Raw genomic sequence first — 72,089 nt, 5'->3', positions numbered from 1 at the left:
GATCAATAACTTTTTTGATATCCATTAAAAATCAATTCCTGGATCAATGGGATTTTAATCTAACTAATTTTCTAATTAGATTGGGGCCGAATTGGTTTCAAAATTAGACTAGGACCTAATTAGTTAGTTTGTTATAACTAATTCTTAAATTAGTTAAGATTGGATCTAAGAATTAGTTAGAGTTTGACCAAGATTCATAAATCCTATTTGGAATAGGACTAAACCAACTAAACCCCATCTATTTAAGTGATCCTCCACGCCTCCTCTCCTTTTCACCATGAGAATTCACGGCCCACATAAGGTCCCACATCCTCCCCTCTCTTCCATGAGAAAAGTGGGCGTTTCCTCCTCTTTTGGTCGCCAAAAAGAAAGGAAGGCCATCCAAGAGTTGGACACTCCATACCCCATGCATCTAGGCTTCCTTCCCAATCCCTTTTGAAGGGATTATGTGAGGTTTTTATTGCTGGTTCGTAGGTATCAAAGAGGGCTTCTCTTGCTAGTTCTATAGCAGAAAATTGGAGAAAAAAAATTCTTTCCAATGAAAGAAAAAGAAGGAAAAAGAAAGGTCATTTTTCTTGTGCACAGCCTTGGAGAAGGAGTTCTTTTTTCAGATTTTTTTCTCTATTTTTTTCTAAAATAAAAATTAGATTGGATCTGATTTTTAACATGAGAATTTTGAGAAGAAATACCAAAAAAATTTGGTTGGATGTTTTGAGCTTCCTAAAATTTTAGATCAAGGAGAAAAAGGGAGAAGAAGAGAGAAGAACAGTTCTTCTCTTGGGTCTCTCTTTTAGGTTCTTCTAGAGCCTAGGATTTCATATGATTTTCAGCATAAAAAATTAGATTAGATCTGATTTTTATCATGAAAAATCAGAGAAGAAAAATTTTTCTTAAAGGCGTGAAAGGAAGAGAGAAATGTTCTCTCTTGTGTGTGAAAAAATTAAGAAGAAAGGATTCTTCTCTTGATCTCTATTGTAGAGATCTGATGTATAGATTAAGAAAAAAAAAGAGAGGAACTTCTTATTTTTCATCTTCTTTATATTTCTCTTAAATCAGCCAAAGCATGATGTCTTCACGAGCTAGCACTCTCGGAGAGATCGATCAGCACAAAAACTTCGTGTGGATACCCGTAGAGGTCGGATACGTGTGCAGCTATCGAGCAATATGAAAAATCAACTACTATGAATTTCGGATGCGGTGATCTGCTACCCACACTCCGGTATGAAGTTTTGAACTCAATTCATATTTAGATGTGATCTAACTATAAATTTGATATGATCTAATTACATATAGATATGATCTGTACTTGCTGAATTTTAGATTTCAGATTTACATACATGCATATTAGTTCATGTCATAGATCCTGTATGGTAGTTTTAGATTTAATCTATACATGCATTATAAATTAAATTGTTTAATCTACGAATGTGCTGCAAATTTTTTAAAAATGCATGTACAAAACCACCATGCTTCCTCAAGCTTCCTCCCTAATAAAAGCAGCACGAGTTACAAAACGATGCATCATTAATCCCAAAAAATTTTTTCAAGAGCGATAATGCGAGTGCACCCAAGAGAGAACTAGGTCAGTGGTTCAACTACCAAGACGATTACTTCCTTCGCTTGAAGCCAAAAAGGCCACTTCAAATTTGAAAGTGGGGCCATATGTTGCGGAAGAGACCCGCCAACTAGGACCAATCCTCTATTGGGGCACACCTAAGATGATATAGTAAAATCACACCAACTGTGGACCCAAGCCCACCAATTCGACCATCCACACAGATAAAGCTTGCACCTGACATCTATAATTAATAATCTTGATTCAAAGGAAATGGGAGATTTTTCTTCCTCAAAAAAAGTCAGAACATAGCCTAATGACCTGCAGAGTTAGGCCTAACAAACCTATAACTTCCGACTGACGACCTACGAGCTCAACCTCCATACAAAAGAGATACGATAGGAACCCTCGGGTAAGGAAAAAAAAGCAAGTAAATACAAACACTCAAGAGAGGGGCAAGCCCGAAAGGGAAGAGAAAGAACTATCTCCACTCTCCTAGCTCTCGCTATCTTTTTTCTCTATTGTTCGCAAAACTCCGACTAACTTAAGCATCGGAGGGTCCCCTGTTGGAATACCTCCAGTGAGTGTGAACTTCCTTTGTAAGTATTCTTTGGCATTGCGGATCTCGAATGATGTCCATCTCCGTCACATCAGTACCTCTCTGAAGCCTTGTAGACATAGTAACAACCACATTTAAATCCTATTGCCAATCTCATGGGAGTCCTTTATGAAATCCAAATTAAATAAATAGAAAACAAGGCCCAATGATATGATAGCATGGGCAACATCTGAATGGGATCTAAAGGGATGAGGTCCAATTGTCTTTCACCCGACCCAACCTAGCATATTCACTTTTGTAACAATTATTCAAAAATATTCAAAAGCATTTTAGTGTACAAAAATTTTTTTGAGTTTACAAATTAAAAATAAACAAACATCTACTAGATGTATTTATTATATTCTAATTTACAATGTAATCATCAATGTGAATCATGATTGTAAATGTATTTATTCTTAAATTAATAAATGACTTTTCATATATCATTACACCAATGATATCTCACAACTAAATGGTTGATGTGGTAGTTCCACTTTATAAATAGGCAAAGACTTACATCCATTCCTTGGTTTAACTTTATTATCATCACATGATAAATTGCTCTAACATTATTCAGTGAAAAAGCAAAGTGAAATGAGCTTTATTCTAAAACTAAATGTGATCAAATATAAATTCATTACTTTAGGGAATTATAAGTAAAATCTACCAAAATAAGCAATAAAGTATGAATATTTAAACATAATTTAAGTGAAATAGATAAGAGGATTTGTAGTTGTTAAGATGCAAAAAGAATTAGTTGACATGAGAGTTCATTTAGTAAATTAGCAACGATATTAGGTGAAAGAGGAGGTTGATATGATTCAGGTTTTGGATCAGGCTAAAACAGATTTCAGTCACGTGAGGCCAATTTTTCTTTAACCCTAATTAGACCTAGATGATATACAGGCCGGATTAGGTCGAGTTAGGTTAAAAATAAAAGGCCTAGACCCAACCTAGAATTAGATTGGTTCTAACCTGACCAAAACCACAAATGTTCAAATTCGGATCAGGTCAGGTTTTATTGAGTTGGAACCAGGTTGACCCATGGGTCAACACAACCCATTTGCAGCCCTAAATTAAGAGGTTGGTGGATTCTAACTTGCGTGAATTGGCCGGAAAGTGCACACTAGATGTTTGATCTCTTGGCATGATTTTTCTCGATAAGAATATCGATGGCTTGGGGCGGCCACCTAAATATAGGGCTGTTCAATAGCTTCAAAGAAGCATTAAAGTGGATATGCTCTACATTTAGAGGATGTTTGGTTGGAGTGTTTGATTGGAGGGAGTGGGGATCTGAAATTGGAATCGGAATGAGTGACTCCCATTCCAACCATTTAATTAGAAAGAGTCCCATTCTGATTCCGATTCTGAGGTAGAATGAGAATGGCTCAATCTATATGGAACTCAATCCCTACTCTCCTCTATGGATTCAATTTTTCATTCCAATTTCGATTTCGATTCCTGTTATGAACCAAATGCTTCGGGAGATTTGACCATTCCGATTCTTATTTCTGATTCCAAACCATTCCGATTCTTATTTCCATTTTGATTTCGATTGTGAACCAAACACCCCCTCAGAAGATAAAACTAGAAGATCCTTCATCTTCTATGGGCATAAAAAACAAGCGACAAGGACCTCAGATAGCCTTCTGGTAGTATGGAGCAGCTCCAAATTTGCTAGAGTTTCACAATTACAAGGGTGCTTTATTGATTCTATGGAATTGGGAAGTCTGTGCAATGGCTTTGTTTGCACCATCTCAAATGTATATGGACCTAATAACAGGACTTCGAGTGGGGCTTTCAAGCAATAATTTTAATTATCCCACTTTCTCTTCACGCTGCATTATTGGGGTCAACTTCTATGTTTTCCGACTTTGTCGAGAGGGGAAACAGAAACATAGGGTTCACAAAGATATGGAGGCCTTTTCCAACTTGAATCAGAGGTTCTATTTTACTTGATTTACCTATCAAATGTTGTTCCTTTACTTGGTCCAAACCTTCAAGAGAAAGCAATTCTAGCAAAGCATGATCATTTCCCGGTCTCATTAGATTGGATAGGTCTCTTCCTATATGTGACTTTCAGGAGTGGTATTCGTCATCTCTCTCATCGCTCTTCCGTTTTCTTGGAGACTAGTGATGTTTGGAAACTGCCAAGTCTCCTCAAATCAGAGAAGACGCAGACTCTAGTAGATGGTTTTGATCAGTGGCTCATTACTCAACGGACAAGCTACCAACATAATGCTATAATGCTAGGCAGCTTTAAGCCTTCTGTTCGAGCTAAAACAATTAAGATATCACATCTGGAGAATAGGGGATCTTTGGCAATGATAAGATCAAGAAGAACTTGCTTGACTCTATTGGTTGGTTTGATCGGTGACAGGAGGTTAGAGACGTCACTTTAGTGGAACATCGAATCAGAATTGAAGCCTATCTGGAATTGGACTATGATGAAGGCCAGAGATGTCCAACTCAATGGTTTAGCAACCTTAGCTCCAATCACATTGGACCTTATATTTGAAACTCCCAAGGATAAAGGGTCCAATGGCACCACCAAAGCCAAATGAGCCCATCCCCTGAACCAACGGAATAGATCACCATCACTACATGTCTCAACGATTTGGTGTTCACTATCGAAACGCAATTGACCATCACAAGTTTACCATCAGAACTATGAGGGTCTGGATCCCACTGATACTAAATTGACAATGTTAGAAACACTATTAAAAGCCAACTAACAGTGTCTAAGTCACAATTAGATGGAAACTTTTCGAAGGCTTGCTATCGAACCAAATCAGAGAGGGACTCAATCATATCCAGTGGTATCCCACCAACCATGGTAGAACCCGAAGCACCATCCGAGATCACAAAGCCAAGTCCAACTCGAAGACAGAGACCATAGCATTTGTCAATAGATCTGTTATTATCAAATAGCATATAGCTTATGTCACACCCCAAATTTGGAACATAATACGACCATGCTATCAAAAGATACAGCCCATAATAACACGAAGCTAGTATTCATCTTCTTAAATATAATAATAGATGCATCAAAGTAATAATAAAGTTCAATTCAAATGCTTAATTAAATCAAAATTGATCCAGAACATTTAAGTCCAAAAGCAAATATCAATCCAAGTCTCAAGGTTCATAAATAAATAACTACAAATTCATGATCATAAAATAAACAAAATTTTTAAGCTTGCTTTGCAGATCCCTAAGCCTAGATTTTCTTTATCGGTCCTAACCTTATTCCTCTGTATAAAAAAAAAAAAAACAAAAAGAATATGAGCTACACTAGCCCAATTAGTAGAACTGACGCTTCCTTACCGGATCAAGCATAAGTTTTATTTTTTCATGATAATATAATATTTAGAAAATAACAGATATTACAAAAATAAATATTTCATATAGTATACAATAAAATAAGTTATAAACACATCATGCATGCATAAATCATATATATTTCATAATCATGAATCATAAATCATTCGTGTCATGTATTCGTATCATGTTTCAAAATATTGCTCACAGATATTTATGCTAAGATCACTATTATATCCGTGACAGAGTCATATTTCTTAATCGATAAAATTCATGTTTTATGTGCCAACTTTATACCCGTTAGTGGGGCCATATTTCATGTGGATGTTAGCTCCGGATGTCGACCTTCTCGAAGAGATTCGTTCATAGCTATCTGAGAGTCTTTAAAATCTTTATGTATTTTTCTTAAAACATATATATACATAGATGAAAGAATAATAAAATTCATGCTTCATAATTATGCTATTTTCATAAAACGCATTCATGAAATCAATGCTCATAATAAAACATACTTTTCATATCACATATGCTGATCTTTATTTTATGAAAAATATGATTTCATCAACAGCAGATTATTTGCATAGAAGACATGATAATTTTAAAAATAAATAAGAAGCATAAGATCCACTTACCTCGATCCTCCTAGAGCTTTAGTTTTCTTTAAATGAATTAGGTAACCCTATTTAAAATATTAAATCATGATCAATTTTTATTCCATATATTCAATAAAATTAAATAATAAAAAAAAATGATTGACTGGATGACCAGATCGATAGACCACCCGAATGCTAAATCGATTCGGGATCATCTCGCTAAGGTCAACATGGATCCCTAAAAGAGGAAAAGATGGCCCGATACAAGATCTATAGGTCTTTCTTAGAGAGAGAAAGAAGGAGAGAAATTTTAGAGAGAGAAAAAAAAAATTTAGAAGAGAGAGAGATAAAAGAGAGAAAAAAAAAATTTCTCTTTTTTCTCTTTTTTCTCTTTTTCTTTTCTTTTCTTTTCTTTCCTTCTTCTTTCCTTCTTCTTTTTCTTTGGCCGACCAAGGAGAATGGTGGTTTATGGCTCTTGATCGAAAGACTGATGATGAGTGACGGCGGCACAGGTGGAGGTCCGACAGTGACGGCTGACGGCGGTGGGGCGAGGAATGATCGATAGCTAGTGGTCGGCCAATAAAAGAAAATAAAAAAAACTCAAAAAAATAGAAGAACACCCCTTTTTTCTTTGATTTTTTCAATCACCGACCGATCATCGATGGCCAAACCTTTGAAAAAGAAAGCTAAGAATGTGGGGGTCATGATCCATGGATGCGGCACCATGAATGATGGCATTGATGGCCGAAAAAGGAAGGGAGAATGCTCGTTCAAAATAGAAAAAAATAGAGTTTTTGTTTTTATGGGATTTTTGATGAATCCGATGACTGGCAGGGGTGCGCGATGCCATGGGAAGGAGGGGAAGGAAGAGAAAAAGAAGGACCGAAACTTACCTCTGACTCTGATGAGATCACCGACGAGGATTTGAGGCAAACACGAAGAGGGCGTCGGCGGCTTCAACGAGAAAATTTGAGAGAAAGAAGAGGGAGAAATTGGTTCTCGTCATGGCCGACCATAAAGCAAGAAAAAGAAGTTTTATAGAGCTCTTCCTAGGATTTTTATTTGCCCTAGAAGATCTTCTTCTAATCGAGCACGGGGAAGAAGAAGACACCCATTGGGAGTCTTCATTCCAAATTTTTTTTTGCATGTGAGCTTGGTGGGCCAAATCTTGATGGGCATGTTTATTAGGATATAGCTTATTTTTGACTTATTTGCTAACTCTAAAGACACCCAGTTGAACCTATCACTTGAAAGGGCTTCTAGAGCCTAGAAATACCCCATATCTAACCTTGTTTTCATCAATTAATAAAGGTTGCTTTCTCTACAAAATTGTGTTTGGTTCCATGAATCTTAGCCATATCAAGCAAAACTTCACACAGTTACGTAAAATCTAAATTAGTGCTCCACAAGATCCTAAAGTGCAACTTTTAATGGAAAGTGCATACATAAGGGCAAAGATTCTCCTCATACTAAAAATGACAATTCAATATCTATATATAATTGACATTAGAATATGATGTATTAAACTATGTTGAGTTTATTAGTCTAGCATGATCTCTGATTACAACCTTATAGATTCTCCATTCATGGCAATAGTCGCAATTAGGCATATGGGAGTTAGCCAAAGTTAAGGTCAATAGGAATCAGAATGACCAATGCAATGCTTACCCGACACACATAATAATCCTAGACCAATCCTTCATGTCAGAATATGTGACAAATGTATCTTTGATTCTAACAAAGGTGGTAACTAAAAATGATACCATGCTTTCAACTAACTTACTAATGAAAACAATTATAAAAAACATTAATATAAACAAACCTAATGCATTATTGTAGCCCCTTCATTTGAGTGGAAACTGTAATGCAGAGTGTTGGTGCAAAATTCCACCGATGCCGGATGAAGCTGGAGTCGAGAGGATCACGGTCGCCGCCGGAACCTGCAAGAGAAGTCTAAACTGGAGTTGGGGGTGCTCCGGCAAGATCCTCCGATGCTCAAGTCAGTACTCTGCTTCAACAGAAATGGAGCACTCGAATGGGATTTTAGCAAAGTTTAGAGATAGTGCTTAGAGCTTAGAGGAGAACGTATCTGAGGGGTCTCTTTTATAGATGGGAGAGCGTAATCGATTGACAGCGACGTCCGTAACTGCCTGATAGTGGGCCGTTCGGGGCCATATGGAGTTTGTTACGGAGAGTAGTGGTGTCCGTTATCGCGACTTGCCGGAAAGTTTGGACCGGACGGCTGAAGCTCGGTTGGATCGTCTGGTGGAGCGGAATAGCTCTCTGTCTCAGCAATCTAAGAGAAGTTCGGATATTTTCGAGGTTGCTGACGGGTTAATTGTTGTTGGGTGCCTTAGACGTTGATGCTGCAGACGGAAGTCATCTGCCATAGAAGCCCAGACGAAAATTTTCTGTTGGAGAAATCCGACTGGAGTTCGATTGCTGGAGAAGTCCGTCTGAAATTTGTCTGATGCAGAAGCTTGTCTGAAGACTGTCCGCTGGAGAGGTCCAGTTGCATGAGGAATTCGACAGAAGGTCGACCAATAGTGAAATTCGAAAGGCATTGTGGAAGTTCGTCCGCTGGAGGAGTCTAGAGGACACTATGGAAGGTCGACCGCTGGAGGGGTCCAGAGAAAATTTATCCATAGGAGGGGTCTGGTTGGCACTGTTGAAGTTTGGTTGGCGCTGTTGAAGGTTGATGGCTGGAGAGGTACGGAAGACACCGAAGACAGTCGGTCACTGTAGAAATCCAGCTGCTAAAGTCCATCCGTTGTAGAAGTTCATCTGGAATCCATCCGCTGTAGAAGTTCGGACGAAGTTCAGTTCTTGTAGGAGTCTAGAAGGAGGCCGCTTACTGTAGAAGCTTGAATAAAGACCGGTTACCGTAGAAACTCGGATGAAGTCCGCTTGCAATAGAAGTTCGGACGAAATTTGCTTACTATAGAAGCTCGGATGAAATTCGAAAGACGGTCGACCACCGTAGAAACTTGGATGGAGTCTGATTACTGTAGAAGTCCTACTGCTGGAGAGGCCCGGACATTGACAAAGTCTGGAAGAGGCTCAGAGTAAAGTCGATCGTGACAGGAGGAAGTCTGGAAGAGATTCGGAGAGTAGTCGATCACTGTAGAAAATCGACTAATAGTGAAGCCCAGAAAGCATTTAGAGCAGTCCGATAGACGACTGAAGGAGCTCATTATTGGAGAAATCTGGAGGGTACGATAGGAGTTCGTCCGTTGGAGAAATCTGGAGGACACTGTGGAAGGTCGACTGCTGGAGGAGTCCGGATGGTACGGTGGAAGCTCGGACGATCGGGTGAGTTTAGAAAGACGCCGCACAAGATCAGAAGCCGGAAGAGTCCTGGGAGGGTTGGCCTCTTACGAACTTCGGCTAGGATTATTTTATACCCAACACTAGTCCCCCTACTTTCGAGTTCGGATTTCGCATAAAAGAAGTACAAAAAAAATTTCACAACCGAAGTCGCCTCCCTTTACTAATGCACTCTTTACTAATGAAATGAAAAGAAATTTTCTCATTACCTTGTCTATTCTTGCTTTGAGTTATCATTTACCAAGCTTCTCTTATCTTTTGTCTTATTCGATATCGACGTTGTTTGAAGGTTCCTGATCATCGTCACGTTGATTCGTCCTTTTTGATCATGATTGAAGATCTTTTCGAGGCCATTCGAATTTGACGCTTTCTCCCGATGTTCGAGCTTGGGGCCCAAACTTCTCGTTACTTTGAGAAAGTCTATTTTCTCCTGCTAGTGTTGGGTTCCCCCTTAGAGACTGAGGATTTTTGACAAGAGTTTTCTTCCTCGTTGAGACAAGGTCCCTTGTGTCTTAGATGTAGTTCATTTTTTTCTTATCTCTGACGTAGCTCATCGCTTTTCCTTTTTCTCTTTCTTTTTTTATATATATATTTAGACGAGGATTTTCCCTCTGCTCCTAATGGGGTTGTAAGGGTGTAGAGGAGCCGTTGAGGAGGTTTTTTTCCTCATCCGATCTTAAACGATCAGATCTTCGTTTGTGTCAGGATGAGGTTCTCCTCCTGTTCCCGACACAGTCAATTTCAGCTAATGTTAGGACGAGATTTTTCTCCTGTTTCTAACAGGACTGTGGGGGCACATAAGGACCGTTGCGAGGGCCTCTCCCCCCATCCGATCTCTTAATAATCGGGTCTTCGATTTTGCTCATGTTAGGACAAGGTTCTCTTCCTGTTCCTAACATAGCTGTGGGAGCGCATAAGGGCCGTTGCGAGGGCCTCTCCCCCCATCCGATCTCTTAATAATCGGGTCTTTGACTTTGCTTATATTAGGATGAGGTTTCCTCCTGTTCCTAATATGGTTGTGGGGGCGCATAAGGGCCGTTGCAAGGATCTCTCCCTCCATCCGGTCTCTTAATAATCGAGTCTTCGATTTTGCTCATGTTAGGACGAGGTTCTCCTCCTGTTCCTAACATGGCTGTGGGGGGCGCATAAGGGCCGTTGCGAGAGCCTCTCCCCCCATCCGGTCTCTTAATAACCGGATCTTCGACTTTGCTCATGTTAGGACGAGATTCTCCTCCTGTTCCTAACATGACCTGTTCCTAACATGTCGAGACGAAGTTCTCCTCTTGTTCCTAACACGCTTAGTTTCGATTATCTGAAGAAGCTACTCTCTGTCGTTATAAGCTTATGCCAAAAGAAAAGATATGCGAATATGAAACTTTTATTTAAGGCAAAGTTACCGGTAATACATTCGTAAATTTTTCAAATTTCATGATCGCGGAAGGTCCGCTCCTCTGAGCTCTTTTAGATAGTATGTTCCGGATCGGACTATCTCCCTGACCTCATACGGGCCTTCCCAGTTTGGGGCAAGTTTTCCTTTGTTCTGAGGTTGTGAAACAGTGGCTCGTCGAAGTACTAAGTCCCCCGCTCTGAAGGCTTTGCTCTTGACCCGAGAGTTGTAGCGGGCTACTTTCTGCTTGTAGGCCGCCATCCGAACTTGAGCTGTCTTCCGCTTTTCTTCTAACAAGTCGAGGTTGGCCTTGAGATCTTGTGAGTTGTGCTGCTCGTCGAATGCCACGACTCACGCCGACAGAAGCTTGAGTTCAATCGGGATAACGGCTTCTGTTCTGAAGGCCAAGGCAAAGGGGGTCTCCCCCGTAGGCAGTCTTTGGGTAGTTCGGTATGCCCATAACACATGATAAAGCTCGTCTGCCCAATTTTCCTTTATTTTTTCAAGTCTTGCCTTGATTCCTTGCAACAGAGTCCTGTTAGTCACCTCAACTTCACCGTGTTCCTGCGGATGGGCTCCCGACGTGAAGTTATGGGAGATGTTTAAGTCCTCACAAAATTCAGCAAATCTTGCTCCAGCAAATTATCGTCCATTATCAGTAATGAGAGTTCTGAGTAAGCCGAACCTACAAACGATTGACTTCCAGACGAAGTCCTACACTTTAGCTTCTATGATTTTCGTCATAGGTTCGGCTTTGACCCACTTGGTGAAGTAGTCAATTGCCACCAAGAGAAACTTTCGCTGCCCGGACGTCATGGGAAAAGATCCAAGGATATCCATCCCCCATTGTGCTAACGGCCATAGGGCACTCAAGGGTGTAAGTTCGGAGGCAGACTGTCTTTGGATATTCGCATATCTCCGACACTGATCACACTTTCTGACATATTCAATGGAGTCATGGTACATTGTAGGCCAGTAATAACTTTGTCAGAGCAGTTTGTGGGATAAAGATCTGACCCCCAAGTGACTTCCGCAGACTCCTTCATGTACCTCCCACAAGGCAAAGTCGGCTTCAGAAGGCTGGAGACATTTCAGGAGGGGCAAAGAGTACGACCTCTTGTACAGCTTGCCCTCATAAAGGATATATCGGGAGGCCTGATTTCTAAGCTTCCGAGCTTTTTTTGCATCATGAGGAAGAACCCCATCTTTGAGGTATGCAACCAGTGGGTCAATCCAGCTGGGTTCATGGCTGATCTCCATTACAAGCTGCGGTTCTTCCGTACTTGGACATTTCATAACATCGAAGAGGACTTCCTTGGGTTGTTCAGCCGGAGCCAGTGTAGCCAACTTGGAGAGAAAATCGGCCCTGGTATTTTCTGCTCTTAAAATCTGCTTAATGTCAAAGCTGCCAAAGGCAGGGATGATCTCTTTTATCTTTTCGAGATACATGGCCATACTGTCCTTTCGAGCTTCATAGTTTCTGCTGACTTATCCCACCACCAATTGGGAGTCACTGTAGACTTGGAGCCGATCTACTTCTAATTCTTTGGCAATCTTCAGTCCTGCAATCAGAGCTTCATATTCTGCTCTGTTATTTGTCACAGAAAATTCGAAGCGCAGCGCGTACTCTGTGACAATTCCTTCCGGATTGACCAAGATCAGGCCCGCGCCCGCGCCTGACATGTTGGAAGAACCGTCCATATAAAGAGCCCAAAAACCATCAGGGAGATCTATTCTTTCCTCACGGGAGTTCGGCTGGAGCCCTGGATTGTCAGCTTCACCTCGTTCGAGTTTGGCTTCTTCCGAGATAGTGCATTCCACCATGAAGTCTGCTAATATCTGGGCTTTTATCGTCGGTCGAGGTCGATAGTTGATGTCAAATTTCGTGAGCTCGACCGTCCATTTCGTTATCCTTCCAGAAGCATCTGCTCGATGCAGAACTGTCTTAATCGACTGGTCGGTGAGCAGTGTTATAGTGTGCCCTTGAAAGTAAGGTCGGAGCCTTCAGGCTGCAATCAACAGGACGTAAGTTAGTTTCTCTAACTTAGTGTATCAGATTTCAGCGTCTCTCAATACTCGACTTATGTAGTAGATCGATCATTGAATTTTTGCTTCTTCCTTAACCAGAACTGCTACGAGAGCCATAGGGGAGACCGCTAAGTACAGGAACAACTCCTTTCCAGGTTCGGGCTTTGCCAATAGCAGAGGTGAGTCGAGGTAGTTCTTCAATTCTTCGAATACTAGCTGACATTCAGTGGTCCAACAGAAGTTCTTCGGCTACTTGAGAGTCTGAAAGAAAGGTAGGCACCGTTCGGCCGACCTTGAGACGAAGCGATTCAGAGCTGCTACTCTCCCAATAAGGCGCTGAAATTCTTTTATTGACTTCGGGGCGGTCATTTTCTGAATGGCACAAATCTTTTTCAGATTTGCTTCGATCCCATGCCCCGATACCATGAAGTCCAAGAATTTTCCTGAGGTTACTCCAAAAGAGCACTTGGCTGGTTTCAGCTTCATCTTGTATTTTCGGAGGGCGCTGAAGGTTTCCTCAAGGTCGGCGATGTAGTTCATTGAGAATTTGCTTTTTACAAGCATGTCGTCCACGTAGACCTCCATGTTGCGGCCGATCTGCTCTTTGAAGATTTTATTCACCAACCGTTGATAGGTCGCCCCTGCATTTTTTAGGCCAAAAGGCATGACCCTGTAACAGTAAAGACCACAGTCAGTGATAAAAGCAGTCTTTTTATCGTCCTCTGGTGCCATCCTGATTTGATTGTTATCGAAGAATGCATCCATGAAAGTGAGAAGCTCGTGGCCCAAGGTTGCATCCACTAATTGATCAATTCTGGACAGAGGATAACTGTCCTTCGGACAGGCTTTGTTCAGCTTTTTGAAGTCTATACACATCCTCCACTTGTCGTTTACCTTCTTGACGAGAACCACAATGGAGACCTAATTCGGATAGTTGACTTCTCTGATGAACCCGATTTTCAGGAGTTTATCAACTTCCTCAGCTATTGCCTTCTGTCTTTCCGATGCATGACCTCGAATTTTTTCCTTCATCGACCGATGTTTGGGATCAACAGCTAGACGGTGTTCCATGACTTCCGCATCAATCCCCGGCATGTCCGTCGGAATCCAAGTGAAAACATCCGCATTCTTTTGTAGAAAATTGATGAGCTGTGTCCGTACCTCTTCTCCCAGGTTGGAGCAGATCTTCACCACGTGCTCTTCATTCCCATCGTTCAAAGGAATTGAGACAAGATCTTCAATTGGCTCACTCCGTTCTTCAGCAAGATCATCGCGGGTGTCTAATCCATCAATCGGATAGGGGTCAGACTGACCATTTTTTTGTAACGCTATGTTATAGCAGTGTCTTGTCAGGACTTGATCTCCTCTGACCTCTCCGACCCCTTGGCTTGTAGGAAATTTTAATTTCAAATGGTAGGTCGATACCACAGCTCGGAGGACGTTGAGGCCAGATCGGTCGAGTATTGCGTTGTAGGCAGACGGCATCCTTACTACCAGAAAATCCACTTGCACTCTAGATTGTTTCGGGTACCGATCTGCAACTACGATCAAAGTTATTACTCCTTCCACTAGCACAGCATCGCTAGTGAGAACGTGGCCGAGCTTCACTCGGTCCTTTTTCAGCTGCGGGCTTGCTGGAGTCCCCGCCTGCCGCTCCTTCGCGGCCTCCTCGTCCTTCAGCTTGAAGGCTTCCTCTGCTCGGGCATATCCTTCGGCCCGAGCCAGCAAATCAACGAAGTCCCTGGGATACTTTTTTTCCAAGGAAAACAGAAGGTCATTCTTTTGAAGACTGCTCTTCAGGACGGCCATTGCAACTGATTGGTCCAAGTTCTAGACCTCCAATGCGGCGGCATTAAAACGGTTGACATAAGTTCAGATGGATTCTCCCTCCTTTTGCTTGATGTTGATGAGGGACTCCGAACCTCTCCGGAGACGTCGGCTGCTGACGAAATGAGTCGCAAACTAGTGGCTCATTTGATCAAAGGAGAAGATAGTACCCGGCTTCAGTGCCGAGTACCAATTTTTTGCTGCTCCCTTCAAGGTAGATGGGAAAGCTCGGTACAGGATGGCGTCTAGCACGCCATGGAGCAGCATCATTGTCCGGAAGGCCTCCAGATGGTCAACCGGATCCGAGATCCTATCGTAGCTCTCAAATTGAGGGAGCTTGAAGTTCGGCGGGGGTCGATTCCTGCATAATCCTTTGAAAAAAAGGAGGGTCAGTACAGATATCCTCACCGTAAGTAGAGGAAGCATGATGGAGCTCTTCAATCTGTCGGTTCATCTCTTGAAACCTTTGATCCAGGAGATCCTCTCGATCACAAATCTCGAGGGTCTTCTGGCAGAACGGAGGTAGGAACCCTCCGGGGGTGGAATCGTGATCAAACAGAAGACTCTCCGCCCTCTGCTTCTCCTTTCCGGGGGATACAGGGCAACTGACCCAAGTGGGCCGCCCGATCGTCGGATTTTGAAACTCTGACGATGCTCTTTCCAACCGCACAGATGCCTGCGGCTGCTGCTGCTGCATGATCTACACCGCTTCGATGAGGCCCCTGACCTGCTGAATCAGCAAGTTGAACTGCTCCATGCCGACTGTCGTTGCCAGAGAAGGAGCTTGAAAAACTGAAGACGAGGTCGGAGCTGGCGGATCTTGCTGAGATCTGACCATGAAGGTCGTAGATTGCCTGGTGGATGCCTTTCGGAGAGGCATCAGATTGGGATCTGACCGGAGAAGAAGAAGAAGATGTCAAAGAAGATGACCGGAGACAGTCCTGTTGAGTACTCCTTTAAGAACAAAGATCCTGCAAAGACACAGACCCTCCCTCTAGCGCCAATTCTGTTGGTGCAGAATTCCGTCGATGCCGGATGAAGCTAGAGTCGAGGGGATCACGACCGCCGTCGGGACCTGTAAGGAAAGTCTAAACCAGAGTTAGGGGTGCTCCGGCAAGACCCTCCGATGCTCAAGTCAGTACTCTGCTTCAACAGAAATGGAGCACTCGAATGAGATTTTAACAGAGTTTAGAGATAGTGCTTAGAGCTTAGAAGAGAACGTATCTGGGGGGTCTCTTTTATAGATGAGAGAGCATAACCGATTGACAACGACGTCCGTAACTGCCTGGTAGTGGGCCGTTCGGAGCCACATGGAATTTGTTACGGAGAGTAGTGGTGTCCGTTGTCGCGACTTGCCTGAAAGTTCGGATCGAACGGTTGAAGCTCGGTTGGGTCGTCTGGTGGAGCGAAATAGCTCTCTGTCTCAGCAATCTAAGAGAAGCTCAGATGTTTCTGAGGTTGCTGACGGGTTAACTATTATTGGATGCCTTAGGTGTTGATGCTGCAAACGGAATTCATCTGCTGTAGAAGTCCGGACGGAAACTTTTTGTTGGAGAAATCCGATTGGAGTCCGATTGCTAGAGAAGTCCGTCTGGAATTTGTCTGATGCAGAAGCTTGTCTGAAGACTGTCCACTGGAGAGGTCTGGTTGCATGAGGAATCCGACAGAAGGTCGACCGATAGCGAAATTCGGAATGCGTTGTGGAAGTTCATCCGCTAGAGGAGTCTGGAGGACACTGTGGAAGGTCGACCGCTGGAGGGATCCGGAGGGAATTTGTCCGTTGGAGGGGTCTGGTTGGCACTGTTGAAGTCCGATTGGCGCTGTTGAAGGTTGATGGCTGGAGAGGTACGGAAGACACCAGAGACAGTCGGTCACTGTAGAAATCCGACTGCTAAAGCCCGTCCGTTGTAGAAGTTCGTCTACAATCCATCCGCTGTAGAAGTTCGGACGGAGTCCGATTTTTATAGGAGTCCGGAAGGAGGCCACTTACTGTAAAAGCTCGGATGGAGACCGATTACCGTAGAAACTCGGATGAAGTCCGCTTACAATAGAAGTTCGAACGAAATTCGCTTACTGTAAAAGCTCGGATGAAATTCGAAAGATGATCGACCATCATAGAAACTTGGATGGATCTGGTTACTGTAGAAGTCCTGCTGCTGGAGAGGCCCGGACATTGACGAAGTCTGGAAGAGGCTCGAAATAAAGTCGATCGTGATAAGAGGAAGTCTGGAAGAGATTCGAAGAGTAGTCAATCACTGTAGAAAATCGGCTGATAGTGAAGCCCAGAGAGAATTTGGAGCAGTCCGATAGACGACTGAAGGAGCTCATTATTGAAAAAGTCCGAAGGATACAGTAGGAGTTCATCTATTGGAGGAATCTGAAGAACACTGTGAAAGGTCAACAGCTGGAGGAGTCCGGATGGTACTGTGGAAGCTCGGACGGTCGGAGAAGTTCAGAAAAACGCCGCACAAGGTCGGAAGCCGGAAGAATCTTGAGAGGGTTGGCCTCTTACGAACTTCGACTGGGGTTATTTTATACCCAACACAAAGTAAACTAAATTTATTTATAATTGCATCTTCTTTGTATGTGGAGTGAGACAAGCATCCTTATTCAACAAATATAATTTAAATGATAAGGGCACATATGACCTAACAAAGTTAACAGAATAACGAATATGCAAGTCTAATAGTGGCAGACATTTTCTCTTGCAATATAATGTAGCATTAAACTAAATATGCAACTGATTTCTAAAAACAATAATCAACAAACGAACTAATGAAGGCAAGGTCTTCCCACTAAATCTTGAAAAATAGCCAGAAGTTTGACATTTGGGAATGATTCAGCTAGGGTACATATTTGAAATTCAGGAAAAATCTGGAAAATTTGATAGAAGTCCAGAAAGGGTGCAAATAACCAAAAACTAAAAAAAATGCAAGCATTCTAGAGCATTTGTTTCCTTGTCTTCACTATAGGAAAGGCAAAAGTAACACAGAATAGCAAGAAAGATCACCATCTCAAACAAGTTAGCATCAGTAGTATGTCATTAATAATGAAAGCTTAAATTAGTCATGACTAACTCCTAATAAGTCGTAAAATTCATGCACAGTTCTAGAACAATTGAATATTTTTGGATTGATTCATTTTTGGAGAATAATTCTAAGAACCATTTGGCAGAGGGAAAAACTCAAAATAATTTGAGAATTTTTTTAATAATTCCAAGAATATTGTTACTGTGCTTAGAAACCCCATTTCTTTGTTATCGACACTAATAACAGCATTAGCACATAACGTTTTTGTTCATTAGTGACCTCTGTTGATTGACTATAGCATAAAAATGTAATTCATGCAGTTACCATGATCATCATTGAAAATTTACAACCATTTATCATAATATCAATTATTTCAACATACTTGAGCTACTTTGAGGTTGTACAAGCAATTTCAGAATGCCGAAATTATTAATGTAATTGCTTTCAAGTATTAACAGTAACTGCTTTATTATCATCTCATATATTAATGTACAGAATTCAGCAATCTAATGTTATTCTGTGTCATCAGAGTCATAACAAGATAGAATAATATTCCTTATGAATCAGCCAAAAGTTTCTCTAGCATGCTTGGATATATTTGATGCTATTCAAGAAATGGTATGTTAAAATAACATAATTGCTATTTCAAGATTATGCATGTGGAATGGAGATTAACATTGCATCATTCCAAACTACATGTCAACTGGAATATTTCTGCATTGTTTAGCATTTTCTTAATGAGCCCAACAGCCCCAGATTATCTAATTCTGATAAAAAATTCCCAAGAGATTGTAAATTTAATGAATACTTCACAAAGAGGCACCAAACATTGTAAAATTTTTCATATAGGTAGTTGTACAGAAAAATGTCCCAAGACATCCCAAGTGAAAGTTGAACTTTGGCCATGTTCATTACCTCTATGCAGGAACCAAGATTCAGACTTAGAATAGGCTGAAGCCCAGCTTAACTCACCTGCCAGTTCAGATCCATAACAGGCTAGATGAGCTCAACCACAGCCCAAGGCCCAGTCCAAATCCAAACTCAGCCAAAGACTGCTCTGTTATTGCCCTCTTTACTAGCCAAAACCCATGAAAGGAGAAGGTAGAGGAAGGAGGCTTATCCTGCCCATTTTACACTTCCGCAAACCAGTGTGGATAGATTTATCAAAGTATAGTACCGAGGTACTTACCCTTCCGGATCTAATTATGCCTTATGCCTTACATTCACAAGTCACTGTATAATCACTTTGAAAAATACAGAATTTCCACAGATCAAAAGCCAACAGAACTGGATCTTAGTGAGAGAGAGAGAGCAGAGATCGCTTTTTCCCTTTCATTAAAAAAACTCTCCTTCCACATTGTTTTATCTGGCGGATAAGGTATGTATCGTGGAAAAAAAAAAAAAGTAACCATCTCATTTTCAATTTTAAAATCTAAATAGGTAGTTTCAAAGCAGTTGAAACTACCCTAATGGAATTTGAGTGGGGCCCACTAACTGTAAGTAAAGCATCTCTCCAAAACAAAATGGAAAGATTCACTGGTGCCATCATTGACCTAACCATTTCTAGAAGGATTTCTATTCCTTCTTTCTGTAACATCATTTATTGTGGAGTACCAAAAATAATTAATTACCGTAAAATACCATTCTCATCACATAACTCCCTGAATTAATTAGAAAGATATTCATGGCCTCGATCAGTTCTCAAGGCTTTAATAGTGAGGTTTAATTGATTTTCGCTATTGAAAAAAAAATCTGAAACAATCTAATGCTTCTGACTTATGAAAAATCAAATAAACAATACCATATCATGAATAATCATCAATAAATATGATGAAATATGAGGCACCATGCCTCACCCTCACATTCATTGGTCCACAAATATCAAAATGAACAAGTTGCAATGGAAGTTTGGCTCTAGTACCTTTTCCAAAAGATTTTCTAGTAGCTTTTCCAACCAAGCAATGCTCATATGTACATAAGTTTTTATGATCGAGTTGGCCCAAAAGGCCCGCTCTAGCTAATCGAGTTAATCTTTCTTGCCCAATGTGTCCTAATCGCACATGCCACACTTTTGCATCAACAGAGGAAAAACTACTAGATATAATTAAAGAAAAACGATTTTTATCAACACGATTGTAATTTATGGCTAGAACTATAAAAACCATTTGAATAAATCCATATTCATAATATACAATGCCAAAATATATAGATAAACAACAACCATGAAAGTTAAAAGAGTAAACAAGGCCTAGAAGGACTATTACTAAAACTAAATTTCATCGAATGTAAGGGGCATATAGAACATCATGCAGGAAAACAATACATTCAGCATACAGTGATAGTTTGTAGGTGCTAACACCTTTAACTTTAGTTTTTGAATTATTTCTTACATATATCCATTTCATGCTAACTGGAATCCGATGAAACTCCACATATGGTTCACGATCTCGAGTTATGTGGTCGGTCACTCTTGAGTCTACAATCCACACAAGATGAGAACCAGTCAGAAATAAACAACAAAAAATATAAACATCTGAAGCGAAGGAGTCAGGATATATCTTTTTTGGGCTCAGTACACTCCCGAGCAAAATGACCTTCTTTTGACAATTAAAGCAAGTCACCTTGCTTTTGTCCTTCTTACCGTGCCTTGTCTTCTTGCACTAAATGAAATTTGCCTAGCTTTCCTGTGATCAAGCCTTTTTGCCCTTCTTGAAGAACTTGCAACCTCTTTTATGCTTAGAGCACAAAGCTCCTATTTGGATGTTTCAGTAACAAACACATCACCAAAAGATTTGGCAGCCTCAAGGCACTCATCCTCTAATTCTAAGTGATGTGCAATATCATCAAAAGTTATAATATTTTCATTGTGGGTCATATTAATTTTCATGTGCTCCCAAGAGCTAGGTAAAGATCTTATCATAACCTGAACCTTCTGCTCGTCTATCAAAATATGACCTGCATCACGAAGCTCCTAAATCATGTTTGACATCTCACGTAAATGCTATCTGATACTCATATTTGGCCATTTTCTATAAGTGTCAAACTTAATAGTTAGCCTCCAAAGTTTGGTTGCAGAAGTACTACCAAATTTATCCTTAAGTGCAAGCCACATCGCATTAGCTATGGAATACTATTCTAACTCACACATCATGTCATTTTCCATGATGCTCAGCAACATTATGCGAGTAGTATTGGTTTTTTTTTCAAACTTTAAAAGCTTGTTAGTCACGACGATGTTGAATAATATTGCCAAGCAACGGTTCTATCATAGTGTTGTTCAATGCTTCCAGAGCCTCTTGCTCTTTAAGGATGTATTGAACTTTACAGTGCCAAATATCAAAATTTTCACCATTAAGTTTCTCACCCTTATTCAAATCAACCATAATTTATTGCGATGCCATTTCAACTAAGCTACATAAAACGATGTCACAAAATTAATACTAACACAATAATTTTGTTGTAAATAACAAAATAAGATAATGAAAATTAAGCATAAGACATAAAATCAAAAATTGAGCATGCCCAAAATTACCATCTACATAGCAAATGTTTAATACACATATCTTAGTTTAATTTGCACAAATTGACAACATTAACAAATATTCATATGAAAGAAGAGACTCCCACTCAAAAAAAAATATATAGCACAAGAAAGCAGAGCATGTATTAAAAATGAATACAAATATTCACATACATAAAACATGAAAAGATATTTACATACATAGAGCACGGAAAGTTATATCCTAATAAGAAAATTTACATCCATCCATTGGATATTTAAATTTCTTCGTGATATAAAAAACTTTTCTTTGCTTTATAGTTCTCATTGCTGCTTTCATATAATAATTATTTAAATTTCTTTGTGAAATTAAAAACTTTTCTTTGCTTTATAGTTCTTATTGCTGCTTTCATATTCCAATTCATCCCTGGCATTTTTTTCTTGAGCATTTATGTGTTTTGCATGTGACATATTATATTTTGAGGGACAAAATAGTTGATCTCCTTAGTTGAGATATAATGTCCTACTCCTCCATTAACTCAATCTTGTGCATAAGATCTCTAAAAGTTGTTAATCTTTCAGCTTTAACATTATTTTCAAGAGTTTGAAAAGAAGCTGATAAAAACTGGATCAAGGCTTGGATTGCATCTTCCTCTGTGATAAGGCTCCATCTCAAAGGCAATCCTTGTAGCGCCCCACAATAGTCACACATCTTATCCAAATGCATCCACATAGTATGGTTTAGATCCATTTTATAAGTATGAAACTTATCCACATTCCGATGAATTGAAAGATCTTTAGGGCCAAGATGTATCATGACCATCCATCCAAATACATAGAGAAAATGCAATCAATAAAATATACATTCCAATCAATAATGTAACTAATTTTATAATTTATGAAAATTGTATACATTCAATAATAATATATATAAATATATTTGTATTTTTATTTTTTATCTTTTTATTTTTTTTATTTTTTTAACTTTGGGTGACACATCAGCCACATAAGCTGCCATGATGTGTCAGCCACATGTGGTTGACGTGTCAGCCATGTGGCATCCACATGACATCCATGTCATCATGTATGCTACATGGTCCTAGAATGAACCTGCCACATGACCAAGATGTTCTATATGTCAATTCATCTAGTGGACACATCTTTTAGTGCCATCTAATGTTTTAATAAATTTTAATTAATTTTGATCATTGATCACATCATCATGATGTGGCAGTTCTTATAGCGCACTTTGTACTGCCCATGCCTTGCTTGGGTCACAAGCCAGTACTATTTGGCTCGGTGGTATGCGACAGCAATCGAAATGTTTAAAAATCGCCCATTTTCTCTTATATCAGCGGCCTCACCAGTAGATGACCTTTCTTCGGGTCACCTTGCCGCCAACAATGTCCTCTGTCATGGAACGGCCTCACACTCTGTTAGTGGTGATTATTGAGGCCTGCGAGGGCTGATTTTTAGGACATGTTGCTTATTTGTTTATTTAATAAGTTGAAGAGCGGCCATTGCTCTGCATTGCTGTCCTTCCACTGTCTAAAGTACAATATGTACACAGTGCGCAGAAATTAAATACTGCTCACCAATATACTTAAAAAAAAACTTTGATAGATTAATGCATAGTAATCTGTATTATGAAATATAATAAATAATAGATAATTACTCCTATGACCTGTAGATAAATTAACTGGTGGTCACCTTCATAAGTGGATATGCATGATTCTTAAGTAATTATTCATGTACAAACACATCGATCATTAGACGAAATATTTATACAGAACCTCACTCTGATACCAATGTAGATAAATTAATCAAAGTACAATATAGAGATACTTACCTTTTAGGATCTGATTATATCTTACATTCATCGATCACTATGTAATCACTTTGGAAAATACAAAATTTTTCACAAATCAAAAGCCACCAGAATTGGATCTTAATGCAAGACAAAGCAGAGGTCGCTTTTTCCTTTTGATTAAAAAAACTCTACTTCCAAATTTTTTTTATCCAACCGATAAGATATGTATCGTGGAAAAAAAGCATAAGTAACCATCTCATTTTCAATTTTCAAATTTGAATAGGTAATTTCAAAGCAGTTGAAATTATCCTTCTCTTCCCACTAATGAAATTTGAATGGTGCCCACTCATCATGGGTGCCCACTTTGGACTAACACGTCCAACACATAGCAAAGATGCCTGCCAACCAAGGTTATCAACCAACAACTAGGTTCAATCTTCTCTATCTGACAACAAGCTTATAACCATTCTATAAGCATGAAAAGAGGTTTAGGTGAATCAAAAGAGTGGCCCATACACGAGACTTCTGCCATTGCAGGCTCTGGAGAGGGTCAGATAAATGCAGCCTTACCTCATGTGCAAAAGCCTGCCGTGACCTCCAAGCCATGATAGACCAAGCTTACCACTGCACCAAGGCTTACCCTTTTAATGGGTTTGGGTAAATCCAAAAAACTGAACCCTTTTCTTTTCTTTTAGCTTTTCAATTATTATTATTATTTTATCAGCAACATTAGCAAGATCTAATTAAAAAATATTCAGCAACCTTCCATCCCTATCATGTTGATTAAACTATGATCAAGCAGCGTTCAACAAAATAAGCCAAAATAACCCAAATATATCCAATGCCAAGATCATAGGAAAAAATTAATAAGCTTTGACACTGAGTTTTCATCTCGGCATTATTTGCTGATTCATGAAACATAAATTCGACTTTGTTACTACATGTTCGTAAAATATATGATGCCATTTTGTACATATGAAGAACCAAATCAACAGAAAATTTAGTTGCACATAAAACACATACCTTGGGCTTGGGTCATCAACAAAGGTATCAATGTTGAGAAACTCAACATGCTTCCCAATGCACTCTCCCATCATCAGTCCATTCCTTGTAAGGTCTCTAGATATCCATCCCAATCTTCCCAGGGATAGGTTACTTGATCATCTGAACACTTAAACCGATCTACAATTCTAGATACTGTCAAACCATTTCAAAGGAGAAATTTGAAGTGGTAATTCTAGCCACTTGAGAAAATAAAACTGACATCCTTATATACAACTATCACCTTGAATTGATGAATATTTGGTTCATCCAAGAAATGATAAGTACTGAAACATTTTGTGATTTTTCTCTCTCATAAGAGGCTATCCAGCCAATTTACAATGTATCAGGAACAGATGTACAAGATAAAGATTTTTAGAGAATATGTACCCAACGCGGCTGAGAGGAACTTGAAAAAAAATTATCCATCATAGTTTAGGTTGTATTGTAGGTTCCACTTCTTCCCTCATTAACATCGTAACTTCTTGACTGGATGTGCGACAATAAAGACCAAATCACACGCAAAAGTAGGATTATAATGAATATGGAACCCCCAAGTGTGCAAAGAACCTGTATATAAAACAAATGTGTCATAGTGAGTAGTTTCCCAACAAATTCTTCGAACAGTTTTAGATTGACAAAGAAAGGAAGAATAGTTTAGAGCAGAATATGAGAACAGAAGAACACTTCATCTGTGTGCATATTGAATAACTGAATGCATGACCCCAAGCCTCACATTACTGAATGGGCTCTCAAATGAGTCAACAAAGGAATCCTTCATGTCCATGTCCATCTACTTTGTTCCTTGAAGAACCAATTCCACTCCTACATTTCCTTCATTTATCTAGTAGCAAGAAGCTGTATAACTGGTTCCAAGCAATTCGATGGCCATGTCACAACCAAACAAATTGTTGTGGTGGGAGCAGGATAAATCAGAAAGCCTATCCTCTAGGCCTTTGATTCTATGTCCAACAACAACAGAATAGCAGTTACTTTTTGAGGGTTTCTTGTACGTGACTTTAAGCAATCCCCCTTGGCTTGTTCAACAAGTGACACTTGTTAGCAGCTTTCTTATAGCTTTGAGAAGCATGAAAACATGAAATCGCTTACCAAAATCCTTTTTGTGTTTGAATTGACGAACTGAACTCTTGGAGGCACCAATATTTTATGCTTTGCATGTCATTTGGTTGTCTCTGCTTGACTGAGTTACCTTCAATGTATGAACTTCTGTCTAAGATTAGTGTATGCGGCTCTGTTTTCAATTCATTTTCATACAGGCAACCACTTGTTCCAGACACTACATGGTACATAATACATTCAAGAGGAGCATGTGGTCATGAACCATAAGTTAAAGAACTGCAAAGGTAATTTCTAGTTTTCATGAAATATGTAATTTAGTATGTAAATTCACCCTTTCCTTGTAGAACTAGTAATCCTAGTAATATTAGTGGTAGCAGTTCTTGTTGTTGTTGTTAACAACAAGAATGGTGAATTAATCTCAAAGAAAAATGTGGGAATGATAATGTTGCTAGCTCCTTCACTAGACTTGGTGAAGAAATACCCCATTTCTTTCATGAATGAACTTTTGACCTGCATTTAGCTCATATTTCTGCTTTATCATCATCCCTCTTAGTCTAGACTCTAAGTCTAGGGGAACAATGCAGGCTAGCTCCTTGGTTGCATTACTGGTGACAAAAAAAAAAAAAAAAAACAAAACAAAACAAAACAAAAAAACAAAAGAAAAGAAACAGAGGTAAATCTGAAACCGACAAACTAGCCATATAGGTTTAGCAAGGCCTTCTCTTGCTTAAATCTGCCTCAGGCAGTAACTTCAAACAAAATTCTAGAGAATTGACAAAGACTGAGAGCCAACAATAAAATTTGCCTAACATTCCAAAGGGGCGTCTCAACTTATTCCCAATAGCAGACTTAGTATTTAGTGGAAGAAGTCTGGATGACTCTACCATCTCTTAGATATGTGTTATTTCAAATTTTTGTGTCAAACAAGTAGCAAAGGAGGAGATGAGTTACAAAAACAAATCATTAAGGAGGAAGGGAGAAAGGTTAGATGTAATATTTGTCTTGAAAGTTTTGTTTGGTGGAATGACTAAAATGAGGTATCATTTTGCTAACATAACATCTAAGGATGTTTTGCCATGATCTAAAGTTCAAGATACAGTATAGAACATGCAAAAGAAACAGACACAAAAATTAAGATACAGAAAAACCTTAGACTTTTGGAAGCCAAGTAGGAGCTCTTGACTCTTGAGCATTTAATACACAATGAGGTCATTTTGGATGGACCTTAATCTAGTCAAAAGACCAACTTCTGTGGTCAAGTGGGAAGAAAACAAAGTAACAAGGTAATAGTTCAAGCACAAGGTCAATGATGGCATTAAATATATTATGGTCTCCATATTTTTTTTCTTGCAACATTTTCAATTCCAAAAGCAAGAATAGAGTATGAGCTTCCAAGTAGTGAGTTGGCTAAGAAAAAGTAATTGGTAAAATTAAAGATTTAAACTAATTCATAATACAATATATTAGACCAACTAGGGGGCAATCTAGAAGTAGAACTTCCTGAAACACAAGGTTTGTTACAAGGAATTTTCCCTATGTGAACTTGTTGGCAGCTTTTTCCAACGGTGAAAGTGTTCCAAGATTATCAATGTAGTGTCAGAAGTAATAAACCTATTCAATATATATTTTTACTCCAAAACATTCAGAAGTAGTGAAACTGGATCTCAAAAGATTATCCAATTCATCGCAGACAAATGTTATTTTTGCAGGAAACATGATAGCAGACAAATATCTAAATTTTTTTGGTTGATTTTGTGGCATCTTGCACTAATCTCACCTGTGTTCATTTAAACAAACAATCTTGTCTGTCTCTCTTATACTAAAAGATGCTAGAAATATCGTGAAGTTCATGTTCAGCACACCTTAGATTTGTAAGATTCCTTATGAAACCATAAATGAATGATTTTTGAAAAGAACATTAGTTGATGCGGCACCAAGAAGAATCAAAATGGCAAATAGAAATGAAAAATAAAATAAAAGAAGAATAAAGAAATCAAGAGGAAGAAAAATAGCCCACTTTAGGATTTTCAAGTTGTCATTCCAAGTTTTCTCCTTCAATACAATAGGAGTCTTTAAATAGACCCTCAAATAGGATAGAAATGAAATCACATCTTAATAAAGTGAAAATCATATCTCTCAATATGGAAATAAGATAAAATCTCTCAAATAAGATGGAAACAAAATAAAATCTCTCTAAGATGGAAACAAGATTTTCTTTCGATATGGAAACGAGATAAAATCTCTCTAAGATGGAAACAAGATTTTCTCTCGATATGGAAATGAAATAAAATCTCTCAAATATTCAAAATTCTATAATTCTTAAGATGGACAAGATAAAATCTCTCTAAGACAGGAACAAGATTTTCTCTCACTATGGAAATGAGATAAAATCTCTCAAATATTCAAAATCCTACAATTCTTAAATTACGACGCCTCTGCCTAAAATAAGCGTGGAATCCTTGATCCTCATCATTCCCTCCAGGCTGGGAAGAACTCGTCTCTGGCGAGAAATTGAGATAAGCCTCTAAAAGATCTGGACTTTCTGGAGCAATACGATGCAACTCATCTTCGTGAATTCAAGTAGCATCTGAATCTGATCAATCCCGCCACTTAACCAAGAATCGTTGAAATCCACCATTAGCAGAGGATATAGTCTCATTCGTAATAATGCACTCAACATGGTCTGGTGATGGCGGTGGAAGTAGAGGTAGAACTGAAACTGGTACTGTAGGTGATGTGGTGCCACCAGTGGGATTACCTGCAGGCATAGTGGGAGGCTCAAATGTGCCTTGATAAGGTAACAAGTCCGCAATATTGAAAACTGAACTAAATCTCAAATCAGAGGGTAACTTTATATAATAAGCATTAGGTCCCATTTACGAAGGATGCGAAAGGGACCGGTAGCACAAGCATGCAATTTTTTGAAAAAATATTTGGGATAACGTTCTGATCGAAGATGAACCATCATATAGTCACCCTCATTGAACTCTATATTCCTACGATGAGCATCAGCAACAAATTTATATTTCTCGATGTTCATAGCAATCTTTTGTCGAATATCGGTATGAAGGTCACAAATATGTTTAGCAAAAGAGGTGGCCGGTTCAGAAACATAGATGTCCAGGGGTAAAGAACAAGATCGATAGGTTGACGAGGATTAAGGCCATGAACAATTTCAAAGGAGCTCTTGCCAGTGGACCGATTCACTGAGCTATTATAGACAAATTCCGCTGTGGACAATGACAAATCTCAAATACCAAGTCTATCGCCAACTAGACACCTAAGGAAATCACCAAGGCTATGGTTCACAACCTCTGTTTGACCATCAGTCTGTGGGTGAAAGGATAAAGAAAAATTTAAATTGATCCCAAACAGTTTCCAAAAGGTCTTCCAGAAATAACTCATAAATTTGACATCACGGTCAAATACTATAAAAGAAGGCAAATAGTGAAGTCGAACGACCTCCTTAAAGAACAACTTTGCAATAAAAGAAGCATCAGAAGTCTTATGACAATGAATGAAATATGCCATTTTGGAGAATCGATCAACAACCAAGACGGAGTCATGTCCCCTAGCAATCCTAGGTAACCCAAGGATAAAATCCATGCTAAGGTCTTTCCATGGAGAGTGGGGAACAGGAAGAGGAGTATACAAACCAGTGTTTTGCTTCTTGACCTTAGCCAATTGGCATGTGCAACATTGTGCAAGGACTCTAGCCACATCCCTTTTAAGAGATGGCCAATAGAACCAGTCCTCAACCAAAACTATGGTCTTATTTCACCCGAAGTGGCCAGCTAAGCCCCCTGCATAAAGTTCCCAAATAAAGAAATCCCATAAAAATGTCCTAGGTATGCATAAGTGACAACCCCTAAATAAATAACCATTCCTGATCACAAAATCAATATATTCCTGGCGGTTTCCTCTGCTAACTTCTTGAAAAATGAGAGCAAAATCGGGACAATCTTGATAGTCGTCCTTCATTCGCTCAGAACCAATGACCTCGATACTCATGGACTGGAAGACAATAATTACTTGGTGCATTCACAGCTTTATTCTCAACACCGGCTTTGTATTTGAGAACAAAGGTATAATCCTGGAGAAACTCTACCCATTTGACATGCCTAGCGCTAAGTTTCCTTTGAGACTGGATTGAAGAAAACCATAGGCGATTTCATGCATGTATTTCAAAATTTTTCGAAACAAATTACAGCGGAAAGCAACTAGATTAATCATATTAATCAAATATGCATATGATCTAATCATTAAATCAACCTACTCTAGGATCTATAACATGATATATGGTATATAAAATCTGAAAATAAAACAGCATGCATGTATATAAGGAATAAATCACATCTATTCGATAATAGATCAGATCTACTACCTTATAAAGTTCATAACCCCATACCTGAGCGTGGATCGACGATCGCTGCTGTTGAGAAATCATGGTAAAGGGTTCATCCTCGTCGCTCGCAGCCGCACAGGATGTCCAATCTCTACAGGACGTTCACTCAAAGCTCCGATCCGATCGATCTTCTCAGGAGTGCTAGCTCGTGCAAAGTCTATGTCGAAAGCTGATCCGATTCCTTCCTTCAAAACTCTTGAACATTTCCAAAGGTTAAAAAAGGACATTTAGGAGGAGAATGAGGTGGAGGAGAAGATGGGAAGAAAAAACTGTCTCCCTTCTCACTTTTCTCTCTTCCCGATATCCTAGACCCAAACCCTAGGGTTTCCACACCAAAAGACCTATACCCCATAAGTGCCCATGCCCAATTTTCTTCGGAGAAAACTTTCTCACGGTGAAAATATTTTCAAAGCTCTCTCTCACGCACGCCAAAAAGAAAACCTCTTTTATTTTTGGCGTCCATAAGTGGTTAGGGTGGGATAAAGATAACGTAGTTTTATTCAAACTCGAATTCAAAATTCAAGTTGAATTTAAAATCAAAACAAAACCAATCTTCACGCCCACACTCAAAAAATGATTTCACGGTGAAAATCAGAAGGTTTGTCGCACAAAAAAAATCCTTCTCAAGGTGTTGGCATCAATAGATAAATAAGGATAAGAGGTTAGTTCAAAACCAATTTTTAAACCTAACCGATCTCATCCAAACTTGAATTCAAACAAGTTTTAAATTCAAACTTGAAACAAACCCATCCATGTCCATGAGAATGAGCGACAATAACATACTATGGCGTAAGAAACCTTCACGCAAATCTAAATTTACATGAAGGATCAATGGCATGCATAAGGGAGTGGCTTTAGGGAGAAGTCCAATCAATTTGGACTCTTTGGTTCTTTCACATTTAGTCCCAAACCAAATCTTATTTGGTTAGACCCAATTAAATAAATGAAATCCAATCCAATTAGGCTCTTAAATCCTTAATCAAATCTTAATTTAATTAAAATTGATTGAACCAAAGTCCTGATCAAATCAAGGACAATTCTCCCTTAGCGATTAGATCATCTCATAACCTAATCGGATCAAACCTAATTGAATCAAATTCAATGAGATTTAATCCAAATATCATTGCTCAATCAAATTAAGCTAATCAGCAATATAATTACTAACACTTAGCGAATTATTTCATCGCAATTTTTGCTTAAGGTTAATTATCAATCGAATTGACGATTACACCCTTGAACAATTCTTAATCGTTGATCAGCCATATGATCAGTCAGAATCTTCTTTTGAGTGTGACTCCATAGGTTCGAACCTAAGCCAATAGCGCAGGAACAAATTTATGAACTAATCGATATAGCCATCTAGCAATGGAAACCCGACATCTAGAAAGGTCGAATGATTGCAAAGCAATATTGAAGAACCTACTGACGTATGATTATCGTATAATTCATCCCTTTGATCCTAATGCTCAATATGACCTAAGATTTAATTGTTAACCCTAAAATAGTCATCCACATTGTATTTCAATCTTTCAAATCTATCACATAGATTATCCGAACCCAGATTTTATCAAATTAAAATACAATGATGCATTAACTCCTATTTATTTGGAGGGATCAATCCCTTCTTAACTCACACACCGACTTAACAAGTACTTGACTGTGCCCAAAAATCTTTCAGTCGCTGAATTAAAAATTCAGATAGTCCGGCATCAAAGCACAGTAAATTGCTTGCAAGTCATCGTAATGATCTCAGGTCAGAGGGACACTTCTACCCATACCCTTCACGAGCTACTCTTGACAGCAGAGTGCTCCGTGGTTGGTCACGTTCAATAAGATATACTCCTACATCTCATTTGCATGCCATACTAGTGTCTCCATACCATTTGGTTATGAGGACAACCAACGCATATGGCACACAATGACCTATACTTGATAATCGTTATCGTCCTAGTAATAGCATATTGTTTGATCGTAAATAAGTTTAAGGACTGCGATAAATCTTTCTTTATCGATCAAATTAGTCCTAAGAACTTCGTCACAACACAGGAGTTCATTAAGAAGATGTAACTTTGTGATGAAAAAGACCAAATAATTTTTATTACTGATCAATTCATATACATTTTATAATTAGCACAATCGTCAAACGATTGGCTTTAAGACACAATTTTCAACAACTCCTATGTGGACTAAAGCTAAACAGTATAGTATCTTATACTCATCTTCAATTTCTAATTATTGAACTCCTATATACCAAGGCTTCAGTAAATGGGTTGGTCAGATTTTTTTTCATCTAAAGCTCGACAATATCTTGATTCACGAACTCTCGAACAAGGTAGTAGCAACACAGAATTTGCTTGGTAAGCTAATGGGACTTCGTCTCCTTGGCATGAGCTATGGCTCCAAAGCTGTACAATATAGCATGACCATCATTGAATGGTGCCACTCCAAACTTGCCAATGAACCTCTGTAATCACACAGCTTCCTAGCCAGCATCGGATGCTGTAATACATTCCATCTTGCAAAAAAAATTGACTACAGTGTTCTACTCGAAACTTTTCCAGCAGATAGCTCCATCATTTAGGATAAAATATGTAACCCGACACACTCATGTTGTCATCTTTGATCTGACTGAAAATTAGAGTCTATAAACCCCAATTGTCAGATCAATCTATTGGTCCTTAGTATTTCTCAAACACTTAAGAATGATTTTTACAACCTTCCAATGATCTTTTTCCAGATCAGACGGTATCAACTCACTATCTCTAGTGAGTATGCCACATCCAGTCTTGTATATGTCCTATCTATGCTGAACCACTTCAACATGATATCAATATACGTCGACTGGGATAATTTAAGCATCCTCTAAGATCTATCCCTATAGATCTTCATCCTCAGGATGTGAGATGCTTCTCCTAAATCCATCATGGAGAACTTAGATGACAGCCTAACCATTATTTTTATAATGTAGGGATACCATTCTCGATTAAGAGAATTTTATCCATATACAGTACAAGAAATACAACTATAGAGCATCAGCCCATTTATATATGCAAATTTATTTTTTATTTCCAACGAAGCTATACATTCTGATCTCATCAAGGTGTATGTTCCAACTTTGAGAGCTTTGTCATAGGAAAAAATATCTCGTCATAGTCAATACTACAACGTTAACGATATCTCTTGGCAACTAAACGGGTTTATAGATCTCCACCTTTCCATCTGCGCCCTTTTCCTATTGAAGACCCACTTACGTCCTATGGATTTTACCCCTTCAGATGATCAACTAATGTCCATACATCGTTGATCTTCATGGACTCCATTTTGGACATCATGGCTTCAAGCCACTAATCAGAGTCGGACCTCTGCATGACATCCATGTAGGTGATCAGATCCTTGTTATTCTCATTGAGTTCGACAGGATCACGTCCGGACCTAAAAATCGAAGTATCTGTTCGACAGATGTGGTACTCTACCGGATCTCCTTAACGGTACCTCTATAACGGGTTTTGGATTTGATCTAATCAAATCCAATTCTATAGATTCACTAGATTGTGTCGTTCTTCTACCAATCGAACTTCATCAAGTTCAACCTTGAAGCATAAGTTCTCTCACTAAGGAACTTTTCAAAAAAAATGCCAAACAACTTTTGTTCTTCAATAAGGTAGAAGTAATATCCCTTAGTTTTCTTGGATATCCTACGAAATAACGCTCATCGGACCATGATCCAATCTTATCGGTTTGCAAAATGCTTGACATAAACTAGACATTCCCAAACTCTAAGGTAAGAGAGTATCGATTACGACGGTCCATATCTCATATGGAGTCTTTGCAACAGATTCGCTCGAAACCCATTTCAGAACATAACACGCAGTCTTAAGAGCTTAATCCCAAAAGGAGACCAGCAAACTTACAAACCCCATCAAGGATCGAACCATGTCTAACGAGGTTCGATTCTGCTGAGAGAGAATCCCATTCTCTTCTAGATATGTCAAAAACTCGCCAGAAAAGCATTCTCTTCTTCGATTTAACTAAAGAGTTTTAATACTCTTTCTAGTTTGTTTCTCTACCTCATTACGGAATTGTTTGAACATTTCAAATAATTCAGATTAATGGCACTCATGTCTGTAGATCCAATACATCAATATGTACTAGACTGAGATCATTGGCTCGTTTACCTTTTCCAGCAAAAGGTGACTTAATCATTTTACTAAGGAGATAGGATTGATAGGTTGACAATGATTCACAATCATTGACTTCGAAAATTATCTCCTGTTGATCCTATTCTTGTTTATATGATCGAGCCAACAATGCCAAAGATAAGCATCTGTGATATTATCTACTCTAGGTATTTGTTTGTTATGTACAGTACACTAATAGGCTGTGACTATTCGTAACTGCCATTTCTTAATTGTTCACACATGAATTTGACATCATTCATAATGATATCACAAAAATCATTCTATATTGATAATGTAAATCCATCTTTGGCCAAAAGATCTACGAAAATTACATTCATCAAAATGGACAATAGTGACAATCATTGAAAATGACATTATTAGAATTGAAAACAAGCTCAACAATTCCTAAAATCAAGACTGAAACATGACTTTCAGCTCCAATGTTCAGAAACCTATTACCGTTTTCAAACTTTCTACTAATCTGTAGTCCTTGCAACAATTTGCAGATATGAATCGGACTTCTGGTATCTAATATCCAGATAGTAGCATACCGACAGAGAAATCACAAGATGTTATCATATAAACACCATATCCAGCAACTATTTGTTGATTTCTCTTTTTCAGTCTGTTCGGATCAAGAGACGCTAGATACGGAGGACAATTCCTCTTTCAGTGTCCCTGCTTCTAAAAGAAGCACTCTGTCAGACTCAGATTAACCCTAGACTTCTTAACCAGTTCGAACTCAAAAATCCAAACATGACTCACTTGCACCTTCTTTTTTTTTCTTTCTCAAAGGACTAATCTCCTACTGAAGATGCACCTTTAGAGGTGCTAAATGACTTTTTCAACATTTGAAAGATTTCTTTTGGCCTGAGTGTCCTCGAATTTATAATTAAATTCATGTTCATCGCTGCCCTTATCACCACACCGTGGTTCGATCATTAAGCAACTTCTGATAAGTGACTCTGACCGCATCACATACGTTAGGCTCGAGAACTTCAGGTGCTGGATCCGTAAGAACATACAGGATCCTTTCATGCTCTGAAATAATTTTCAACTTTCAATACCAGCTATCGAAGTTAGATCCAATAAGCATGTCACTATCAAACAGTGAGCGGAGCAACAGACTACCAGCCATAACTAAAAGAAAAACCAAAAAACCTAAATGTACATGAATTATTAAGCTTAAAGACTTGGACTTTAGTCTAAAGGTTCTCCCACTATTTTATACGAATTGGTAGCCTCTATCTCCAATTCGAGAAATTACCTTAATTCCTTAGTAGATACTAGAATTCACATAGACTATATACGGATCCGAGTATGGCTCGACTAACCATGTGCATCTATAGGTAAGTTCTTAACCAATTGTTTCTCCAAATAATTTCTAGTAATTTGTTTCGCCCCCGATTTTATTTTAGTAGGCTAAGGACCTCCACTGAAAGTCCCGATTAGGTTTAACCATTAACATGAACCTACTCAGTGATTCTAACTAATGAATGATCAGGTCCAAGTATAACTCAGCCAATCCAACCATTCATTAGATAATACATCAGAGTTATCATATAATGAATGATAATTCTATCATTCAGAAAAACACCAGACGTAAGATGCCTGCAATGTCAATATGAAATAATGGACCCATTACCATTTACCTTAATGGGAGGCTATGATCTAGTTATCCCTATAACCAGCTCATTTTATAGACCTAATAATTTAGGAGAATTTGGTTAATACAATTTAAGAGGAGATTAACTAGCAGTAAATAATCCTCCCAATGACTTCATCAAGTCATTAAAAAAAGGATTAGAGACATGCTGGTCCACACGACAAGTCGTAAATCCTCCCACTTCACTAAGTCATGAAGAGGACTAAGACAAGTCGAACTAGGGGCACCTTAATCAGTCGAACTGATTTCCTAATTAGCATGGATCAACCCAAATCATTTAGCGATCTGATCAAAACATAATTCACCATGTTGGCCAGATAAGTGAGATCGATGGGAGGGATATGTCATTAACTCACCATAGACTTAATCTATGCGAGTAGCTCCCAATTAATGACCACGGATCAAGATTGCCAAACTTACTTTAGACACCAACTGGTCAATTAGTTTCAATTCGATCAGCTTATAGACTTAAGTTCAACCGCTGAGCTAAAATCAAGGTCCATTTGATCTAATCAAAGATATGGACTTGACCAACTATAACTATTGTATTTGATCTAGAGTGTCCTTGACCTAATCTAAATCAATTTTTGGTTAGATTTGATCAATTACTCTTTTAGTCTATGAAATCTTTGATTCTAATCTTAGGTCTAACCCAATTAAAAAAGGTCAGATTTGAGCTAACCCATGCCTCCAGATTTTATGCAATGTTATTAGATCTTAAATTCACAATTCTAAATCTAAAGATTCATCTCTTAATTCTCAATTAAGTGTAGCATTAACATGGATTAAGGTTTTTAATTGAAACCATTTCAATTTGTAAACTCCTTTACAATTTGTAAATTTCTTTATATTGATTTTATGCATAAACATTTAATTCTGAAAATTGAGTCGGCTCACCCCTGGACTAAGTCGGCTTACAACAATGGGTCGACTAAGTTCTGAACTTAGTCGGTTCATTGAGATAAACAATAACATTTACTTTTTACCTATGTAAACTGGGTCAGCTTAACAGGAAGCTGAGCCGACCAACTAGGACACTAGGTCGACTCAAATCAAAACGGAGTCCACTCAGCAGGCAAAAACAACAACACTTTATATAATTTTCAAATCTAAATATTTTGCATAAACAGAAATAAAATCAATCATAAATCAATTTTAGATCTCATCTAAATTTATTTATGATTCTAGATTTTATTTTTCATGATTAAAATAATTTTAATCACTAAGATTAAATATTACTACTTTTCGTACTTGTATCACATACAATAATCCTAGAGTTTCAATTCTAGGGTTTTGCAGAAAAATAAATTTTCTTCCTTTCGTGGTTCATCTTCATGAACAAATAGCACCCCTATACGCTATGAGAGACCCCATGGAATGAGAGGAGAGGATCTTAAAACCCCACTTTCTCCTATGATCGGACAGCCAAGAATGTTCAATCTGATTATTTGACTACTAGGTATCTAATCAAATCATATCATATATGAGAAAATTTAGATCAAATCTAAATCATATCATATCTGATTTCAACATTAGATCATATCTAAATCAGATCAAAAATATCACATGCATCAAATAAAATCAGATTTTATTAGAGATCAGCACAAATTAGGACAACTTTTTTACTGTAAGGGATAAACCCTACAGCAGGACAACTTTATTTCAGTTTGTGTGATCAACCAATGATTAAATTCAGATCTAAGATATCACATACCAGATCTAAATAAAATTAAATTTCAGATTTAATATGCACATATAATATGTCATAATGAACCTAGACTTTGATACCACTGAAGAAAATCATAGGCGATTTCATGCATATATTTCAAAATTTTTTGAAACAAATTGCAGCGGAAAGCAACTAGATTAATCGTATTAATCAAACATGCATATGATCTAATCATTAAATCAACCTACTCTAGAATCTATGACATGATATATGGTATATAAAATCTGAACATAAAACAGCATGCATGTATGTAAGGAATAGATCACATCTATTCGATAGTAGATCAAATCTACTACCTTACAGAGTTCATAACTCCATATCTGAGCACGGATCGACGATCGTCGCTGTTGAGAAATCATGGTAAAGGATTCATCCTCATCGCTCGCAGCCGCACAGGATGTCCGACCTCTACGAGACGTCTACTCGAAGCTCCGATCCGATCGGTCACCTCGAGGGTGCTAGCTCGCGCGAAGTCCGTGTCGAACGCTGATCCGATTCCTTCCTTCAAAACTCTTGAACATTTCCAAAGGTTGAAAAAGGACATTTAGGAGGAGAATGAGATAGAGGAGAAGATGGGAAGAAAAGACTATCTCTCTTCTCACTTTTCTCTCTTCCCGATACCCTAGACTAAAACCCTAGGGTTTCCACACCAAAAGACCTACGCCCCATAAGTGCCCACACCCAATTTTCTTCGGAGAAAACTTTCTCTTGGTGAAAACATTTTCAGAGCTCTCTCTCACGCACGCCAAAAAGAAAACCTCTTTTATTTTTGGCATCCGTAAGTGGTGAGGGTGGGATAAAGATAAAGTAGTTTGATTCAAATTAAATTCAAAATTCGAGTTGAATTTAAAATCAAAACAAAACCAATCTTCATGCCCACACTCAGAAAATGATTTCACGATGAAAATCAGAAGGTTTGTCGCACAAAAAAATCCTTCTTAAGGTGTTGGCGTCAATGGATAGTTAAGGATAAGAGATTAGTTCAAAATCAATTTTTAAACCTAACCAATCTCATCCAAACTTGTTTCAAACTTGAATTCAAACAAGTTTAAATTCAAACTTGAAACAAACCCATCCATGTCCATGAGAGTGGGCGATAATAACATACTATGGCGTGAGAAACCTTCATGCAAATCTGAATTTGTGTGAAGGATCAATGGTGTGGATAAGGGAGTGGCTTTAAGGAGAAGTCCAATCAATTTGGACTCTTTGGTTCTTTTACATTTGGTCCCAAACCTAATCTTATTTGGTTAGATCCAATTAAATAAATAAAAATCAATCCAATTAGGCTCTTAAATCCTTAATCAAATCTTAATTTAATTAGAAATTGATTGAACCAAAAAATCCTGATCAAATCAAGGACAATTCTCCCTTACGATTAGGTCATTTCATACCTAATCGGGTCAAACCTAATTGAATCAAATCAATTAGATTTGATCCAAACATCTTGCTCAATCAAATTAAGCTAATCAGCAATATAATTACTAATTTATTCTCCATTAATTCACTAACGCTTAGCGAATTATTTCATCGTAACTTTTGCTTAAGATTAATCATCAATCGAATTGACGATTACATCTTGAACGATTCTTAATCGTTGATCAGCCACATGATCAGTCAGAAATTTTTTTGAGTGTGACCCCATAGGTTCAAACCTAAGTCGATAGCACAGAAATAAATTCCTGAACTAATCGATGTAAGCATATAGCAATGAGACCCAACATCCGGATAAGTCGAATGATTGCAAAGCAACATTCAAGAATCTGCTGGTGTATGGTTACCGTATAATTCATCCCTTTGACTCCAATGCTCAAGATGACCTAGAGTTTAACTGTCAATCCTAAAATAGTCATCCACATTGTATTTCAATCTTTCAAATCCATCACATGGATTATCCGGACCCAGATTTTACCAAATTGAAATATAGTAATGCATTAACTCCTTATTCGGAGGGATCAATCCCTTCTTGACTCACACACCGACTTAACAAGTACCTGACTATGTCCAGAAACTTTTCAGTCACTGAATTAGAAATTCAAATAATCCGACACCAAAGCACAGTAAGTTGTTTGCAAGTCACCGTAGTGATCTCAGATCAAAGGGACACTTATACCCATACCCTTCACGAGCTACTTTGACAACAAAGTACTCCGCAGTTGGTCACATTCAATGAGATTACTCTTACATCTCACTTGCATGCCATACCAGTGTCTCTACACCACTTGGTTATGAGGACAACCAATGCATATGTCATACAACGACCTATACTTGATAATCGCTATCGTCCTAGTAATAGCATATCGTTTGATCGTGAACAAGTTTAAAGACTATGCGATAAATCCTTCTTTATCAATCAAATTAGTCCTAAGGACTTCATCACAACATAGGAGTTCATTAAGATGTAACCTTGTGATGAAAAAGACCAAATAATTTTTATTAATGATCAATTTATATATATTTATAATTAGCACAATCGTCAAACGATTGGCTTTAGGACACAATTCCCAACATAGTGTACCTAAGAGATAAATGATCAAAATATAAGATAAATTCCTGAGGTAGAAAATAATACCGCCAAAATCTAAGAGCCTAAACAATAGCATAAAACTCTTTACCATATGTAGAATACTTCTGCTTAGCATCATTGAGTTTCTCGCTAAAGTAGGCTACGGGATGACCCTCCTGACTAAGGACCCCCCCAATTCCAATGCCAGACGCATTGCAGGCAACCTCAAAAACTTTTCCAAAATCAGGATGGACCAACACAGGTGCCTTAGACATCCTAAGCTTAATATCGTTAAAAGCTTTTGCAGCGGCAGTAGACCAACGAAATTCTCTTTCTTCGTACAATTCGTAATGGGAGCCATGACGATGCTAAATCCCCTAATAAAGCATCTATAAAAAGAGGCAAGACCATGAAAACTATGAACCTTCGAAAGAGATTTTGATTCAGGCCACTCCCTAATGGCTTTCACTTTTTGAGAATCGACCATGATATACCCTGGGAAGATACAACATACCCTAAGAACAACACCCGATCCTGAAGGAAGGAACACTTTTTAAGATTTATAACTTGGTAGACCTAAGGGTGACAAAAACCTCCCTAAGGTGAACTAAGTGCTCTTCCCTAGACTTGCTATAAACTAGAATATCATCAAAGTAGATGACTAAGAATTTTCTTATGAAGGGTCTCAACAACTCTATCATAAATCTCATAAATGTACTGGGAGAATTGGATAACCCAAATGGCATGACTAGCCATTCATAAAGGCCATCCTGTGTCTTAAAGGCTGTCTTTGTTGGGCCTTATGTGGTGCTCCCAAAGCTCAAGAGACCAAGGCTAAGGCCAAGATCCAAAGTCCATAGGTGGTCATGGGGTTTCTCGAACTAGTTTGAGCCCTAGGACGAAAGGCTGTCAGCCTTTCGGATCTTGAGATTCAGAAATTTTGAACCTTGAGGGGCTAACTTATATTTGGGCTAGGATTAAGTCCAAGATTATGAGATTGGGTCAAGTCATGGGCGTACAAGGGCTTGAGTGAGCGCAATCTTGTATTGAGTTAGCCAGAGAAGTTTTTGGATTGGGTCACATTGACCCTGTATATAAACATACATTGTATCTGACTTGATGAATCGAAAGGAATACAAAATCATTTTCTCCTAACTTTCTCTCTCTTCCTTCTCTCTCTCTCTGGTCCTCTCCACATCCTAAAGCAAGAAACCTAGGGTTTCTTGGCCGCCACCCCAAAAAAAAAAAAAGGAGGCGCTAGAAACCAACGCCCCCCTGTTTGTGCGCCCCCCTCTTGGCCACCCAAGAAGAATTCCAGATCCCATCCTTTGTTTTTTGGAGGCTTCATCAAGAGTACTTCCAGGTCCCAAAAGGTGGATTTCAGATCTGATAGAGAAGAGGTTCAAATCGCAGAAAGAAATCCTGCCGACAGGATTTACAAGACTGCTGAAATCTTGAAGGCTGTTTTTATTTTGCTTAGTTGCTGGCCTTCAAAGACCTCCACGATCTGATCCTTGCTATTTTCTGACATCCACAACTTGGGAAAGCTGCACCAACAATTGGTATCAGAGCACAGGTTGTGTGGAGAAAGAAGACTCCAAAAGTTGAAGATCTTCAAAGGCTGAAATTTCAGCAAGGACCCTGTCAAGGTATTCCTCAAATCCCTTGGAGTTTTTTATGTTTTTGGTTTGGATCCAGCCATGGGAAGTAACATGAAAGTTGATTTTGAGAAGTTTGATGGAAAAAAAACTTTTTCATATAAAAAGTTCGGATAGAAGATCTTTTGGTTCAAGCAGATCTGGATCAGGCATTGGAGGAGAAGTCTGAAGGGATGACAGATCGTCAATGGATGTCCTTGAAGAAGAAGGCTTGTTCTATGATTAGAGGATGTTTGGTGAATACGGCACTCTATTCGATGTTAGAGGAGAGGACCCCGAAAGTTTGTGGTCGAAGTTGCACACCATGTATATAGAAAAAAAATGTGCAACAAGTTGATATTGAAGAAGAACTATATAGCCTTCGGATACAGGAAGGTGGAGATGTCTTGGGTCACATCCAGAAATTCGACCAAATGTGCAATGATTTGCTGAACATCGAGGTGAAGATGGAGGAAGATAAGTCATTGCTACTGCTATGCTCGCTACCCCCTTCCTATGATCCATTGGTGACGATGCTGCTCTACAGCAAGGAGATCTTGGAGTATGAAGACATGATCTCGATGTTGCGGTCCAATGAACAGCGAGAGAAGTTGACCAAAGAAGGTGCTCTCCAGGAGGCTTGGCTGTGGGGGAGAAATTTAGAAGAGGAAGAAAAAGAGGCAAGTCAAAGGGACGGTCAGAGTCTCGAAAGAGCAGGAGCAAGAAGAAAGTCAGGTGCTACAAGTGCAACGAGATCGGGCATTCAAACGAGATTGCCCACGTGGAAGAATAAGAAGGGAGATAAGAGAGGATCTGATGCACTGAGTACGGTGGCTGATAGTGAGGTGGAGGATGACCTCTTGGTAGTATCAGATGGTCACAGACAAAACACAGATGTATGGACCCTGGATTTAGCCTATTTGCATCACTACACCCCAAACCGATCTTGGTTCGCTACATACACCAGGATGGATGAAGGGAGCGTGACGCTTGGAGATGATCACCCATATCGAGTTACTGGTATTGGGAGCATTCAGGTGAGGATGTTTGATGGGATGGAGTGGACTCTCACTAATGTAAAGTACGTCCCAGATCTGAAAAAGAATCTCATGTCACTTGGTTACCTAGAGCGAAACGGCTACAGCTTCAGCAATCGTGCTAGGAGTGGGGTGTTGAACATCTCAAATGGAGCCATGGTAGTGATGAAAGGTAGGAGGATGGAGAACAACCTCTACAGAATAGAAGGATCTGTGGTGACTAGGGAATCTGATGCAGCAGCAGCAGCGCAGGATCAACAGGGATTCACTGGTTGTGGCACTACCACCTAGGCCACATGGGAGATCGTGGGATGAAGGAGCTGAGCAAGCATAGTCTGATTCCATATCTGGATGAGGTATTTCAGAGATATGTGAGCCATACCAGATGGAAAAACAGAGGAGAGTGCAGTTTGCCAGCAGTTCAGCCCGCAGTGCAGCCCCATTGGAACTAGTTCACACTAATGTGTGGGGACCTGCCTCGATTTCAGTCAGAAATGGGGTAAGATACTTCTTAACCTTTATAGATGATTTCTCAAGGAAGGTATGGGTCTACTTCATGAACGAGAAATCAGAAGTCTTCACCAAATTTAAGGTATGAAAAGCTCAGATAGAGAAGACAGGTCGGAGCTTGAAGTGTCTGCGGTCCAACAATGGTGGGGAGTATACCAGCAAGGAGTTTCAAATTTTTTATAAGGAGTGTGGCATCAAAAAGCACTTCTCGTGAGAGGGACTCCTCAGCAAAATAGGATGGCCGAGAGAATAAATAGAATCCTTATGGAAAAGGCATGGTGCATGAGGCTGCAGGCAGGGCTTCTTAAGGTGTTCTGGGTTGATACAGTGAATGCAGCCTGTTATTTAATGAATCGATCACCTCACACTAAGTTAGATGATGGTATTCCAGAGGAAAATGGTCTGGAAGGAAGATTGGGCTGAGCCATCTAAGGGTGTTTGGATGCACGGCATGTGTGCACATTGGTGCTAGTGAGCAGAGCAAATTGGACGCCAGATCACAGAAGATGGTGTTCTTGGGATATCCACGAGGAGTTAAGAGATATCGGCTATGGGATCCCTTGAAGAAGGTTGTCATCAGTAGGGATATCACTTTTGATGAAAATTCAATTCTCCAAAGGCAAGATAGCATGGAGGAGCAGCAGGAGGTCCAGCAAGGCAGTGCTGGACAACTAACATCCGATTCTATTTTGCCACTTGCAGGTGCATCGGGAGGACTTGATATTCAGGTGGAGCACTCCCCAAAGGTGTCCCCACAGGTGGAGAGAGTTCGGATGGATGAAAGAAGCCAGGAGATCCGACAGGAGCAAATTGGACCTACGATAAATATCGGGATTACACTGCACAAGCCCAAAAGGAACGTCAGGCAACCAGAACGATATGACTTCGAAGAGACAGTGTCATATGCTCTGATGACAGCGAATAGGGACCCCTACACCTACGAAGAGGCTATGGAGAGTCAGGATAGAGAGAGGTGGGTCCAAGCAATATCCGAGGAGATGCAGTCTCTCCACAAGAACGAGATGTGGCGATTGGTGCAGTTGCCGCAACGGAAGAAACCCATTGGTTGCAAATGGATTTACCAACGCAAGGAGGGGCCTTCAGAGCAGGGAGGTATTAGATACAAGGCGAGGTTAGTGGCTAAGGGATACTCCCAGAAAGAAGGCATCGACTTCAACGAAATTTTCTCTCCGTCGCCAGGCATACTTCCATCAGGGTGCTACGGAGCATCGTTGCAGCTCAAAACTTGAAGCTGGAACAGATGGATGTCAAGACGGCATTCCTCCATGGACATCTGGAGGAGAGCATCTATATGGAGCAGCCACCTGAGTTTCGAGAGCCAGGAGCAGAAAGGAAAGTCTGTTTATTGCAGAAATCGCTATACAGATTGAAGCAGTCGCCGAGGCAATAGTACAAGCGATTTGATTCTTATGTGAGGAGCATCGGGCTTTCTAGGTGCGAATATGACTCTTGTGTTTATATTAAATCTTTGGAGGATGGGTCTAGGGTATTTCTACTCTTGTATGTGGATGATATGCTTATAGCATGTAAGAGTAAGAAAGTTGTGCAAAAATTGAAGGCAGCCTTGTCTCGAGAGTTTGAGATGAAGGATTTAGGGCCTGCGAGGAAGATCTTAGGCATGAAAATCTTCAGAGATCGAGCCAAAAAATGCTGCATTTATCTCAGAGAGATTACATCAGGAAGGTCTTAGAGAGGTTCGGGATGAATGATGCAAAACCGGCAAAGCTGCCACTCGTCAGGCACTTTAGACTCTCGAAGATAATGTCACCACAGACTAAGGTGAAGGCTCAGGAGATGGAGAGAGTGCCATATGCCTCTGGTGTAGGGAGTCTTATGTACGTCATGGTGTGTTGTAGACCAGATATCGCCCACGCAGTGAGCCAGATCAGCAAGTTCATGACGCAGTCTGACAGGAAGCACTGACGAGCACTGAAGGAGATCTTCAGGTACTTGGCGGGTACTGTTGGAGTTGGCATCTGTTACGGACAGCGAGGAGGTGCTGAGGGACTCTCCAACACATCCAAAGAGGCTCGAAGGCTGATAGGAGGGTTCGTGGATGCGGATGTCGGTGGAGACGTGGACACCCAGCGGTCGACGATAGATTTTGTATTTAGCCTGTTTGGAGGTCCCGTTTCGTAGAGATCATGCTTGCAGCCCATCACGATCTTATCCACAACTAAGACGGAGTACATTGGTGTTACGGAGGCAGCGAAGGAGGCCCTATGGTTAAAGAGCTTGGCGTTGGAGATGGACCTCGCATAGGAGGCAATCAGAGTGCACTGCGACAGTCAGAGTGCACTGTTACTTGCACAGAACTCTGTCTACCATGTTAGGATGAAGTACATCGATATCAGGTATCATCGGATCAGAGCTTGTGGAAAAAGGCAAGGTGGAGCTGGTGAAGGTCCACACCAAGGAGAATCCAGTGGATACACTGATGAAGGTACTTCCATGGGACAGCTTTCGAAAATATGTGACACTGATGTACTTGATGGACAGGACGGAGTTGGTTGAGACCTTGGGGCATCAAGGTGGAGATTGTTGGGCCTTATGTGGTGCTCCAAGGCTCAAGGGACCAAGACTAAGGCCAAGATCCAAAGTCCATAAGATGGTCATGGAATTTCTAGGGCTAGTTTGGACCCTAAGATGAAAAGCTGTCAGCCTTTTGGATCTTGAGGTTTAAGAATTTTGAGCCTTGAGGGGCTAACTTATATTTGGACTAGGATTGAGTCCAAGATTATGAGCTTGGGTCAAGTCATGGGTGTACATGGGTTTGGATAAGCGCAATCTTGTATTGAGTTAGCCAGAAAATTTTTGGGTTAGGTCACATTGATCCTGTATATAAACATACATTGATCTGACTTGATGAATCGAAAGAAATACAAAATCATTTTCTCTCTAACTTTCTCTCTCTTCCTTCCTCTCTCTGATCCTCTCCACGTCCTAGAAGTAAGAAACCTAGGGTTCTTGGTCGCCACCCCAAAAAGGAAAGAAAGAAGGCGCAAGAAACCAGCACCCCCTTTGTGCATGCCCCCTGTTTGTGCACCCCCTCTTGGCCGCTCAAGAGGAGTTTCAGGTCCCATCTTTTATTTTTTGGAGGTTTCATCAAGAGTACTTCCAGATCCCAAAAGATGGGTTTCAAATCTGATGGAGAAGGGGTTCAAATCGCAGAAAAAAATCCTGTCGATAGAATTTACAAGGCTGCTGAAATCCTGAAGGCTATTTTTATTTTGCTTGGTTGCTGGCCTTCAAAGACCTCCACGATCTGATCCTTGCTGTTTCCTGACGTCCACAACCTGAAAAAGCTGTACCAACAGTCTTCCATTCATCTTTAGATTGAATTCTAATATGGTGATACCCACTTCGTAAGTCAAATTTGGAATAGACTATAGAACCGGCTAGGTGATCAAGCATGTCCTCAAGCCTAAGAATAGGGAATCTACACTTAACAGTGATCCTATTGATAGCTCTACCATCCACACACATCCTCCACGTACCATCTTTCTTAGGGGTCAAGAGGGCTGACACCGCATAAGGGCTTAGACTAGGTCGTACGTGCCCTTTCTGCAACAAACCTTCTACTTGTTTTCTCATTTCCTCATGCTCCTTGGGGTTCAACCTATAGTGTGGAAGATTAGGCATCTGTAATCCTAGGACTAAATCAATGACATGTTGAATGTCATGCATGGGAGGTAGGCCATCGAGTATGTCTTCAGGGGTCACATCCTAAAACTCCTCTTTTAATTTCTCAATTTTAAGAGGTGGGTTATCTTGGGAGTCTGAGGTTAAGTGAATCTTACTTCTGAGAAGGATAGCTAACACTACCCCGAATTGTCCACTTTCTTTTTCAAACTACTTATGAGTCAAAATATGACAATTTTTCTGATCAGGAGTTTGGAGAAAGTTCTTATCCCCTTTGGCAGGTTGGGGCATGCTAGGCTTAGCAGGTTTTAATCTGATTTTCTGGCCATTATGAGTAAAGACATAGGTATTCTCCCTACCAAAATTATGAGCATCCACATCATAAATCCAAGGTTGACATAGTAAGACACTAGCAATCTCTATGGATAACACATCACACATAATCTCGGCAGAATAACCTTCCATCTGAATTGGCACTAGGCAACACTCATTAACAGAAAGTGAGATTTTGTCTACCCAAGCAACCCTATAAGAATGAGGATAAGGTTGAGGTTGCAGCTTCAACCTACTAATGGCCGATTTAAAGATGACATTCATAGAGCTACCCCCATCTATGACAAGCTTACAGACCTTACCCCCACATTGGGTTTAGGTATGAAAGATGCTGGTGCATTTCCATGCCTCAGTCTGCAGGGGTGGCAATAATACATCTCATGACATTAGCACACCCTTCTAAATTCTCACAATCCCCTTCATACTCTTTCTCCGAAGTAGCTAGCTCTAAAGGATTAAAATCTTCTATGGGATCGTCAGTTAAGGTTTCCTCGCATTCAATTCCCATAGTCAATGTACGATGTGGACATCGAGTAGCTATATGGCCTTTATTATGACAATAATGACACTGTTTGAAAAATTGGCTGACTAAGATGGTGTCGGGACATAGTCTCGGGTCTTAGTGGTCGTGGGCTGCTGATTATCAACTATGCTCCTTTGTGAAGGCACCGACGAGGAAACACCTTTCGTGCAGCTAGCAGGGGTAAACCTAAATTGTCCAAACTCATTGGAGAAAGAAACTTCTCTTCTATGGGGAACAGTTTTAGAAAACTTCTCAATCTCTAAGGCTTTATGGTAAGCATCTCCTATAGAATCAGGAGAATACAAGAAAACTTCTCTCTTCAAATTGGCTCATAAGCCAGTAATAAACTTAGATACCAGTTTCCATGACTCTTCAGAAATATCACACCTTAATTGTAAGTCCTCAAAGCGAGCCATGTAGTTAGTGACACTAGTAGTTCTTTGTCTAAGAGTGTATCATTAGTCCAATAACTAACTCCTATAATAAGTAGGAACATACTTCTCATGAAGCTTAAACTTCATTTCCTCCCAAAAGACTATAGGTGGACGTCCTAATCTTTTAGATCCCTCTAGATTGTCTGCCAATGCCGCTGGCAAACCACAAGCTTCACCTTCGCAAAACAAATATAAGATGTATCTGACATGTGATACCACTCAAAATAAGCTTCCAAATCTTGTAACCAATCATAGAACGCATCTGGATCTAACCACCCATCATAGGAGGCAACATCAACCCTAATCCCTTTAGGTGTTTCCTCAAACTCCTCGTACCTAGGCGATGCGGCCTAAATGGTTGACCTCGGGGCCTAAACTGTCTAGGATCTCGTGTATACCTAGCAGGTCGCTCACGATATCTAAATGGAGAAATAGAGGATTCTACTTCTCTCGTAATCATCCTTATAATAATCATCATTCCTAGCTTCTGCTATATGATCTGGAGAATCCTACGAGTGTGGGGCCCTAAAGATTGTTTATGGGATGGTGGGTAATTGGAGGGACTGTCATGTAGGTAGGAGTTGCATGAAAGGACTGACTAGTCTACAAGACATGGCTCAGACCGTATGTAGACTTAAGAGTCTGGGAAAAAGGCTGATGAATAGGTTGACTACTAATATGATCATCTTTTAGAGATTGTTTACCCAATTTGGACTCTCTTAGGACAGTTGGCATTCGATCTGCTGACCAATGAGATTAGCCATGTCCATGCGTCATTAACTCGAGTATTACGAAGCTCAACAAGCTCAGTTTGACGTCGGTCTAATGACTGGCATACTTGGTTTAAGGTCTCTTGAAATGCAGTTTGGATATTCTTAACTGATTCAAGCTTTTTTTCCATAGTAGCATGTGCATCTTTCAAATTGTCAACGGTCATAGTAGCAAGAAAAGACAAGGACAACGTAATATTAGGCTAAAATGCTACAATCATCGAGAAAATTAACTACAATGCTCACAATGAGAATGCAAAGTCAGATGCGGTGCCGATGTATTTAGTACATGCAATATCAAAGAGATGATGTGAATGACTGTGCTACTGAAGGTAAATGTGAACAAAAGTGGTTAGGACAGTATGAAAAGAAGGGACCTAAGCAATTATAGAAGCTACCCACAATTTGACGAAGTCACAAAGTTCAATGAAGGAGCTGTTCCTTATGCGAGACGAGATCAATTACCTCAAAGTAATTTGCACAGCATGCAGAAAACGATCTGACAGGGCTCTGATACCAATTTGATGCAGCACCAAGAAGAATCAAGATGGCAAATAGAAATGACAGTATGAAAAGAAGGGACATAAGCAATTATAGAAGCTACCCACAATTTGACGAAGTCACAAAGTTCAATGAAGGAGCTGTTCCTTATGCGAGATGAGATCAATTACCTCAAAGTAATTTGCACAGCACGCAGAAAGCGATCTGACAGGACTCTAATACCAATTTGATGCACACCAAGAAGAATCAAGATGGCAAATAGAAATAAAAATAAAATGAAAGAAGAATAAAGAAATCAAGAGGAAGAAAAACAGCCCCATTTAGAGTTTTCAAGTTGTCATTCCAAGTTTTTCCTTCAATACAATAGAAGTCTTTAAATAGACCCTCAAATAAAATAGAAATGAAATCACATCTTAATAAAAGTGAAAATCATCTCTCGATATGAAAACAAGATAAAATCTCTCAAACAAGATGGAAATAAGATAAGATCTCTCTAAGATGGAAACAAGATTTTCTCTCGATATGAAAACGAGATAAAATCTCTCAAATAAAATAGAAACGAGATAAAATCTCTCCAAAATGGAAACAAGATTTTCTTTCAATATAGAAACGGGATAAAATCTCTTAAATATTCAAAATCCTACAATTCCTAAGATGGACAAGATAAAATCTCTCTAAAATAGAAACAAATTTTCTCTCAATATAGAAATGAGATAAAATCTCTCAAATATTCAAAATTCTACAACTCTTAAATTATGATGCCTCCACCTAAAATAAGTGCGGAATGCTTGATCCTCATCATTAGTACAACTTACAGTTGCAAGATTAAGTTAATCCCTCAAGAGTAAATTCTGATGCATCCAACTCAATATCAACTTCAACTTCTGAACCCTTACCACACCCACTCGTTTTATTACTATGAACTCCTACAAATGCCGGTTGCTTTTATAAGGACTTGTTGGCTTTGAATTACTCCTCTTTCTTCATCATATTGCTTTTGGAAATGATAGTTTGCTCTCATAAACACCAAACTTGCAATCTTTTGAGCTCCAATGAGTTAACTTCAAAAGCATTCAAATTTCCCTTGCAATGGAGGACCTACAAAGTTGAGCTACTTGAATAGCCAGTCTCTCAATATATGAACTGAACACCTCAGTTATCCAAATAAAGTCTTAAAAACAAGAGACAAAATGCATCGACACATTGTTTTGGTTAAAACACCAACCAAATATGCATGAGTTATATATGATAATTATAAATTAACAAACAAGTTACTTAATTACATATGTTAAGGGAACCGAGCACTCTTAACTCCAAAAATGATGTTGTTAACACTAAAAGCTTTTCCACAATTTATAGTATTCCTTCAGGAGTAGGCATCATTTTTCGGATTATTTTTTCTAACCCTTCATTGACTTGAGTATCCAATTTCACATACATCATGAAAATAAATGGTGCTAAGATAAGTTTCCACCTCAGATAAATAAAAGTGCAAATATTTGTTCAATTTACTATCAAAATTTTCCACAATGGCAAATATTTATAGTTTCTTCCTTGAAAGTCTCTTTTATTGCTTTCTTATTTATCACTTCAAGTAGAGGCTCCATTATTTTCCCATACTCCGAGAAATATCCCCTCAACTTATGCATTGCTTATCTAGCCTTTTGCACTTTGTTTTGAGGTGAGTCTCTTCACTATGGTAACACACTTGTATACTACAGTTGTTGCTTCTTTATCATTATAGATTGAAGGCACCAAAAGTGTGTAGCAAATCTCATCGCACCATGTCTTTTCATGTTGTACCTCCCCAAACCACCTAGTTGGGGTGTACCACACCATATCAGGTTGAAACCAATACAAAAACACTATTCGAGTCAGTACAGGCCCATACCAATCTATACCGAGGTGTACCGAGATGTATCAAGGTGTGTACCAATCTATATCGACTTGTACTGCCTAGTTTCAAGTGCTATCAAGATAAAAAGTGAGAAAGATGGCTCAAGAGCTATCTCAATGCAGGAAGAGTAGCAAACCGCAAAAGACATTTTTGATTTTTACTTTTTGCCTCATTCACCTTGCTAGTCCATGTATTGCATCTTGCATGATCAAATATTTTTGGATGTATTTTGAGATTAAAACATTTTTGGACATCATCTTAGTAAACTGAAATGTCATCTTGGTAACTCCACCAAAAATTTCAAGATAAAATTTATGGTTGATCTCCTTAACGATATATTCCCATCACACTTCTCTTTCCCTTGGAACTTTCCAATACAAAATTATGAAACAACAATAATAAAACAAAGTAGAAATATGAGAAAAAAAATGAGGGAAACTTTTTTTCCTTTAAAGAAATGCTATATTTATTCATCGAGTTTAGCAAAAGAGACAATAACATCACTACTCTTGCAATTAACAAGTCAATAAGAACAATGACAACATCAAGAAAAGTGCTACCATATGCTAAATTTTGCCTCCAAAAAATTGAAAGTAAATATTGTCAAAATACTCATATCAAGTAAGTAAAAGAATACAAACAAGTCATCCCCCAAAACATATTGTGAAATAGAGTGCCTATTAATCCATAGTTTCTTAAAAAGCACAAGTACAAGCATTAAAAGTAACTCAATTAAGCTCAATCCACGACAATAAAAAAAAAAAAAAGAGAACAAACTGGAGTTAAAAACTATGACATTGCATAGTCAAAATCCATGTTAGAAACTTAAACAACAAAGCCACAAAAATCAGGCCTAAGTTTTATCAAACTTGTAAGTTTGGTTCTTTAATACATGAACAACAAACAATTGTGAGGAGCCCTCTTGACACATTCCATGAAAAATTATTATGGTTCCACTAAAAGATTAAACTAATAATAGCAACTTTATGCCTCTAGGATTGTTATTTTGCCGCATTCAAATCTGATCTGGAAAAGAGATTCAAAGAAAACAACATGGAAGTTTGGATTCAGGAAACAGATCAAGGTTTTCAAGCTTAACAAAGCAAGGCAAAAGCTGTTTTGTGTCAGTTGTTCAAAAAGCAGAGGGGATTGCCATAAGTCTACTATAAGAATGTCCTAGCACCAAACTGCCTTGCTGTTGAGGTTAAACATGGAATTGAAAGATTTCATGTTCTCTTGCTCCAGCCATGATGGTTCACAATTGTCTCCAATCTGACCACCGAATCATTGAAGAAATTGGTACAAGGGATTCTAGGTAGTAAAAAGGAAAAAGGATTCCTTCAAGGAATGAAGGAGAGGGACAAACAAGACATGGTGGTTTCATCACTAGTTCTTTAAGAAGTTCCTTGGGTTTTGTGGGGCATCAAGGCATGCAGCCTGATTACACTTATTCTGTCTTCACGTTTCCCCATTACGCCCACTTGTCCACAACCCCTGACTGGTTGATTACATGGTAACAGTATAACAGTATTAACCGCATAGAACCATTTTCAGTAAAAAATTTGGTACTATAATGCAGAAAATGATCTAAATGAAGCAATGAATTAAATCATTAAAAGAAAAGACCTGGTGTAAACAAAAAAAGAAGAGACCTAGGAAGGAAATAATAAGCCACAAGATTGTTTCAGTCTCCATCTTATCTTTAAAATAAGCCTGTTTTCGCAAAAAGACTGTTAGAGAAAGCAACGATAATGAAAATTATAATTGGTTGAGAAAGTACCTCGAGAAATGCTTTAACAAGAGAGACCAACGTCAGAAGCAGAATGCCATCTACAGAGAAAGATACCTGCACCATTGCCAGCATAAAGTAAAAAATGTTCATCAGTTAAGACGTATAACAGGAAACTGCAACACCCAATTCACTATATCTTTCCTTCATAAATTCAGCAAAACCAGTGAAGTAACATCTGAGTGCTGATTAAGAAACAACTAAAGTATGATTAATGGATGACACTATCCCCATGATCACATTGGTGAAAAGCTCAGTCGATACCAGAAGCAGCCATCACTCTGACATTTGGAAAGCTGAAGGAGTGGGAAGAAGAGATGAGGATGTAATCTTTAAAGTTATGAAAAAGATCAATCCTTCAAATGTACCAAGATCAATAAAAAAGAAAAAGAACAAAAAAAAAGAGAACGGAAAAAAACTATGTAAATAGGACCTGCTGCAGTAACATACAGCTAGATGGCCAGCAAGCTACCAAAAATTAAATCTCTTAAAACTATATGCCTGAAACTCAATGATTGAGCAATAGTTAATCACTCTAAAATCAGCTGCTTTCTTTCATACTCAAAGAACTGTCCATTCTCATCAACCAGATATCCAGCAGAAGGCCCAAAATCCCATGACCCTATCAAGTTGAGTTACCTTACGATCTTCCATCTCTTTGTCAACAGAATTGACAGAATAAACAACCAAGGGTTAAAATCTGAGTTCAGACCATCCATTTTGTTGATTAGATGACTGTATCTTAGTTCTCTCAAGCAACAGTCTATTGTAAATATTTGGTTGAATAGTTAGCTTACAGAGTAAAAAAGCCAATAAGACCCCTATAGTTTTTACCATGAATTTTGAGTTCAGTTTCGTTAAAAGGTGTAAACAAAGCTACATAAATTTTATAGAATATTAAATTGAAATTATACAGTGCGAGTGTCAAATAAAAATCAATATACATATGCATGAAATTTATAATGCTGGATCCATATAAATTATTAGGTTAATTTAAATTATGCTTGTTTGTGAAGAAACATGTCTCCAAAATAGTATAAGAAATATATACTAATGGTGAATCTAAAAACATACTTGAAATTTTTTGTGATGTTTGCTCATTCACAGCATAAGAATTGTATTCAATGCCAAAAGACAAAAAAAGAAATGACCATGAAATAATACACTTTAAAAGGTTACTTAAGGATAAGAAAATGTAACTAAAGTATGGACAAAAAGAAAGTTCATCAAATTGATCACATCACAAAATTTGTACCATGAGAATCAAAGAAATCTATAAAAAAAAAAAAAAATTAAATGAGCAATGCAACTAAAGAAAGAATTGCAGAAATTAAGGGATTGATATCTTAAATCAAACCCTACTAAGGAATAGAATAAGAAGCATACCAGCTGTGGTGAAATCACGGGAGGAAGGACTGCACGAGCAGCCTTTGTTGCCCGTCTCGAGACCCTGCGGAACAAGCTTTGAAGGAACTGGAACAGAAGATCCAACCCGCTTTCCTCATCCTCCTCTCCACTCTCTCCTTCCTCCACATCACTGTCCACACTGAACACTCCTTCTATATCTTCACCTTCTCCTTCTTCTCCTCGTCCTTCCCATGAAACTCCATTAATCTGGGAGCAGAGGAACCAGGAGTCAAATATCATCTCACTTTAGAATTCCAATACATGAAAGGGGAACAAATGAGGAGAGATGGAGACTGACAAAGACCTTAGAGCTTTTTATAGGCTTGTTGGGAAAGGGAGAAAGAGAGGAGCGGAGTGATGGATGGAAGTAATGGAGACTTGGAAGATGGGAAGAGGAAGAGATATGAGAGAAAGAAAGGAGGAGAAGCTGAGGAGAGCGAGCTGCTGCTGTTCCCACGAAACCGGGCACCAGGGCCATTTTTGAATGATAAACTGAAAAAAGAACCGAGTGACTGAGAATATGACTCCCTACTGAGTACCAGCAGCCAGAAGCACGGCAGGGATTTGTATTTTATCTCTTTGGATTGGGTTGCACAAATGAAGCTCATCCAGACGCGTCAGCCGCGCCCGGTGTGCGGTGTCGGTCCCAATAGATGTACACACGCTGGTATATTTTTTTTTTTTTTTTTTTGGTAAAGCACGCTAGTACTTTTTAAAAGGTTTCAATTAAGCACTTCGAGCTTCGACAAATTTTTATATAAAAAAATTAAGCACTCCAAGCTACTTAAGTGATCCAGTGTTAATCCTGTCGCCTAACATCATTAGAGGAGCTTCAGTAAAAGATTCAGATCGCCATCACGCGTCTTAAAAATCTTCAAAAATTCTGAAAATATCCTTACGCAGGGGAGAATGAAAAGCAGAATCTTATTGAATGAGCAATTCTTCATGCACCACACATGGTGCAAAATGATTGGATCAGCCGAGGGGTGAATCTCCATGCACATCAATCACCACATACGGTACAACTCGTTCTGTACCGTATTAAGATTTGGATCAAATCTAATTAAATTAGAATCAATTAGATTTGATCCGACTAGAGTATAAGATGATCTAATTGCTAATGATGTTCAATTTCTGATTTGATCGAAACTTAAATTCGATTAATTTCTAATTTGATTAGAATTTAATCAAGATAACTTGTTATCTAATTAGATTAGGTTCAATGGTCTACATGGGTCTAATCAAATTTAGTTTGGTTGAGAACCTAATTGGATAAAATTCAAGTTCAAATGAATTTGAACCAAAGCCCATGCGTCACTTTATCTCTGTGCCCTTTTTTTCTTCACGTGAGAAATATTTCGACATGAATGTTTCTCGTGCCCAGAAGAGGATTGACGCCCACTTTTTGATCCCCTTTGATCTTGAATGAGATTGGTTTAAAATTTAAGTTCAAAAAATTTGAATTTGAATGAAAACTTAGAGTCCAAACTTTATTGGACTCTTTTCAAAATTTCCGACCTCTCTTCCCATGCGAGAATCAATTTTTGCATGATGATTTCCCATGCCAATTTGATGTTTCTCGCCTCTCTTTTGTGCCCCTTTGGGATAGGATAGGATTAGTTAAGTTTTGAATTCAAATAGGTTTGAATTTAAACTAAACTATCTAGTGTTTATCCTATCCTATCTCATCTCCACGCCAACCATAAAATCTCTCAATTTTATGCAACAAAAGTTGAGAATTTCATCGTGGAAATTAGTTTCTGAGAAAGAGGAGGCATGAAACAAAGAGGGGGTGGGTCATTCTGTGCAACAGAAAGAAGAAAATTGTTTCCTCTTTGGGTGTAAGTTCTAGGATGGGGTTCTAGAGTTTCGGCTCTAGATTTTTGTGAGAAGAAAAATCAAGAGTGTCTTGCTCCATACCTCCTACACCACCACCTCCTCCTATTGTTCTATCCTTTGATCTGAAAAAGTTTGGATGATCCAAAGGAAGGAGCACATATCAGCTATCCAGTGCCTTTCGTACAAGCTAGCACTCCTGGAGAAGGATGATCTGATCAGAACTTCAAGCGGACATCCTGTAGAGACCGAATGTGCTATGTGGCTCCTCAGCATTAGAAAAAATCTATTACCATATCTATCAGCAGTGATGATCATCGATCCGTACTCTGATAAAGAATCTAATCTCAGTAGATAGGATCTACTCCTGATTAAAATGCTTATTTTAGATTCGATCTGCTTGCACGATTGATATGATCAATCGCACTTTAAATCAGATGTTGTATTTATTCATATCATATAATCCTTATTTGGTAGTTTCTAGATCAGATCTAGAGCATGCAAATAGATTAAAATGTTTAATCTATAGTCTTCCACTAAAATTTTTAAAAATGTATGCTTTGAACTGTCGATTTTTCCATCACATGGTATCAGAGCCACATTTCTTATGACATGTATATTATGCATATAATCTGATTTTAGTTGTTTAGATTAGATCTGAATAATTAATCTTAAATTTGAGTAGTAAAGTAGTCGAATTGGATAGATCACCATAGCCATTCGGTCATAGGAGAAAGTAAGGTTTCATGGTCCTCTCCTCTCATTCGATGGAATTCTCCTATGACGTGTAGGGGTGCTGTGCGATTAATTTTTATGAAGATGAACAATGAAAGGAGCTTAGAAGTTTTTTTTAGATCTGATATATTGTATGTTAGATCTGAAATTAATTTTCAGTTGATTGTATGATAATTTATAAAAATATTTTATAAAATTTAAAATTATTTTCAAATACCGAATCCCAACCCATGTCAACCCAAAACTTAATTGAGAATTAAGTGATTTAGATTTGAGAATCAAAGATCTAAGACCTAATTTTCATAAATTATGGATTTATGGGTTAGCTTGAGTCATGTCCGTTTAACTGGATTGGATCTAGGGCTAGAAATCATTGATAATGGACTATGTTAGTAATTGATCAAATCTAATTAATGATTAATTTTGATTGGATCAATTCTTCTCTTGATCAATTCTCAATAGTTGTAGTTGGTCAGAGTCCATGTCTTTGATTAGATCAAGATGGATCTCGATCATAGCTCCGTGATCGAACTCAAGCTATAAGTTGATCAAATTGAAACTGATTAATCAGTTGGTGTCTAAGGTAAGTATGATAGTCTTGATCAGTGTTCATTAATTGGGAGCTACTCATATAGATTAAGTCTATGGTGAGTTAATGGCATATCCCTCCCACCGATCTCACTTACCTAGCCAACGTGGTGAATCATATTTTGATCAGATCACTTAATGATTAAGGTTGACCCATGCTAGCTAAAAAATCAGTATGACTGATTTAGGTGCCCCTAGTTTGACTTGTCTATAGTCCTCTTTATGACTTAGTGAAGCAAGTGGGAGGATTTGTGACTAGTTAGCTAGACCCACTCATATCTAGTCTTCTTTGATCTGACTTGGTGAAGTCAGTGGGAGGATTATGATTAGCTGGTCAGTCTTTTCTCTTTTCTTAATAGATTTGACTAAATCCTCTAAAATTATTAGGTCCTTAAAAATAAAATAGTTATGGTAATAATTAGATCATAGGCTTCCATTATATTGGATGATAATGGTTTCAGTAGTTGAGATGATCATTGGAGGTGCCACACGCCTGGTGCTCATCTGGCTATCGAAATTATCACTCATAATATATTGATTTAGATATATCTTTCTAACAATGGTTAGATTGATCGAGCCACACTCAGGTCTGATCATTCATTTGTCAGATATACTGAATTCTGACATATTAATGGTTGGATCTAATCAGAACTTTCAATGGAGGTGCCACATGCCTGCTAAAGAGGTGCCTGAGGCAAAATTAACTGCTAGAAGTTGTTTGGTGAAATAATTAGTTAACAACCATCCATGGGTGCACAGGGGTTGGTCGAGCTACACTCAGGCCCATGTGCAGTCAGTGAGGATTCTAGTACCCACTAAAGAATTAGTGTAATTTCTTGAATTAGAGATAGAGGCTACCAATTCGAATAAAATAGTGAGAAAATTTTTAGACTAAAGTTCATGTCTTTAGGCCTAATCAATTCGTATACTAATTAAGCTTTGATTTTTCCTTTTTGCAGTTACGACCATCATTTTATTGCTCCGATTACTATTAGATAGTATAAATTAATGAGATCTAATTTCGATAGTTGGTATCGAAAACTCAAAATCATCCTGGAGCATGAATAGATCTCGTACATGCTGACAGATCCGACATCCGAGGAGCCAGCCTCAAATGTCCGTAGTACGGTTCGAGATACTAACTAGAAATGGTTCAACGATCGAACCACAATATGTTGCACAATACTGGTGGCTATGAATGATAAGTTCAATCGTAGATTTGAGAATGCTCAGTCACAGGACATGCTTCAAATATTGAATGAGTCCTTTAGCACATCCAATGACATTGAGAGGTACAAGATGAATTGTGCTATCTTCAACGTTCGAATGAAAGAAGGGGCATCAGTCATTAATCATGTACTGTACATGATTGAGATGATTGAGTACTTGAGCAAGCTTGATTTTTTTCTGCATGAGTAGCTGAGAAAAGATGCAATTTTGAACTCTCTATCAAAATCCTACCTCTTTTTTTTTACTCATTATAGAATGACAAAGCTTACAATCAACTACCATGATTTGCTGAGATTGCTGCAGAACTTTGAGAAAGATCATCAGCTCTATAAAGAGTCAACGAATGTGGTGGGAGGGTCTTCTGGGCATTGACCCTTTAAGAAAGGAAAGAAGAAGAAAAAGAAGGTGCAAAGTGCTAGAGCGTCCAAGCTCAGTCAGATCAAGAAATCTAAGTCTGATCAAAGTCAGATGGAATACTTCTATCGCAAGAAATAGGGGTACTGGAAGAGAAACTATCCTCAGTACATTGCCTCCCTAGATCCGAATAGGCCAAAAAAGAAGCAAACGATTGCTGGACAAAATAATTATATGATAATATCTTGTAATTTTTTTATTTATGATTCTACTATCTGGATATTAGATACCAAAAACTCTTTTAACATATGCAATTCATTGCAGAGTCTGCAGGTCAGTAGGAGATTTGAAGAAGGTGAAAGATTCCTTAATATTGGAGATGGAAGACCTATTCTAGTTCTAGCATTAGGGATTGTTAAGCTTGTATTCAAGTCCAATATAATTGTTCTTAGTAAATATCACTTTTGTCTTTTGTTTTTATTGAATATTATTTCTATAGATCTTTTGGCCATAAACGGTTACGAGATTTCAATAAATTTTTTTTTTTAATATCATTATGAATGGTGTTAGTGTGATGAATGGATAACTGAACAATAAAATTTACATATTGTCACAACCTGTTAGTGTAATGTACACGATCGGCAAATGTCCTAGAATTGATGATATCTCCGATGTCTACTTTTGGCACTATAGGTTAGGTCATATTAACAAGAACAGAATAAATAGGTTGACTCAAAAGAAAATTCTCGAAGTTAATGTTTGTGAATCACTTCCAATCTGTGAGTGCTATCTTCTTGAAAAAATGATCGTCACTTTTTACTGAAAAAAGTGAATAAGCCAGTGAAGTTCTAGGTCTAATACATACTAATGTATGTGGATCCATGAACATGAGTGCCAAAAGTGGGTATTACTACTTCATTACGTTTACAGATGACCTATCGAGGTATAGATACTCTATTTAATGATACATAAGTCTGAATCATTTGAAATATTCAAACGATTTCGTAATAAGGTAGAGAAACAAACTGAAAAGTATATTAAAACTTTTCGATTTGATCGAGGAGGAGAATATCTCTCCAGTGAATTTCTAACATACTTAGAAGAGAATGGGATTTTCTTACAGTGGACCTTTTCTAGAACACCACAGCATAATGATGTGTCAGAAAAAAAAAATCGAACCTTATTAGATATGGTTCGATCCATGATAGGCTTTACAAGTCTGTCGATCTCCTTTTGGGGATATACATTTGAGTCGGTTTGTTATATACTTAATAAAGTTTCAAGCAAGTCCGTAAGTAAAACATCATATGATTATGGATAAGGTATAAGTCAGTACTCTCTCACCTTATGATTTGGGGGTGTTCGGCTTATATCAAATATTTAAAAATGGATAAGTATAGACCTAGATCTAACAAGTATCCATTTATAGGATACCCAAAAGAGACTACGAGATATTGCTTCTATCTTGCTGATAAACAAAAGATGTAAGTCAGTAATAGGATAGTCTTTTTGAAAAACAAGTTCTTTGGAGAAGGAACTAATGCCTCTAAGGTTAAACTTGATAAAGTTCAATCCATAGAAGAATCAACACAATCTAATAAACCTGTAGAATCGGATTTGATTAGATCAAATCTAGAACCTGTTGTAGAGACATCTTTGAGGAGATCTGGTAGAATACCACGTCAGCCAGATAGATACTACAATTTTTTGATCTGAGACGGTGATCCTGTTGAACTCGATGAGAACAACGAGGATCTGATCATCTATATAGATGCAATGCAGAGGTCTGACTCCGATAAGTAGCTAGAAGCCATGAAGTCTGAAATAGAGTACATGAAGGTCAATGATGTATGGACATTAATTGACCTACCTGAAGAAATAAAACCCAGAGGGTGTAAGTGGATCTTCAAGAGGAAGAGAGGCACAGACGAAAAGGTGGAGACCTATAAAGCCCGTCTGATTGTCAAGGATTATCATCAGCATTATGGTATTGACGATGATGAGATATTTTCTCCTATTGCAATATTTAAATTCATTCGGATCATGCTTGTGATAGCAGCACACCTAGATTATGAAATCTGACAAATGGATATGAAAATAGTCTTCCTAAATGGAGAGCTGGAAGAAGAAGTGTATATGATACAATCTGAAGATTTCATATCCATAGATGAGTGTAAAGTGTGCAAGCTTCAAAGGTCTATTTATGGATTGAAGCAGGCATCTCGAAGTTGGAACATGCATTTTAATAAAGTGATCAGAATATATGGCTTCATTAAGAATGAAGAAGAAGCTGTATATACAGGTAGATTAATAATTCTGTGGTAGTATTTCTTATTTTGTATGTAGATGATATTCTCTTAATCAAAAATAATATCCCTGCATTACAAGGAATAAAAGTTTGACTGTGGTCACTGTTGGGTATAAAATCTCCCCCAACCGAAGTTCGTGTCAGGAGTGACCACTCAGGGATTCTACCGGCGTCCGACCTTCGACGGCATCTCTCTGACGGTCGAGCCTCCGCGACATTCCCAAGTTCTGCAGACGAATAGACCCCCACCAGCGTCGACCAAATTCTTCATGACGGACGGACTTCACCCAAGTCTCCACGACGATCGACCACTTTCTAGACTTTGTCCGGACTCCTACAGGAGCCTGACTTCATCCCCGACTCCGACTGTAGGTAAACTTCATCCAGACTCCTACGGGAGCCGGACTTCGTCCCCAACTTTGACTACAAGTAAACTTCGTCTGGGCTCCTACGGGAGCTAGACTTCATCCCCGACTTCAACTGCAGGAAGACTTCATCCGGGCTCCTACGGGAGCCGGACTTCATCCCCGACTTCAACTGCAGGAAGACTTCATCCGGACTCCTACGGGAGCCGGACTTCATCCCCGACTCCGACTACAGGAAGACTCTGTCCGGACTCCTACGGGAGCCGGACTTCATCCCCGACTCCGACTACAGGAAGACTCCATCCGGACTCCTACGGGAGCCAGACTTCATCCCCGACTCTGGCTATCGGAAGACTTCGTCCGGACTCCTACGGGAGCCGAACTTCGTCCCCAGCTTCAACTGCAGGAAGACTTCGTCCGGACTCCTACGGGAGCCGGACTTTGTCCCCAGCTCCAACTGAAGGAAGGCTTCGTCCGGACTCCCACGGGAGCCGGACTTCCACCCTGAACTCCTGTTGTAGGTAGACCTCATCTCGAACTCCTACAACGACCGGACCCCGAGCTTCTACCGCAAGTGACCCACTCCGAGTCTCCACTACAAACGATCTACAAGGGTCAAGATTCCTCGACAAATGATCCCCATCCGGGCTTCTATGGAGATCGGACCCCGACCGAACTCCTATAAGCAGGCAAATGTCATGCTCACGGAATCTAGCAGCTGAACCCCTCCGGCGGATGAACCTCTCCGGTGCCATCCGATGTCCATCACCGGTCGACCCTCTATCGAAGTCTGCGCGAAACCGGACTGCGTCTGCGAAAAGCCCCTGACCGAGCTCCTACGGCGAGTGGTCCTCGCCTGCAGCCTTGACGCCCAAGGCACCCAACAGGATTTGCAACATCCGAGCTCCTCTCAGATGGATAGCCACCTCTCTCCGCCAGGCACCTCAACCGAGCTTTGGCCGATAGGCCTGGACTCCCTGACAGGTCACAGTAACGGCCACGACTCTGCTCCACCCCCTGCGACGGATTCTGTGTGGCTCCACCACTCTCCGTAACAGGTTCCACACGGCAGGCCACAGTAACGGCCATGATTCTGCTCCACTTCCTGCAACGGATTCTGTGCGCTCCACCACTCTCTGGCGAGTCGCGACAACGGACGTCGCTCCACTTTCCGCAACAGACTCCACATGGCGAGCCATGGTGACAGCCACGACTCCACCCCATTACTCTTCATAATAAACTCATCCTGGCCCCGAGCGGCTCACTACTGGGCGGTTACAAACGTCGCTATCAATCCGTCGCTCCCTCCGTCTATAAAAAGGGGGGGACCCCAGATACGTTATTCTCTAAGCTCTAATTTCTATCCCAAAACTCTACTAAAATTTTTGTTCGAGCACTCCATTCTTGTTGAGGCAGAGAACTGACTTGAGCGTCGGAGGGTCTTGCTAGAGCAACTCCAACTCTGGTTTAGACTTCTTTTGCAGGTCCCAGCGGCGATCGCGACTCCCTCGACTCCAGCTTCTCCGACGCAGGTGGATTTTTGCACCAACAAGATTGGTGCTAGAGGAAGGGCTGTGTCTTCGCAGTACCCTTATTCTTAAAGAAGTGCTCAACGGGATCGCCTCCGGGTCATCTTCCCCGATATCTTCTTCTCCAGCTTTCGACCTGGCCTCCACCTGATGCCTCCCCGAAGGGCATCCTTCAGGCGATCAACGGCCCCCACGGCCAGGTCTCAGCGAGCTCCGCAAGCCCCGACCCCATCTCCGGTCTCCCAGATTCCTCCTCCTCCGACAATAGCAGTCGGCATGGAGCAGTCCGATGATCGACTTTCGACAGATTTCGCCAACACCCTCTCAGGAGAATCCCAACAGGGAATAACCGATGTGTTGGTCGGACCTCTTAAGCGATAAAGAATTGAGGAATCCATAACCTTTACTGAAGAAGATACTCGGAGAGTTCAATTTTCTCATAACGATGTAGTTGTAGTTTCTTTAAATATAGCTAATTACGATGTCTGCCGTATTCTTGTCGACAATGGAAGTTCGACCGATATTTTGTTCTACGATGTCTTCTCAAAAATGTCCATCTTTGACGGTCATTTGGGGTCGATTAGCTCCCCCTTGGTAGGGTTGACCAACGATGCTGTCCCGGTGGAGGGGGTAATAACTTTGACTGTGGCTGCGGGTCGATATCCAAGACAATCCAGGGCTTTGATGAATTTTCTGGTGGTGAAGGTGCCATCAGCCTACAACGCTATCCTCGACCGGCCTGGCCTCAATGCTCTTCGGGCCGTGGTGTCAACCTATCATTTGAAATTGAAATTTCCTACTAACCAGGGGGTCGGAGAAGTTAGGGGAGACCAGGCCCTGGCCAGACACTGCTACAACATAGCCTTGCAAAGAAGTGACCAATCTGACCCCTGTCCGGTTAATGGATGACGATCTCGCTGAGGAAAGGGGTGGCCCAATCGAAGACCTGGTTTCGATCCCTTTGAACGATGGGAATACGGAGCATGTAGTTAAGATCGGCTCTAACCTGGGGGAAGAGGTGCGGACGCAGCTCATTGATTTCCTACGAAAGAATGCGGATGTTTTCGCTTGGATCCCGACAGACATGCCAGGGATTGACGCAGAAGTCATGGAACACCGTCTGGCCGTCGATCCAAAGCATCGACCGACGAAGAAAAAAATCTGAGGTCATGCACCGGAGAGGCAAAAAGCGATAGTCGAAGAAGTGGACAAACTCCTAAAAGCCGAATTCATTAGAAAAGTCAATTATCCTGACTGGATTTTCAATGTCGTCCTAGTCAAAAAGGCAAACGACAAGTGGAGGATGTGTATAGACTTCAAAAAGCTGAATAAGGCCTGCCCGAAGGACAGCTACCCACTACCCAGAATTGATCAACTGGTGGATGCAACCTCGGGCCATGAGCTTCTCACCTTTATGGACGCATTCTCCGGCTATAATCAAATCAGGATGGCACCAGAAGATGAAGAAAAGACTGCTTTCATTACTAACCGTGGTCTTTACTGTTACAGGGTCATGCCTTTCGGCCTCAAAAATACAGGTGCGACCTATCAGCGGCTGGTGAACAAAATCTTCAAGGAACAAATAGGCCGCAACATGGAGGTCTATGTGGATGACATGCTCGTGAAAAGCAAATCCTCCATGAACCACGTTGTCGATCTTAAGGAGACCTTCGGCACCCTTCGAAAATATAAGATGAAGCTGAACCCGAGTAAGTGTGCTTTCGGAGTGACCTCGGGGAAGTTCCTGGGCTTCATGGTATCGGAGTGCGGGATTGAGGCCAATCCAGAGAAAATTCACACCATCCAGGAGATGGCCGCCCTGAAGTCGATAAAAGAGGTTCAGCGCCTTACGGGAAGGGTGGCAGCCCTGAATCGCTTCGTTGCGAGGTCGGCTGAACGGTGTTTACCCTTCTTTCAAACCCTCAAGTGGTCGAAGGACTTCTGTTGGATCACTGAGTGCCAACAGGCATTCGAAGAACTAAGGAGCTATCTCGGCTCACCTCCGCTGTTGGTGAAGCCCGAGCCTGGAGAGGAGCTTTTCTTGTACCTAGCGGTCTCCCCTATGGCTCTCGCAGCAGTTCTCATCAAGGAAGAAGCAAAGATTCAACGACCGATCTACTACATCAGTCGCACGTTGAGAGACGCCGAAACCAGGTATACTAAATTGGAGAAACTAATTTATGCCCTGTTGATTGCAGCCCGGAGGCTCCGACCCTACTTTCAAGGGCACACCGTAACATTGCTCACCGACCAGCCGATCAAGATGATTCTGCACTGGGTAGATGCCTCTGGGAGGATAGCGAAATGGGCGATCGAGCTCACAGAATTTGACATCAACTATCGACCTAGACCGACAGTGAAAGCCCTGATATTGGCAGATTTTATGGTGGAATGCACTATCTCGGAGGAAGCCAAACCTGAACAGGGTGGAATCGACGGCCCGGAGCTCCAACCGAACTCCTCCGAAGAAGAGGTAGACCCCCCTGATTGCTTTTGGACCCTCTACGTGGATGGATCCTCCAACATGTTGGGTGCAGGCGCGGGCCTGATCTTAATCAGTCCGGAGGGAATCGTCATGGAGTACGCTCTGCGCTTCGAATTCTCCACAACAAACAATGGAGCGGAATACGAAGCTTTGATTGCAGGATTGAGAATCGCCAAAGAATTGAGAGTACATCGACTCCAAGTTCACTGTGACTCCCAATTGGTGGTGGGACAAGTCAGCGGAAACTTAGAAGCATGGGAGGACAGCATGGCTAAGTATCTTGAAAAGGTAAAGGAGCTCGTCCCCGCCTTTAGCAGCTTCAACATCAGGCAGATTCTAAGAGTGAAAAATACCAGGGCCGATCTTCTCTCCAAGCTGGCTACGCTGGCTCCGGCTGAATTGCCCAAGGGTGTTCTCTTTGAAGTTCTGAAGTGCCCAAGTACGAAAGAATCGCAGCCCGTGATGGAAATTAACCATGAGTCCAGTTGGATCGACCCACTGGTGGCATATCTCAGGGACAGGGTTCTCCCTCATGATGCAAAAGAAGCTCGGAAGCTCAGAAATCAAGCCTCCCGATACATCCTTTATGAGGATAAGCTATACAAGAGATCATACTCTTTGCCCCTTTTAAAATATCTCCGACCTTCGGAAGCTGACTACGCCTTATGGGAGGTGCATGAGGGAATCTGCGGAAGCCATCTGGGGGCTAGATCCTTATCCCACAAGTTGCTCCGTCAAGGGTATTACTGGCCGACAATGTACCGTGACTCCATTGAATACGTCAGAAAGTGTGATCGATGTCAGAGGTACGCCAACATCCAGAGACAGCCCACCGTCGAGCTTACACCCTTGAGTGCCCCATGGTCGTTTGCGCAATGGGGAATGGATATCCTTGGACCCTTTGCCATGGCGTCGGGGCAGAGGAAGTTTCTCCTGGTAGCAATTGACTATTTCACCAAGTGGGTCGAAGCCGAACCGCTGGCGAAAATCATGGAAGCCAAAGTACAAGACTTCGTCTGGAAGTCAATCGTTTGCAGGTTCGGCCTGTCGAGAATCCTAATTACTGATAACGGGCGGCAATTTGCGGGAGCGAGATTCGCCAAATTTTGTGAAGACCTAAACATCTCCCACAACTTCACATCGGTAGCCCATCCTCAGGCGAACAGCGAAGCCGAAGTGACCAACAGAACTCTACTGCAAGGGATCAAGACAAGGCTCGAAAAGGCGAAGGAAACTTGGGCAGACGAACTTTATCATGTGTTGTGGGCATACCGAACTACCCAAAGACTGCCCACGGGGGAGACCCCCTTTGCTCTAGCCTTCGGCACGGAGGCTGTTATCCCAATTGAGCTCAAGCTCCCGTCGATACGAGTCGTGGCATTCAACGAACATCATAATTCGCAAGGTCTTAAAGCCAACCTCGACTTGCTGGAAGAAAAGTGGGAGGTAGCTCAAATTCGGATGGTAGCCTACAGACAGAAAGTCGCCCGCTATTACAATTCCCGGATTAAAAATAAAGTCTTTAGAGTAGGAGACCTAGTGCTTCGACGAGCCGCTGTCTCGCAACCTCAGGATCGAGGGAAGCTCGCCCCAAATTGGGAAGGCCCATACGAAGTCAAGGAAGTAGTCCGGCCCGAAACTTATTACCTCAAGGAGCTCGAAGGAGCAGACCTCCCGCGACCATGGAGCTCGAAAAATTTACGAATGTATTACCGATAACTTTATTTTAAATAAAAGTCTTATATCCACATGTCTTTTCTCTTGGCACGAGCCTATATTGACAGGACAATCGAAACAAACCGTGTCGGGAGCAGGAAGAGAACTTCATCTCGACACAGTCGAAGGTCCGGTTACATTCAGATCGGATGGGGGGAGAGGTCCTGCAACACCCATATGTACCCCCACAGCCATGTTAGGAACAGGAAGAGAACCTCGTCCTAACATGAGCAAAGTTGAAGGCCCGGTTACATTCAAACCGGATGGGAGGAGAGGCCCTGCAACGCCCATATGTGTCCCCACAGCCATGTTAGAAATAGGAGGAGAACCTCATCCTAACATGAGCAAAGTTGAAGGCCCGGTTACATTCAGATCGGATGGGGGGAGAGGCCCTGCAACGCCCATATGTGCCCCCACAGCCATGTTAGGAATAGGAGGAGAACCTCGTCCTAACATGAGCAAAATCGAAGGCCCAGTTACTCTTAGACCGGATGGGGGGAGAGGCCCTGCAACGCCCATTTGTGCCCCACAGCCATGTTAGGGACAGGAGGAGAACCTCACCCTAACCTGAGCAAAGTCGAAGGCCCGGTTACTCTCAGATCGGATGGGGGGAGAGGCCCTACAACGCCCATATGTGCCCCCACAGTCACGTTAGGGACAGGAGGAGAACCTTGCCCTAACCTGAGCAAAGTAGAAGGCCCGATCACACTTAGATCGGATGGGGGGAGAGGCCCTGCAACGCCCATATGTGCCCCCACAGCCCTGTTAGAGACAAGAGGAGGACCTCATCCTAACCAGAGCTAAAATCGATTACGTCAGAAATAGGAAAAGAATCTCGTCCTGACACCAATTAAGGTCTGGTCATTCAAGATCGGATGGGAAAAAAGGAAACCTTCCCAGCAACCCCTCCGCGCTCCCGCAACCCCACTAAGAGCAGGGGGAAAATCCTCACTCAAGAAATGAAAAAAAAAAGAAGAGAAAAAGGGAGGGGTTGAAAAGGAAAGCGACGAACTACATCAGCGACGACTGAAAAATAATTTACATTAAAGACACAGGGAACCTCATCTCGACGAGGATGGGGGTTCTCATCAAAATCCCCGATCTCCAAAAGAGCTCTCAAACACGGGCCAAGGATAAGACGGCTCCCTCAGGACGACGAGAAGCTTAGACCTCCGAGCTCGAACTCTGAAAGGAGGCATCAAACTTGAGTGGTCCCGGACAAACAGTGGCCACAGACAAAGAGACGGGTCAATGCGACGGTGATCGGGTACCTCCGAATGGTATCGATATCGAGCGAGGCAAAAGCTGAAGGAAGATCGGCAAACGACAATTCAACACGTGAGTAAAAGAGATAGCAAAAAATCTCCTTCTCGTGTTATTTACTAAATATGCATTACAGAGCCCTTAAGGCTGAAGAAGAAAAAGAAAGGGAAGGGGAATACAACAATAACAATAGCGAATGAAAGAAGCTCGACAGGCGACGATTTGACGAAAAGTGCGGACAAGGTAACAAAATCTCCTTCTCATTCTCGATTAACAAGATGTACGTTACAAGACCCGGAGGGCCAGAAAAAAAAAAAAACATTACTACAAGACTCGGAAAGAACTCATTAGGGACCACTTCAAGCTTTCGACTTCTCCTTCCAATTCTGTCCTTCTCAGCAGTATTTTCCAGTGCGTGTGATAAACCTCTCGACTCTTGCCCCCCGCCTCGTTTCGCTCCATCGCAGAAACCCCAACCCTAGGGAAAAAAGGAGGGATAAAATTCAAGGGGCAACGACGGCGACGACAGCAGCGACGATGACCTGCATCGGGAAGAACCGGAAGTACCTCGGAGGCCGCGATGATGCCGGAGGCATGCACCACCACCGCATGCTCCATGACAACCACCATCCTAGGTACTTCGGTAAGGTCGGCATGCGCTACTTCCACCGACCCCGCAACAAGTTCTACTGCCCCACCGACAGTGCCGATCGCTTCTGGTCCCTCGGCCCCGACGACGTCAAGAAATCCGCCACAGCTTGTGACGACAACTCTGCCCCCTTGACTGGTATCACCTCGTTCAACTATTCTAAAATTCTCGGGCGGAATGCGCTCACCGGTTGTTTCCGTTATTAAATCCCTGTTGTTGAAGGAACTCTCCCTCGAGCTCCCTTTGAGGTGATGGGAACCCTCAGTGACATTCGACAGTCAGAGAATTCGCAGGCCGTTGTTTTCCTCCTCCTACTCCTCTCAATCCGTGGTATCTTCTCGAGGTTGGCATCTGGGGCAGAAGCCCCGACGGGAGAACCCCTCGGAGATGCTCGGAGGACTGAAGGCGGCGGGGAGTCGACAGAGATGGCGAAGACTGGTGCGAAGAGCGCTCAGAGTCGAAAAGGACACCGATGGAGTGGCTAAACTCTCAGGCAGAAGAAAGGTGTCGACCCTCAGGCGAAGTGAAGCCCCTGGAGGGAAGGAGGGGGGCTTAAATAAGCGACGGGACCTGGCGCAGTTATGGTGGCGGATATCCCTAAGCCCGCCAGCGCCCGCCACGTGTCCCATTCACCGTGACGTAGGGCTAGCTGCCGGCGGGACCATTATGGCGTGGCGCTTAGGACTACACCCCGGTGGGGATTCCGAAAGAACTCTTCGGATCACCCTAATCGAAAAAAGACTCCAGCACATGCGCATTGAATGCCAAGATTTTCGAGGGCGGTCGTGTGCAGAATTCAAGAAAACAACCTCGATTATGAAAATTTTTCTGTACTTCCTTCATTTGAAACTCGAACTCGAAAGTAGGGGGACTGGTGTTGGGTATAAAATCCTCCCCAGCCGAAGTTCGTGTCAGGAGTGACTCCTCAGGGATTCTACCGGCGTCCGACCTTCGACGGCATCTCTCCGACGGTCGAGCCTCCACGACATTCCCAAGTTCTGCTGACGAATAGACCCCCACCAGCATCGACCAAATTCTTCACGACGGACGGACTTCACCCAAGTCTCCACGACGATCGACCACTTTCTAGACTTCGTTCGGACTCCTACGGGAGCCGGACTTCGTCCCCGACTCCGACTGCAGGTAAACTTCATCCGGACTCCTATGGGAGCCGGACTTCGTCCCCAACTCTGACTGTAGGTAAACTTCGTCCGGGCTCTTACGGGAGCCGGACTTCATCCCTGATTTCAACTGCAGGAAGACTTCATCCGGGCTCCTATGGGAGCCGGACTTCGTCCCCGACTTCAACTGCAGGAAGACTTCATCCAGACTCCTATGGGAGCCAGACTTCATCCCCGACTCTGACTACAGGAAGACTCTGTCCGGACTCCTACGGGAGCCGAACTTCATCTCCGACTCCGACTACAGGAAGACTCCGTCCGGACTCCTACGGGAGCCGGACTTCATCCCCGACTCTGGCTACCGGAAGACTTCGTCCGGACTCCTACGGGAGTCGGACTTCGTCCCCAGCTCCAACTACAGGAAGACTTCATCCGGACTCCTACGGGAGCTGGACTTTGTCCCCAGCTCCAACTGAAGGAAGGCTTTGTTCGGACTCCCACGGGAGCCGGACTTCCATCCTGAACTCCTGTTGCAGGTAGACCTCATCCCAAACTCCTACAAGGGCCAGACCCCGAGCTTCTACCGTAAGTGACCCACTCCGAGTCTCCACTACAAACAATCTACAAGGGTCAAGATTCCTCGACAAATGATCCCCATCCGAGCTTCTATGAAGATCGGACCCCGACCGAACTCCTATAAGCAGGCAAATGTCGTGCTCACAGAATCTAGCAGCTGAATCCCTCTGGTGGATGAACCTCTCTGATGCCATCTGACGTCCATCACCGATCGACCCTCTGCCGAAGTCTGCGCAAAATCGGACTGCGTCTGCGAAAAGCCCCTGACCGACCTCCTACGGCGAGTGGTCCTTGCCTGTAGCCTTGACACCCAAGGCACCCAACAAGATTTGTAACATCCGAGCTCCTCTCAGATGGATAGCCATCTCTCTCCACCAGGCACCTCAACTGAGCTTTGGCCGACAGGCCTGGACTCCCTGACAGGTCACAGTAACGGCCACGACTCTGCTCTACCCCCTGCGACGGATTCTGCGTGGCTCCACCACTCCCCCGTAACAGGTTCCATGCGGCAGGCTGCAGTAACGGCCACGATTCTGCTCTACTTCCTGTGACGGATTCTGTGCGGCTCTACCACTCTCTGGCCAGTCGCGACAACGGACGTCGCTCCACTTTTCACAACAGACTCCACGTGGCGAGCCATGGTGACAGCCACGACTCCACCCCATTACTCTTCATAATAAACTCGTCCTGACCCCGAGCAGCCCACTACTGGGCGGTTACAAACGTCGCTATCAATCCGTCGCTCTCTCCACCTATAAAAAGGGGGAGACCCCAGATACGTTATTCTCTAAGCTCTAATTTCTATCCCAAAACTCTGCTAAAATTTCCGTTCGAGCACTCCATTCTTGTTGAGGCAGAAAACTGACTTGAGCGTCGGAGGATCTTGCCGGAGCAACCCCAACTCCGGTTTAGACTTCTTTTGCAGGTCTCGACGGCGACCGCGACTCCCTCGACTCCAGCTTCTCCGACGCAGACGGATTTTTGCACCAACAGTCACAATTTTTTTGAAGAACTTAGGAGAAGCATCCTACATCCTTGAGATAAAGATCTATAGAGATAGATCTAAGAAGTTGCTTAGATTATCCTAATCCATGTATATTGATACTTTGCTGAAGTAGTTCAGTATGGACAATTTCAAGAAAGACTATCTTCTGATAGGTCATAAAATTTTATTTTAGAAAAAAGATTATCCGACAACTCCTCAAGAGAGAGTGTATGAGTAGAATTTCATATATTTTGATAATGGAATCCATT

The 72,089-nt window shown here is 40.7% G+C and overlaps 1 protein-coding gene across 4 annotated transcripts; it reads right to left on the bottom strand.

Annotated features, from left to right (window-relative positions):
- Positions 1–24,242: 24,242 nt before the first annotated feature.
- Positions 24,243–54,625, bottom strand: LOC105034022 (uncharacterized). 4 transcript variants are annotated; one of them, XR_012139666.1, is made up of 5 exons: positions 54,385–54,625; positions 54,060–54,287; positions 52,665–52,730; positions 29,504–29,695; positions 24,243–24,585 (listed from the first exon to the last, which is right to left on the bottom strand). XR_012139666.1 is itself a non-coding variant. In XM_073253744.1 (5 exons), exons 1-4 carry the CDS (start codon positions 54,556–54,558, stop codon positions 29,539–29,541), a joined length of 615 nt encoding a protein of 204 aa, XP_073109845.1. In that variant the 5' UTR covers positions 54,559–54,625; the 3' UTR covers positions 24,243–24,585; positions 29,504–29,538. The 4 variants fall into 4 exon arrangements, 3 of the variants coding, with proteins under 3 accessions (XP_073109845.1, XP_010907347.2, XP_029117319.2); XM_073253744.1 differs by having other exon boundaries at positions 29,504–29,685; XM_010909045.3 differs by lacking the exon at positions 29,504–29,695.
- Positions 54,626–72,089: the final 17,464 nt, after the last annotated feature.

Source organism: Elaeis guineensis, chromosome 3, assembly GCF_000442705.2.
Source record: "Elaeis guineensis isolate ETL-2024a chromosome 3, EG11, whole genome shotgun sequence".
NCBI classification, from domain to species: Eukaryota; Viridiplantae; Streptophyta; class Magnoliopsida; order Arecales; family Arecaceae; genus Elaeis; species Elaeis guineensis.
Note: the sequence above shows the minus strand (reverse complement) of the source record. Positions and strands in the feature narration are given on the sequence as shown.

Bases quoted from the DNA above. Each gene is read 5' to 3' on its own strand.
- LOC105034022 (XM_073253744.1), bottom strand. From the start codon at position 54,558: ATGGCCCTGGTGCCCGGTTTCGTGGGAACAGCAGCAGCTCGCTCTCCT. The intron at 54,288-54,384 runs GTCTTTGTCAGT...CTCTGCTCCCAG, and splicing joins AGCCTATAAAAAGCTCTAAG to ATTAATGGAGTTTCATGGGA. The intron at 29,686-52,664 runs GTACTTTCTCAA...AGAGTTTTGAAG, and splicing joins TTGTTAAAGCATTTCTCGAG to GAAGGAATCGGATCAGCTTT.